Consider the following 57,039-nt stretch of genomic DNA (forward strand, 5'->3'; position numbering starts at 1 on the left):
CACAAGCCACCTGGGAGACACACCAAACATGTGGAAGAAGGTGCTCTGGTCAGATGAAACCAAAATTGAACTTTTTGGCAATAATGCAAAATGTTATGTTTGGCGTAAAAGCAACACAGCTCATCACCCTGAAAACACCATCCCCACTGTCAAACATGGGGGCGGCAGCATCATGGTTTGGGCCTGCTTTTCTTCAGCAGGGACAGGGAAGATGGTTAAAATTGATGGGAAATGGATGGAGCCAAATACAGGACCATTCTGGAAGAAAACCTGATGGAGTCTGCAAAAGACCTGAGACTGGGACGGAGATTTGTCTTCCAACAAGACAATGATCCAAAACATAAAGCAAAATCTACAATGGAATGGTTCAAAAATAAACATATCCAGGTGTTAGAATGGCCAAGTCAAAGTCCAGACCTGAATCCAATCGAGAATCTGTGGAAAGAACTGAAAACTGCTGTTCACAAATGCTCTCCATCCAACCTCACTGAGCTCGAGCTGTTTTGCAAGGAGGAATGGGAAAAAATGTCAGTCTCTCGATGTGCAAAACTGATAGAGACATACCCCAAGCGACTTACAGCTATAATCGCAGCAAAAGGTGACGCTACAAAGTATTAACTTAAGGGGGCTGAATAATTTTGCACGCCCATTTTTTCAGTTTTTGATTTGTTAAAAAAGTTTGAAATATCCAATAAATGTTGTTCCACTTCATGATTGTGTCCCACTTGTTGTTGATTCTTCACAAAAAAATACAGTTTTATATCTTTATGTTTGAAGCCTGAAATGTGGCAAAAGGTCGCAAAGTTCAAGGGGGCCGAATACTTTCGCAAGGCACTGTAAGTAGCCAATAGGCAGAGGGTATTATAATTTGGCCTATTCTCTGTAATAATGGTATGGGAATAATAATGCATTTTATTTTGTTAAGTGGTTTCTTGCATCACGAAACAAAACAACATTTTCAGTCACCTTGTTTAAAGGTGAAGTGGATAAACAGGTTAATGTTAAGCCCTGCATGTTTTTTCCCCCAAAAGTCTCATGGGATATAGGTCTACGTTGAACACCACACCATGGCTGCTACTGTAGGTTGAATGATAGAACAGTTATTTCCATGTTAAAGTGTTATAGGATGCATTTTCTCCATTGTTTTTGGTGGTAGGTCACTCTGGTAGGTCTACATTAGGATCAAATAACCACAGTAGCCTACTTGGCCACTGTTAAAACTCTAACCTAAAGTGGGTACAGCCTCAGTGTTCATAGTAAAGCCACGCTGGAAGTTGCACAGAGTTCAACATTCGATTTTGCGCTCAGCAGAACAGAAATTTGCACCTGGCTATTGATTAATGAAGAAAACAAGAATATTCTGCCATTTGGTTTGCTTAATATAAGGAGTTTGAAATGATTTATACTTTTACTATTACTTTGATACTTAAGTATATTTTAAGCCAAATACTTTTAGACTTTTACTTTCACTTTTACTTGAGTCATTTTCTATTAAGATATCTTGACAGTTGTGTACTTTTTTCCACCAATGATTCTGCCCACCGTGTGACTGTTCTCTTCTTGTTGTCTCGGCCTTATATATATCACAGTGGGTTATAGAGGAAAATACGCAATTATCATAACAGGTTGTAAAAAATATTATGGCTTTTTTTCCTGGCTAGGCTTAACCCAGAGATTTTACCCACACACTGCTACTGTGTGTGTGTGTGTGAGTTTCACATTGTAGCCTTGAACCGAGGCGGAGAGAAATACAGACAATAGCTGCTTTTTCCCAAACATGTGCCCGCAGGTTTATTTTTGTATTATTTTTCTCAACATTTAAGACTTTTGCCTCTGGGCTATCACTTGAAATATAATTTTTATATCCTGTTTACGGTTTCCCCCAGTAGACTGTCTAAATGTGTTTGGATGTTTGGAACTATTATTATTTGCCACCAGGTGGTGCTGTTGTTTGAGATATAACGAAATGTGATTTCCTCTTTCAGTATTACTGTACAATCAATCCATCATTGTATATGGTTCAGTTTCAAAGCATATATAATGATCACAAAATACCATGGCATGTATTCAATGCATCACTATCCTCCATAAAATGTATAACTGCTAAGTAAATCTCATGCTACAGTATGTAAATCCTGCGTCTTTCATACTGACTTATACATTATCTCCATTTGACGTAAGACAGCTGCCATGACTCTTTCACCCAGGGTGACTTGAATGTCTACCAGTCAGTGCTGCCTGTGTCCTATCCTCGTACAACACAGGGCCATAGCTTCTCAGCATGCTGCGGCTGCACCAGCCACTGTGGCAGAAGGGGCTTTGCCTTCACTCTAATTGGCTGGGTAATCTGGGATGCCAGAGCAAGAGCTAAGCCTGCTCTGGAGACTGGGGGATGGGACCCAGGGTGCAGGGATGGAATGGGCCGCTGGAGGGAGGCTGGAGGGTGATCCCTCCATGGCTCCTCCTTTACAAGGGCTGGATCCGACCGGGAGGGCATGATGGCAGGAGCCAAACCCCCCTATAGATTTCATTCCACCAGCCTTGGCAATGGCTAGGTTGCGCCATGCTCCAGACTCTGAACACAGAAGATTCCCTTAAGAAGTAAGCATGGGGAAGGAGATACAGGGTCACACTTTATATTAAGTTACACAGATACTGTGGGAACAGGGGCCTTTTATTTATTACAATTCAGTCATTGTTTCCAGCCCGTTATCTGCAGTTACCACGTATAGCTAAGTAATGACATAGTGGTTATCAAAGATGATCAGTTTTATTGAGATAGTAGTAGAGAGAAAAATGACACACGGTATAGGTACTAAGTAACTTGTGGGCCAAATAGTTGCATGGCCGTATGCAAAGTTATCAAAAAAGATAAACCTAAGTTAATAGTTGCAGGGCGGTATGCAAAGTTATCAAAAAAAGATAACCCTAAGTTGGTCAATTCTGGTAAGCATTATTATGAGTTCAATATACTCACTCAGAGTTGATAGTGTAGTTAACCTTTCACCATAAAAGATCTTTGTCCTGATACATAATGTATTGGTTTCGTCTTGCTATAAAAAGCACAACCACATTCAAGAACAACACCCCCAACTTGGAACTATACTCACTAAAAGTTTTTGACAAATAGTTCAATAAATTCCCCACAAAGCCTCCTCTATTCTCCACGCATTAGGCCCTTGCTCTGCTCTTCAGAACGTTGCGGTCCTAAAGTCTATGCTCTCTGAAATAGTTTGCAGTTGACGCATGTCACCTCTTGTAAAGGACTAGTCATGCCTGTAATTACAATCCATATTCAACAATGACAGGGGATGTTAAGGGATGTCTGTCTGAAGCAGACAACCAAAAGCAGAGCACCCTGCTCGTGATTAGGAAAGAGGAAAACGGTGTTTCATAAAGTTGAGGGTAATACAGTGCTGACTACGAAAGGGTATAGGTCTATTGTCCTCCTAATTTTAACAGTGTTATGTAGAAATCCTCCTCAGAAGTTTGCCAGTGTCCTTTCTCAACCGATAGTGAGACTGAGCTGAGAGAAAAGTCTGGCAGCAAGGTGACAAGGCTTCTGTTGTCCCAGACGGTAATCCCAACATGTTTCAAGCTGACCACCATTGTCCCTGTTTCCAAGAATTCCAAGGTAACCTGCCTAAATGCTTTGAAAGGCTGGTCATGACACACAGGGTAGCCTAGTGGTTAGACTGTTGGACTAGTAACCGAAAGGTTGCAAGTTCAAATCCCCGAGCTGACAAGGTACAAATCTGCCCCTGAACAGGCAGTTAACCCACTGTTCCTAGGCCATCATTGAAAATAAGAATTTGTTCTTAACTGATTTGCCTAGGTAAATAAAGGAAAAATAAACACCATCATCCCTGGACCCACTCTATTTCACATACAGATGATGCAATCTCTTTTGCACTTCACACTGCCTCTCCTCTTCTGTACTCCCTGTTCACCCACGACTGTGTGGCCACGCACGACTCCCAACACCATCATCAAGTTTGCTGACAACATGACGGTGGTAGGCCTGATCACCGACGGCGATGAGACAGCCTACTGGGAGGAGGTCAGAGACGTCCACATCACTAAGGACTTAACATGGTCCACACACACCTGCACAGTCATGAAGAGGGCACGACCGCACCTCTTCTCCCTCAGACGGCTGCAAAGATTTGGCATGGGCCCTCAGATCCTCAAAGAGCTCTACAGCTGCACCATCAAGAGCATCTTGACTGGCTGCATCACCACTTGGTATGGCAAATGCACCACCTTCTACTGCAAATCGATACAGAGGGTGGTTCGGACAGTCCAGAACATCACTGGGGATGAGCTCCCTGCCATCCAGGACCTCGATATCCGACAGTGTCAGAGGAAGGCCCGAAAAATGGCCAAATACTTCAGCCAGCAAGCCACAGACTGTTCGCTCTGCTGCTATCCGGCAAACGGTACAGGAGCATTGGCTCTCAGACCAACAGGCTCCAAGATGGTTTCTACCCCCAAGCCATAAGGCTGCTAAAAATTTAAATTGAAAGGTTACACAGACTATCTGCATGGACCCTATCTTGCATTGACTCTTATGCACACTAACAAGACTGAATCCAGTGCCCTCAGAAAGTATTCACACCCCTTGACTTCTTCCTCATTTTGTTGTGTTACAAAGTGTGATTTAAATGGATTTAATTGTCATGTATTTTGTCAACGATCTGCACAAAATACTCTGTTAATGTCAAAGTGGGTAAAACATTTATGAAAACGTAAACATGAATACATCTTGATTCGATAAGAATCCCCTTTGGCAGTGATTACTGCTGTGATTCTTTCTGGGTAACTCTCTAAGAGTTTTGCACATCTGGATTGTGTAATATTTGACCATTATTCTTTCCAAAATTATTCAAGTGCTGACAAATTGGTTGTTGATCATTGCTAGACAACCATTTTCAGGTCTTGCCATAGATGTTCAAGCAGATTTAAGTCAAAACTATAACTCGGCCACTCAGGAACATTCCCTGTCTTCTTGGTAAGCAACTCCAGTGTAGATTTGGCCTTGTGTTTTATGTTATTGTCCTGCTGAAATGTGAATTAATTTCCTAGTGTCTGGTGGAAAGCAGACTGAACCAGGTTTTCTTCTAGGATTTTGCCTGTGCTTAGCTCCAGTCACTAACTTTTTTATCCTGAAAAACTCTCCAGTCCTTAACAATTACAAGCATACCCATAACATGATGCAGCCACCACTATACTTGAAAATATGGAGAGTGGAACTCTTCCCTGAACAATCAATCATTTTGTATTCAGGACAAAAAGTGAATTGCTTTGCCACATTTTTTGCAGTATTTCTTTAGTGCCTTTTTGCAAAAAGGATGCATGTTTTGGAATATTGGTTTCTGTACAGGCTTCCTTCTTTTCACTTTGTCAATTAGGTTAGCATTGTGGAGTAACTACAATGTTTTTGAGCCATCCTCATTTTTCTCCTATCACAGCCATTAACAGTTTGAAAGTCAACATTGGCCTCATGGTGAAATCCCTGAGCGGTTTCCTTCCTCTCCGGCAACTGAGTTAGGAAGGACGCCTGTATCTTTGTAGTGACTGGGTGTATTGATATACCACCCAATGTGTAATTAATAACTTCACCGTGTTCAAAAGGATATTTATTTTCTGCTTGTTTTATTTTTTTACCCATCTACCAATAGGTGCTCTTCTATGTGAGGCATTGGTCTTTGTGGTTGAATCTGTGTTTGAAATTCACTGCTCGACTGAGGGACCTTACAGATAATTGTATGTGTGGGGTACAAAGATGAGGTAGTCATTCAAAAATCATGTTAATCAACCCCTGTATATAGCTTTATTCTTGTGTATTTTATTCCTCGGGTTACTATTTTTATACAAACAAGTTTTACTCGTTGGGAAGGACAAACATTTCACTGTAAAATCTACACCCGTTGTATTCTGCACACGTGACAAATCAAATTGGATTTGATTTGTGCGAGAAAGGCAATATACAAGCATATAGTCTGATACAAAGTATGAATGCATGGTTACTTGTAAGTTAGAAGCCATGTTTGCCATTCACAGTATGAGAATGTCAAACAATTGAAACAAAGTGCTCATTCAAGATTCAAATACTGTCATTTATGCTTGATATGATTGTATGATTCATACCGTAGGCCTACTGAAACTGGATCCCATTTCATATCTCTTTAGGAGTGAATTATACCAGCAGGGGGAGACTTTGCATAGAAATTAACTATAGAAATGGACAGACTGGAACATTTCTTAAAATGATCCTCTACTGGACTATCGAGGCCATCAGGAAAAACAGTTAGTAGCACAGTTATAATTTCAAGCTGTCACAGTCATTTCAGTAAAGTAATACTTTGTTAAAGGGGAACGATAAGGCCTGGCGACAGGACTTGCAGTGATTTAAAAGATGCAGATAATTATAATCCACAATTTAAGATGATACATTCTATTATAGTTGACTAATGGTAACTGTACTTTTCTGGAACATTAAACAATATTTTATCATTATGTAAGCTATTAAGTGATATTCTATGTATATCATGTCCCCGTGTATCTCAGTTGATAGAACGTGTTGCTTGCAATGCTACAGTTGTGGGTTCGATACCCATTTGGGACTTGTACTTAAAAGAATATGCGCTCACTACTGAAAGTCTCTCTGGATAAGCGCGCCTGCTAAATGACAGAAACGTCGATAAAGTACATCTAGATGCAACCAATAGGACATTTCATTTGATGGCAGTGCGTTGTAGTGATATACAGATAGGCAATGCTCTTGGCTTGAACGACGCACCCATATGGTCGGAGTAACTGTCAATCATTGCACTGTCTCTCCTGTGTTTTCTTCCCGACTCTCTCTCTCTGCATACTGTTGACTTTCTGTGAAGTGTGAAATGGCCGAATCGTAGCGAGTTTAACGGAACTGTACTATAAGTGAATAGAAGTCCGGATTCAACTGTGAAACAACCAAGTCAAATGTCCTACGCAACAATTTGACTCAATATATATATATTTTTTTTGGTAGGGAAAAAGTGCGTGGCGGAATAAGAAAACGCAACACGTATCCGGTGTTCCACTCTAGAGTGAGAGAAACGCAAAGGACCGGAGCGAGGGTGCAAGGGGAGAGGGGGATAGTCGCAAACAGAAGAGGGAAGGGAGAGAAGGAAGACGATTTGGTATTTTGGCTGTATCTACACATTTCACTGAAGGAATAATGAGGAACATTTGGATAATTTTGACCCTCGGCATGACGGCCTTTCTCTCGGGGGAAAGGGTAAGTTTTTAAAAAAGTGAACCATATCGATTTGCTTGCGGGGTAACGTTAGAATGGGGGGGAAACAACGTTGAATCTGGGACCACTCACACTTGTATGTTATACGGTAACGCACTTGAAGCAATTGTGACTGTAGCCCATTGTTGTCCTGAATGTGACACATTGTAGCCGGTCATATTACAATTTAGGAGCAATGTGAATTTAATTCCGGACAGAGCTATTTCTTGAACTGTAGTCAATGTTAAAAAAAAAATTTGACCGGTCAAGTTTGCCTATGTTTCAACGTTTAGAGTTTGCTTTGAAGAGATACATCTTCTTCTTTTTTTTTTTTTTTTTAAACATTTTGTCTAGTTTAATTTCTGTATTTGAACATCTTCCCGAAACGATCATTTCTACGTACGTGGCAGGTTGCTGGTCAAAAATAGAGGAAACCTTTCTGGATGGAAATGACAAGAATCATTTTTATTTTATTTTTTACAAATCACTGCTTATTATAAGCTAACGTTACCTGTTATCAGTTGGCATTTGGAGTTCATAAAACCCAGCCTGGTTCCATTTACGAAGCTTTTTGTCGTTTAGATGTAATGGCCAATTCATAGGTTATTATTGTGAAATGTAAATAAACGCTATTGCTGCATGCAGCCTTTCCAAAAATCATTTTGGCTGCGTAAACGTGCCTAGCCTACTCAAACACTAAACCAGGAAAGTATAACCTAGTTATATACATCTTTATGCTACGTTATGTTCCGTTATGTGCCCAGCTCAGTTGACCGTTTTGGTTATCAGAGTGAGACACAACAACAGGCAACCCAATAAGCTACTGTAATGCTCACAAAGACTTTAGTGAGAGCTAAATAAGTTGTTTATGGCAGTGTAACAATAGGTTGTTTACCTAGTGTATTGCCCAAAAGGCTCAGGCTTCGTGTCTCATTGGACCATGGCTCCGGCGTGGGGCCAAAGCCAGGCCACTGGTACTTTTCAGCTGGCATTTAGATAACAGTAGCTAACTGTGAACTTTAACACCTCACACAAGATGTACTGTTTTGATGACGCCGATGCTGTTGATGCTGCTCTTCACTAGTCCTCAAAACACAATTTCCCTATTGCAACATAAGGGTGTTATACACTGTTATAAACTGGGGGGTTCGAGCCCTGAATATAGATTGTCTTAAAGCCTTGGTACCACGGGTATGACAAAATATGTATTTTTACTCTTCTAATTACGTTGGTAACCAGATTACGATAGCAATAAGGCCCCTCAGGGGTTTGTGGTATATGACCAATATACCACGGCCAAGGGCTGTAATCCAGGCACTCGGCGTTGCGTCGTGTACAAAACAGCCCTTAGACTTAGTATGTTGGCCTTAGACCACACCCCCTTTGGCCTTATTGCTTAAGTGTAACACTGGTGTTACAGTGGAAAGTCAGCATTAGAGCCAAACATATTAGAGACATGTATGGAATTTGTTTTATTATAGATATCCAAACGTACTATTATGTGATCATGCTGTTTCTATATCCTCATGTTTGGTAATATAATTGGGGTCCACTGATTATCCCACAAATTGTCTAGAATGCTGGAATGGACTTGGAAAAATATAATTGAGCATTTGTGTCTTTCGTGTATTTGGTGCTATAACTGAACTCTTATTCAAAGTGTCCCACTGCTTTCTCTGTGGCTGTACAGGTCTCGTCACTGGGCTCCGTTCCTCTCGGAGTGGTTGTCCAATTAGCTGATTCAGCCACCAGTGTATTAACGAGTCATTGTTTTGCATGAAGTCACCCCCAGAGGGCATGTTTTTAACAGATGAGCCTCAGATCCAGAAGCCCTTGTGTCTGCTTGACTCATAGGGTCTCCCTCCATTGGATACTATTGGAGAGAAAGTCAAAGCTCACAAAAACACAAAAGTGGCCATTTTACTTTGTATTTTTGTTGTTTTGAAGAACATTGTCATCAGGCAGTTGTGAAGAGAACCCCTCAACCTGTCATTTTCTTTGACCCCTTGGTCCTTTGGGCTGTAGCCTACCAAGGTATGATCCATGGCTTTGTGGGCATGGCAACGACACACATACATTGCAACAGCACCATGTATGTTTGACTATCATAAACCCCCTCCTTCTCCCTCCCCCTATCAATCTATCGCTTCTCTCTATCTGTGTGTACCCTGCAGCAGTGAGAGGCGTATATCCGCCTCAATGAAACTCAACGCTTGACATTGATTCTCAATGTTGGCACCCCTGTTGACATGGCAATCAAGTGGTTTGGCTGATAACCACCAGGCAAATCTATGTGTTAATTATAAGGTTGACGTTTATTGTCATGAATCTTGCCCTGGAGGCAGAACTGAGCGAATTCCGCTAGATGTGCCAGCTGCAAAGTCAAAATTGTCTCTATTGTTTAAATTCTTGTGGGGAAATTAGCTTTTTGGTCTTAATTCAAGGTTAGGCATCAGGGTTAGCAGTGTGGTTAAGGTTAGGGTTATGTTTAAAAACAGATTTTATGACTTTGTGACTCTGCCAGCTACTCTACAGTGCTGCCTACAGGGCAAGATTCATAACAAAAAATGCCAACCTGCAGTTAATTACCACACTCCTTCAAGCACAGTTATTACTGTACCCTTCAGATAAGACATTTCAGCTGGGGTCTTCATCCCAAATTGTCTATTTACATTTTTAAAATTGTCCTTTAGCAGATGCTCTTATCCAGAGCAACTTAGTGAGTGCATACTTTTTCATACGGGTCCCATGCGGGAATTGAACCCACAACCCTGGCGTTGCAAGTGCCATGCTCTACCAACTGAGCAACATGGGACAAAATGGCAACCTATTCCGTGTATAGTGCACTACCTTTGACCAGAGCTCCATGGGCCCTCATCAAAAGTAGTGCACTACGTATAGGGAATAGTGTGTCAATTTGGACAGAGCCGTAGTCGATGGTGATTTATAATGCCCACTGGGATTTTTTTTCTCCCAGTCTTTATTTCCTGTAACCCGGATGCGAAGAAGGTTGGGCCCTAGCTATGTTTTGGGTTCCCGCTAGTTGCCAGATGTGGGAGCATGTCAATTTTTGTCAGGTATTGGTGGGAAGCGTGGGTGTTCACCTCCTTTCAAATGGATGATTTATGTGAGGGTAGCACTGTCTCAGTGTCTGATGCAGGACCTCAAAGGAATAACTAAAAAAATGGAATTGGCCAAGGAATCTCGGGACATTCAAGGTAAATAAGTGGGGAAAACACAAAAATTCCATTCCACTTTTGAGGTTATCTATACACTTTGTATATAACAAAATATGTGATTGTTTACAAACTGTATATCATAAGGATTTACACATCTATAAGCACACCATAAATGCATACATACTTACATTAAGTTGCAATAATGCTATGAAGCAATAAAGCAATGTTTATGATGTGCTTATAGATGTGCATTGTATGCTTTATGATCCCGTGCCCTTAAATAACACTGGAACGTAAAACAAGGAGGCCAGGGGAGATGTATCCATGGGTAGAACTACACAGCACCTAATTTGTTCTGTGTTCACTGATTTGAAGTAATGTTGTGCCCGAGTAGCACAGGTTGCTAGCTGACTGCTGGATCACCCCATACTACTGCCAAGCTCCACACCTGAGACTGTCTTTGGCTTCTCTATTAAAGAAGACAATAGCAACATCAATAAACAACCTGCATTTACTAGCAGGCCCAGAACCACCGATGCCAAGCCTTTTTCCATTTCCTATTCCTCTAGATACGGTATACAATTTTCAACCAACTTTATTGACATACCTGTAGATTCTTGCAACTTCTCTGAATGTTCTGACCTGAATAGCTATACACCCCGACTCTGCGCAGTTTTAGAACCCGACTCGCAGTTTCTTTTAAAGTGACTATAAGAGGGCTTTATCCCATCCTCCTTTTGTAAAAAAAAATTTTTTTAAAGGGCATCATCTATCATTTAAGAAATATTGAACACACAAGAATGAACATGTCGCCCCCCACAAATGATGTAGTGCCCCCGTTGGACCAATCAGTGTAATTTTGTAAATGCCAGATCTCTATGGCAAGACTCATCATTCACCCAAGTTTTGTCAAAATCAGGACAGCGGTGTCTGTGATATCGTGTGGGTTAGCTCGACTCATATCCCTGAGCATGTGAGCCAAATGTCATCACTCTGAGTCAAAAATATACATTTTGTGCCGTTATAGCGCCAGTTATAGTGTTTGCAACTGTGTTGTTACAATATGAATATCCTTGACTGATTTATGTGCCAGACCAACCCCACGTGAATGTTGATTGGTCAATAGTGGCCCGTGGTTTTAGGTACTAGTTGGAAAAATATTGCATTGAGAGACCTTTTGTCTGTAGATGCCACACTTCAAGTTTCGTGCAGATCGGTCATTCGTTGCCAGAAGAGTAGCGTTTTAAAAGTTTAGCCCAAAATTCCAAATGGAGGAAAATCCATCATGGCTGACCTTATGGGGCCCAAGACATTTGTTCCTTGTAAGGAGAGGGACCTATGTACCTAATTTCATGATTTTAGGTCAAACGGGGTGAGGGGTGTTACCGTTCAAAGTTAGGGAGATTGAAAATGCTATCTGCCAAGCGTTACGCAATCTCTAATGGACTCTGCAGGCTCGGGCTCCTTGGGCCTCTGAAGGAAAGCATCTGTCCCCATGCGCTCTTCTTTTGTCATCAGCCACGCACGCAGCCCTGCTTTGTCGACCCCACCCCCAAGGCGAAGACGCTGCTTGTCATTACCGCCGCGTCTTAAGCTACCCTGAGAACAGTTGCATTATTATTCCATATTGAGACAGCTGAAAAGAATGTTGTTGTTTTTTTAAGACGAGAGATGCAGCACCAACGCTCTGCTTTGCTGACACTCCAGAAGGGAGTGTTTGTGTACGCCTCACGGACATCTGCAGGACGTGTGTGCGTTTGATTGAAAGGAACAGCTTCCCCCCCACCCTCTCTTCTCTTGACTTTTTGGAAGGGATTTTTCATGAGGCTGAGGTTGTGTGTGTGTGTGTATTTGTTTTTTCTTTATAAAGACAAAGTACAGCCTTCTAGGCTTGGGGAAACACATTAGGGAGAGGCAGCACATGGACGGTGGTTTAACTTTGGCCCCTGCCACCGTGCATGTGTAGACAGTAAGGAGCCACAATTTGACAAACTAGTGACTCCCCACCTTTCTTAACGCGGATGTCAAGTTTTTGTTGAAAACAGTAACTGTTTATAAAGCAGCCCATCTTTCTCTCTGTCTCTCTCTCTCTCTCTCTCTCTCTCTCTCTCTCTCTCTCTCTCTCTCTCTCTCTCTCTCTCTCTCTCTCTCTCTCTCTCTCTCTCTCCCTCTCTCTCTCTCTCTCTCTCTCTCTCTCTCTCTCTCTCTCTCTCTCTCTCTCTCTCTCTCTCTCTCTCTCTCTCTCTCTCTCTCTCTCTCTCTCTCTCTCTCTCTCTCTCTCTCTCTCTCTCTCTCTCTCTCTCCTCTCTCTCTCTCTCTCTCTCTCTCTCTCTCTCTCTCTCTCTCTCTCTCTCTCTCTCTCTCTCTCTCTCTCAGCCCTTAATTAGCTTAGCAAATGAAAAGTTCCTTCAGAGGATTGTGGTGGAGGTTCTGTGGTTGTGACGAACAAAAGAAAAGCAGGGAAAAGACCCTGTGTTTAACCTGTCTGCTTCCTTCCTGTACTACCATGCCTGCAGCCTGGTTACACTTTAAATGAAGAGGAGAGTGTGAATTTGGTCTCCCTTTTGGCGAAGGGGGCTCCTTCTGTCTGGTGCTTTACTGCTAGGAATGCTTGAGGATGTCTGACTTGGGGGTGGGGGGGGGGGGGGGGGGGCAGACCTATGTGCCGAGCAGGATGGCGCTGGATTAGGCTAGTTAGGACAGTAATGAGAGTTAAGTGTTTGGCCTGAGCACATGATCCCACATCTGCCTAAGACTATCCCCAGTAAGTCTCAGTTGCCAAGAGAAATACCCATTGTATTGGGTCAAAAAAGCCACTTCTGCTTTGAATCATTCCAATGAAATGACAAATGAATGATCCAAAAATTCAATTGCATGCTCTTATTTCCCGTTGATATTTGGAACGCTATTTGGACGTATTGTCATGCAACGCATTCGATCGTTGTTTTGAGTGAGGTCAGATGAAACCTCAAAATTGTATGTGATTGTCACGTGTGCTCCCTCTCTGGCCTCTTGGTCACCAGGCTGCTCGTTATGGCGCACACCTGTCACCATCGTTACACGCATCTGCACACAATGACACTCACCTGGACTTCATCACCTCCTTGATTACCTGCCCTTTATATGTCCCTCCCTTTTGTTTCTTCCCCAGTCGTCATTGTTCCTGTTCCTGGGTCGTGTCTGTCCGTTGTTTGTGTTACGTGTTGGTTTCATTTATTGATTAAAACACTCACTCCCTGAACCTGCTTCCCGACTCTCAGCGTACATCGTTACAGAATGACGACTCAATAAAGGGAAGCATCAGGGAGTGGTTTTTTTGTGTTGGAGGTGATGTCGGGTCCAGGTGTTGGAGCCGGAGCTACCTGGGAGGTCTCAGCCGGTTTGTCGGATTCCCATGCCTCAGCTGGCTCGATAGGCTCCCATGCCTCAGCTGGCTCGATAGGCTCCCATGCCTCAGCTGGCTCGATAGGCTCCCATGCCTCAGCTGGCTCGATAGGCTCCCATGCCTCAGCTGGGTGAACAGGTTCCCGTGCCTCGACCGAGGCAACCGGGGAGGTTTCAGCCGGCTCATCAGGCTCTCACGCCTCAGCCGGGACGTCAGGTTTCTGCGCCTCAGCGGAGGCGACCAGTTCTCTCCAGATCCCCAGGTCCTGTAGCTGGAGCCGAACGCTCCGGGGACGGGGTACTGTCAGGTGTGCTCTCTCCGGAGCTCTAGGTCACCATGCTCCCGCGCCTCAGCTGGATCGACAGGTTCCCGCGCCTTAGCAGAGGTGACCAGTCCGCTCCTGATCCCCAGGATCGTCATCTTGGTCGGCGTCCTGCGGATGGAGAAACCTTTGGTTTCTTCCCCAGTTGTCATTGTTTCTGTTCCAGGGTCATGTTTGTGCTTTGTTTGTGTTACGTGTTGGTTTCATTTATTTATTAAAACACTCACTCCCTGAACATGCTTCACCGTCACTCTCAGCGTACGTCGTTAGAGTGATGGTGTACACATCGTATTTTATGTGGCACAGAGTTACTCTCTTGTCACTTAATTAAAAACAGAAACTTTGACCGACACTCTCCATCTCCTTGCTCGGACTTGGGCACAAGACCGCCACACTAAGTTACAGAAATCTTATTGGCGCAGAGTTTCATAGTTTGTGGTCAAGCTTGTTGTGTATATCTGTTGCCTGTGAAACCTCTCCTTCTCCCTATTGGCTCTGTTCTCCTGTATAGACAAGGATCCGAGTGGGAATGTGCTTCATCTGTGGGGTGTTATCTACAAATGGGGGATATATGAAGAAGTCGTGACTTCAATTGAATTTTTCCATCCCGCTCCCAAGATTGCGCTGGAAAACAACATGCCGCATTTCCCACATCTGTTCTCACTCATATTTCCGAGCATGTTTTATCGGTTCTAAAAAAGCACCTAATTGAAATCTGTACTGTGCTCCGCCAAGCAGAAAAATGCACTTTAATATCTGGTGTTTCCATTATAAACCCTGACTTGATTCAGTGCAACACTGTAATTTCATGTTGTTTTCATGAGAAATCCCACAGATTCCAGAGGGTTTTGAGGCACTTCCGTAAAGATTCGTTAGAGGCTTTCGAAATAGCACCTCCCATCCAAATGCTGAGGTCATGTGTAAACGTTTCTACTCATTGGCTTTGAATTTAATGGAGCAGTCATGAATATTCAGCAAAGAGTTGTGGTTGTCATAGGAACAGTTTGAGAAAAACAGGAAGTACTTTAGTTCTCTGTCTAGGTACACCGTACCGTAGGGAAATGTTTTTCAAACTAATAATTGCCCTCCAAGGCACAGCTATGTTTTACTCTCTTGCTCTCCGGAAAAATGCTGCCAATTCAGATTTGGTTCAGTTGTACAAAGACGTTTTAAACCGTTTTGTGTTTTGTAAAATAGCTACATTCTATTATCCTCAATCTTAGGTGTTTTTAGAAGCAAGTATACAGCTTCCTGCGTCTCCTGTCATGACTGAAAGGCCCTTTTCAGATGTGCTTTAGTTTGATTCTCCAGGCCAGTGGTGGCAGACACACTGTCCAAATAGTCCAGTAGATAAACCGGGAAATTGTTCACGCTGGTATAGAAGCATGAAAAACGGTACACTTGTATAATTTATAGAGCTGAACAAAACGTCATATATATATATATCTCTGACTCAGGTGTCCAGCCATGTCCAGTGTCCCGAAAACGCTCCCGTTACCGAGAGAGAGAACGAGGGCACTTTTATTAAATGGGGGGAGGAGCCGTTAAAGAACCGTGTGAGATGGAATCCATTTTGATTTGAAATGTAAATGCCACTGACACGCTAATGTCCTCACTCTAATTTTGAGGCAACGGCAAAGTTTTATTGGGTGGAACATTTCAAGGAAAGACTCTAAAAAAAAACAAGACTTTTGTGGATGGCGTTTCCTCAAATTCTGGCCCCCAGTGACCGCATTGAAAATCCACTTTCCCAATCTGTCACCTTTGATAGTGTGTATATCATATCTCCGTTTTCTCCCATCCCTGACTGGGCCAAAGATCATTTATTTTTAAATCTTGGCATTGTCATGCTATGCTTAAACCGGTTAGCCTGGAGGCGTGAGGCTTGATGACTTTGATGACAATAATTTGTTTAATCAAGTGATTCATTGGCTGGCTGGAATGATGGCTGACTTCCCAGACTCCAGACCCAGGATATCCTCTAGTGAAAATAGAGCCTCGTGGCTGTCTCCCAGAACGCATCCAACACCAAGGCTTAGTAAAATACCAGACATGACCTACCCTACCAGCCAGTGCCCGGGCCTCGACATTACGTACAGATTTACAGTCTTCCGAACCTCCTCGGAATGTTCTGGAGCTCATGGCATCTTTTGAAGCAGTCTGTTACCCTTTTGTCTTTTTGTGTGGCTTCCCATTACTATGTGTGAGTTATTGACCACATAAGGCATCTTGACAGGTTTTGTTGGGGTCTAGGCTACAAATACTTTAAAGACATCTGTACTTGTGTGGGGTATAGTAGCATCTCCCCTTTAGTGTGGTGTGTACCACCACAATCTCTGCTCTCCAGCTTTTCAGCGCTCTACACATCTTCTGTTCCTGCTTAGAGGACCGGCATTTCAAAGTTGTTCCACATACCAGCTACCGAGACCCATTCAAAGGCTCTAATGTTGTGTTTGAACTTTCTGCTAACCAATGAATACAGGCGCTCAGTGTGTCTCTGGGACCAATCGGAATGCTTCTTCTACCGTATCCTCAGCACCTTCTGCCTGTCCATATGGAGGCAGTAAGACAGAGGGTGGAGCACGGGGTGACCTTGTGTTGTTTCAGGAACTCAGGGAAAGCGAGACGGCGGACTTCCGAACCGCACATTCCTCAGGAATTACAGCAGAGGGATGTAATTGGGCTGCGTAGCGAGAGTGAGGTTTGGCAGATACATTAAAGCTGTTTTTAGCCGCACAGTCTTGTCAGCGATGACTATCAGTGGTTCCCGACGGAGGACGAAACGGTCCTTTTTGGATAGTTCTGGCTGTGTGTGCGTGCATGCGTGGGTATGTCTCTTGTCTCAAAAGTGTGTTTTATGTCTTGATAAAGTGGGCTTCTCCAAGGGGCCCTGACGGGGGAAAATGCTCTTTCTGCCACATAATCATTAAAGATTGAGAACGAAGCCAAGCCATGGTTACTCGCACAGGACCTATTTCTGTAGCCACAAACTCAATTATTTACACAGAATGGAATATGAATGAGACCTTTTGCCTCATCTTTCTCAAACATGAGCTCAGGGCTAAAGCGTTGCTTTGAACAGTCACATAAAAGCGCCATAGAATCCAAGCCAACCTGATTTTTTTTTGTAAAAGCCCTGATATTTATAGTCCGAGGGTAGCTTCTACGCCTATGGCCTTTGTCATTTGATAATAAACTGAGACCGGAAAAGGCTGGTCTATTGTGGCTGCTTTACAAAAGTTGTCTACATAATGTGTCGATGATATTGTCCAGAGCCTTGTGAGTCGCTTACCCCCTTGCTTTGTGAACTAACTGCGGCTACATTGTTTCCCAGTTGACTCCCAGCAGCTGGGTTGCACATGTAAAACACGGGGAGGAAATTATTTCCCTTTTGTTGTGGAGCAGTTTGTTTCAACAAACGTGGAGACCGAATCGGATGGAGCGGTAGTGCTCTGTCAAGCTTCACACACACATTCAAATGGCTTCCTCTCTGTGGTGTGGTGTTTGATCTCTTCCTGTGAATCGCTCCCTGAACGCTGGCTATAGCAGCTAATCTTCAGCATGTGCCACTATACCCCGGGTGACTTCCTAAACTGATAATCCACCCAGTAATTGTGTAACTGTGTGAAAGGGTAGTAGGTGTGTCCCCAGCACCGCAGAGTTACCAAAACATATTTAAAGCTGTTGCATTAGAGAGCAGCTTTGTTCTACGAGCATCTGGCCATCGGAGGTTTAGGTCAATGTTTTAATGTCTCTATGATGCACTGTTGAGTAGTCTGTGACTGTGTAAACCCATAAGGCCACTATCCCAGCTCCCAGGGCCTTGCTGGGATCATGCCTCATTAATCGGCTATTACATTAATATTGGCTTCCCACTCTTCATAAGTTGCCGCTTGACTTGAGCATGCCTTCAAGGTTGTTATTGTTTCCCATCTTACCTCATAGTGCGGTCAACATTTGTAGCTTGCGGTGAGGTCTGGTGCCTCAGTGTGAAACTTTAGACCTGTCTCTGGATCAGTGTTTGAACGTAGCGACGGGGCATGGCTACCCCGACCAGGTAATTACTAACCCCCCTGGTCCTGGATCACTGTTCTTGCAGGTTGTGCTGAGACCGAGTCGATGCTCCAGTTATTTTTTTGTGCCAGCGCCAGTTTGTGTCGTCTGCTGTTATTAGCCCTGTATACTGTGATCAGAGATCACCACCTGACGCCCTCGCTCTGAGTCATCCGTCCCTCCCGTAACACCATTAGTGTTTCCTCCTGCTTGCCTCCTCCCTCTGCCGGCACTGACTGTGTCCTCGCTCCCTTCATCAACCTCTCGCCATTTATTTTCCCCTTCCTCCTCATAGTCAGCATCATAGTCAGCATCATAGCCAACATCATAGTCAACATCATAGTCAACACAGCATCATAGTCAACATAATAGTCAGCATCATATTCAACATCATAGTCAGCATCATAGTCAACACAGCATCATATTCAACATCACAGTCAGCATCATATTCAACATCATAGTCAACCTCATAGTCAGCATCATAGTCAGCATCATTTTCAACATCATAGTCAACATCATAGTCAACATCATAGTCAGCATCATAGTCAACATCATAGTCAGTATCATAGTCAACCTCATAGTCAGCATCATAGTCAGCATCATAGTCAGCATCATAGTCGACATCATAGTCAACATCATAGTCAGCATCATAGTCAACATCATAGTCAGCCTCATAGTCAGCATCATAGTCAACATCATAGTCAACGCCATAGTCAGCATCATAGTCAACATCATAGTCAGCCTCATAGTCAGCATCATAGTCAACATCATAGTCAGCATCATAGTCAACATCATAGTCAGCGTCATAGTCAACATCATAGTCAGCATCATAGTCAACATCATAGTCAGCCTCATAGTCAGCATCATAGTCAACATCATAGTCAACGTCATAGTCAGCATCATAGTCAACATCATAGTCAACGTCATAGTCAGCATCATAGTCAACATCATAGTCAGCATCATAGTCAACATCATAGTCAGTATCATAGTCAACCTCATAGTCAGCATCATAGTCAGCATCATTGTCAACATCATAGTCAGCATCATAGTCGACATCATAGTCAACATCATAGTCAGCATCATAGTCAACATCATAGTCAGCCTCATAGTCAGCATCATAGTCAACATCATAGTCAGCATCATAGTCAACATCATAGTCAGCGTCATAGTCAACATCATAGTCAGCATCATAGTCAACATCATAGTCAGCCTCATAGTCAGCATCATAGTCAACATCATAGTCAGCCTCATAGTCAGCATCATAGTCAACATCATAGTCAACGTCATAGTCAACGTCATAGTCAGCATCATAGTCAACATCATAGTCAGCCTCATAGTCAACACAGCATCATAGTCAACATCATAGTCAACATCATGCTCTCAGAGGAACTCGCGTCATCACCCCTATGGCAACTCTATCTCCACCTCCTTTTCCCCCCTCCCTATTCCTCGCAGCCCACCCTCTTCGTACTGTCGCCCCCCCCCCCCCCCCACCAGAGTGCAGCGCCCTCCTGACTCCCCTGAACTCAAATCCTCTTAAGGGAAGGGTTGGATGGGAATTCAATTGCTGCGCTGTGAGGGTTGAAGTAGATCAGCCACTGAAGCAGTGAAATCGCCCCTCCCACCCGTCCACCCTCCCTCATACATATGGCTTTTATTTCTCCAGATAAAGGCCCATTTGCAGCAGTGTGGCAGTGAGAGATAGACTGAGCTTTGGCAGATCATCATTTTTTCGGCACAAATAGATAAGTGGGTGGGGAAAAGGCCATATGTGTAAATGAGCTTGAGTGTGGGTGAAAGAGCATGAACTTTTCCACACCCCACTTAAGTTTTCTTACGGTAAATGAAAGGAATAAGATTGGAAATGACGCTAAACTCTGAGTGCTAAATACATTCGGAAAGTAATCTTGTTACGTCAACACAAAACTTGCCTGTCCATGCCTAAAAAATTGGATGTTATCAATTAAAAAGACAAAAAAAAGTCGAAAAGACAAAAAAAACTCAAAGGTCACATGCAATCTCCATTGCGCCTTGACTACCAAGAGACAAGGAACCCCCCCCCCCCCCCCCCCCATTGAGCCACTCTTCTGCTTTATGTTGTGAGGAAGACAATATGACATTGTGGTCAGGTCACCTTTGACCCATCGCTCCTAGAAGCTCTTTCATGTCACGGCCCTTCCTGGCTGCATGGGGTTAATGAGCTGGCTCTGAAGAACTCATGAGTTTCCTGTTAAGAAAAGGTTTAAAAGCCTGGATGGAAGCCGGACAAAGGCGCATACAGCTACTTTTTTCACCACTCTGGCCGAGGCTTAGAATCTGGATTCAATTCAACTTTGAACCAGCAGGTAATTTATCCATCACGCCCCCCTCCCTGGATGCCATAGCTCTTTTAGAGGCCCGGGGAACCGAACACAAAGGCTTTGAGCGATGCTGATTGAAGCCATACCTTTATCCTGACACGCTGAAGGGAATCGCAGACTGTTTGAAGCGTGAATGAGAAGTGCCTTGCGACACGATGGCAACAGTGGCATGGATCAGAGGTAATTTAATAACTCTGTACAGTAAAGACCCATGAACAAAAATCGGAGTGCACACGCGAGGGAGCGTGTGTCCCTGTGCTTATGTACATGTGAGACCGCATGCCGCCTCATGTTTGTGCCTCTCCGCGTGTTTGGAGGTTTGTGTACCGTGGCAGTGCACTGTAAAGGTCCCCCCCCCCCGCGGCCCAGGTGTTAGCTCCTGTTTTACGTAACTTGTTTTCATGTGAACAGTTTGAATCGAGTCCTTGGAATATAAAGCTGAATACTGTTGAGAGGATTTGGTCCAGTCGCTGTTCGTGTCACAGTCAAAGTACACACCCCTCTTCTTATTCCAGCAATGCAGTAATCAGGAATGAATCTTTGTTGAAAAGTATCCATCCTCATCCATTCCCTCCCTCTGGCTCATATTAAGATATAAGGAAAAAGCGAAGACCTGTTTTCCCTCTCCGAGAAGAGGACTTGGCAAGTCCTCTCAGCATTCATCCTCCGATAGCTTTTCATCAGGCAGGAATGCCTTTCAGTCGTTGACAGCTCCCGGCGGAACGGTACGGCGCTCCGAATCTGGACCACACGCGGGCCAGCTGAGCCTGTGGCCCGTGTTCAGGGAGAGCCCAATCGCGCTCGAGTGTTGCATATCAAACCAAAGAGATGAGCGCTTTGAACAGAACCCAAGGCCTGTTTCCTGCAATATCAATCCTGTATACTCTGCCTAATGTGTACAGGCCCCCATGACGAAGAGCCAATTATACCTGCCTGGGAGCAAAAGTATTAATTTCCTTATTTTACCAGAAAAAGCAGTCCTCTCTTCCACCTGTAGGCTCAAAGCTAAGTAAGACAATATGAATGTGCTGCAGGAGAAGTCAGAAAGGTGTAATCTACGTCTTTGAGGCCAGAAGGCAAATTAAACATTCCCCCCCCCCAACCCGGGCCCCCAGGGATTTTACTACAGGAATGGAAATCCGATCTGTTTTACATTAAGATCAATGACTCATGGGAAGGTTACTCAGACTTGGGGAATTAGCTCTTGGGAAAGTGCACATTTTCTTCAGCGGGGAGCGTCTAGAGCCGACCGCGGGGCAGCCCTTCTCATTTTCCCCATGATTGAGATTGAAAGCGCCTCATCTTGCTTTAAATGTGCCTCTAGCCAAAAGTGCATCAGTAGAGGTTTGGTCCGGCTATTAATTAAAGGTGAAACTGATGACGCCTGTGGAAATGTGTGTGTGTGTTCAAATGTCTCCTCATATTCTTTCTCTTTTGTGCTCTCTCTCTCTCTCTCTCTCTCTCTCTCTCTCTCTCCCCTCATCAACCTCTCTTTAGGTGATATGAGCCGATGATTAACTGGCTGGAGGACTAATTCAGTCTATATAACCTTTAAAGATCACATTTGTTAACCGCTCTTCCACTCTCGTCCTCATGCTCATTTCACTGGAGACGTTTGAGGACCAACGGTCATTGCCTTGTCGCTGATAATGTGTTACTTTTCGGCGAGCTGGAATGTGAAAGGAAGGACCGTTCAAACCTTTACTGAAACGTTCCTTTGTGAGAAGGAATGTGTTGCTGAGTTAGTCAGGGATGTGTGATATGAACACTAGTGCGTCTCCAACGTCATTCAGACAAGTCAGAACCGGCCAATTGGTGAATTTGCGAACACGGCACGCTACTTTTCCACTTCAGACGATATCAATTAGAGGGTCAGTGGTTTGCTGAGGCTTGAAACTTTTCTAAGCCCCCCTTCAACCTTTCTCCCCACCCCTGTTGAACAAGCAACATTCTCCCCTCACGGAGCTGCCCCCTGAAGAGACGTACCATTCATGTTGACACGGGCACCATTTTGACTGGCCCAGTGGTATTTGTGAGGGTAGTGGACTTGATGTATGGTAGTCAAGCCAGAACGCCTTTCCTGGATGTAGGAATTCTAGATTAGTGATACCTTTTTTTGTTATAGCTAGAGGTCTTAGGGCTATTGAATATGAGACTTGTTTTATACAGGCCTAAGCACTTAAAACTACCCCGTGCTTGTTTCTGTTCAGCCATGCTTGTTACAGCCTCCTATTTCCACTGTGACTTGAGGGAAGGAACCTGTTGTGCTGCAGAAAATCTTTCAGTTTCCCTCCTCACAAAAATGACTCGCAGGTGAAGCCCATTTCCCAGCGTATTGGGTTTCCGAGCTGACAAAGAACCTTGGGTTTCCAGTACATATCAAAGCTGTTTAACGGGGCTGAGGAATTTCCCAATTCCCACCCGGGGGCAGGTAGTATACCGAACGGTGGATTTTGGGAATCCGTAGAGGGCTGTGTGCAGAAAGAACTCTTGTCACGGACTACGGGCTTAGATGCCACAGAGCTGAGGTATTCACTGAAAACTCGACATGTTGAAACCACATGAGCCACGTTGTTTCTTATTATTTTATGGGTGCTGTGTGTGTGTGTGTGGGGGGGTTCACTGAAGGGTTACATTAACTTTATATTAGGCTCATCAGGTGCCTCTGCGGATGAGTCAAGTAGACAGGCTTTAATTGGTATTCTGGTAAACTATTTCATGGTCTGAGATGAAGTAAATGAGCCATAATGTGTCGCAGCGTGTGAGCGCTCGCAGGCACACACCGAGACCGCAGCGAGATTGGGGCACATTGGCTTTTCTTATTTTGTCATGCCGAACGGTGTAAATAGGATTGCACAGGTAGGGGTGAAAGCGAAGTTTACTCTATTGTCCCGTGGCCAGGCTATCAGTGCGCATCTGTTTTTCGTTGGAAACCATGCAATTGACTCTCTTCCACTCAGGAAGCAGGGGAAGTCATAGCTGGAGTGTGTTGTGTCTTATTGGGCGTCTGTAGGAAAAACGTTGGATTTGTTTTGGCACTCGCTCAAAAGAAAAGTATTTTCTCCGTCTCTGTGTTATCGGCTTCTTTATGATTCTTGCCTCATGTGTTATTTATGCAGTCTGAGGTAGATGGATCCTCAGTGTATGTGAGGAGGGAATTAGTCAAACTCTCTGTTCTCCTTTGTGAGACTGGCATTTTTGCCAAAACTCCCGAGGCAGGACTTATTTCAGTCAAACTGTAACAAATGTTTGCTTATGCAGCTTGTGTTTGTTCACATATGGATGTAGTTTGAGGTGGTTTGAGGTGCTTGACTGGACTTGGACACATTGTTTGTTAGGATGACTAAATCAAAGCTCACGCTGAAACTTTTTAATGGCCCCGTGTCGGAACTCGAAGGCCTTTTTGAGGGTATCGAATGTCCTGGCCTTGTTGGCGAACTGAAACGGGTCAAATGGTTCTGAAAGTACTGAGCGTATTTACCCAGAAGTATGGGGTGAACTGATCCAGGTCCATAGAGCAGCAAGGTCTGCTGGTTTTCATTTCAGCGCAGTCTCAGACCGTTTACTCAATCTTTACGAGGACATAAAGATCTGCTAATGAAGCCGTAAATGTCTGCTCTCCGCCGTCCACAGCACCACAAAATAAAAAGGTAAACCCCTCATCTCAACGCAAGTGTGGCACTGCTTTGAAACAGGAAAGAGCACCTCAGCTGTGTTCATTTCAGTGTTTACCTTTCAGTTTATTACGAGTGATAACGGTGTGGATTCAAAAGGTATATACTGCATATACCGCCAGCACTCGTCTGTCTAGCTCCTCTTTCGTTTTCCAATTAGGATTTTAAAGTCTTTCTATTAGAGGTCGACCGATTATGATTTTTCAACGGCGATACCGATTAATCGGCCGATTTTCTGGGATTTTTTATTTGTAATAATGACAATTACAACAATACTGAATGAACACTTATTTTAACTTAATATAATACATCAATAAAATCTATTTAGCCTCAAATAAATAATGAAACATGTTCAATTTGGTTTAAATAATGCAAAAACAAAGTGTTGGAGAAGAAAGTAATATGTGCCAATATGCAATATGTGCCATGTATGTGCCATGTAAAAATGTGTGCCATGTAAAATATGTGCCATGTACAAAAGCTAACGTTTAAGTTCCTTGCTCAGAACATGAGAACATATGAAAGTTGGTGGTTCCTTTTAACATGAGACTTCAATATTCCAAGGTAAGAGGTTTTAGGTTGTAGTTAATATAGTATTTATAGGACTATTCCTCTCTATACCATTTGTATTTCGTTGGATGTTGGATGTTCTTATAGGCACTATAGTAATGCCAGTGGAACAGTATAGCTTCCATCCCTCTCCTCGCCCCGACCTGGGCTTGAACCAGGAACACATCGACAACAGCCACACTCGAAGCAGCGTTACCCATCGCTCCACAAAAGCCGCGGCCTTGCTGCGCAAGGGGAATAACTACTCCAAATCTAAAAGCGAGTGACGTTTGAAACAGTATTGGTGCACACCCAGCTAACTAGCTAGCCATTTCACATTGGTTACACCAGCCATTAGGCTGATAGGCTTGAAGTCAAACAGTGCTGTGCTTGCGAAGAACTGCTGGCAAAATGCCCGAAAGTGCTGTTTGAGTGAATGATTACGGGCCTGCTGCTGCTTAGTCAGACTGCTCTATCAAATCAGACTTAATTATAACATAATAACAAACAGAAATACGAGCCTTTGTTCATTAATATGGTCGAATCCGGAAACTATCATTTCAAAAACAAAACATTTATTATTTCAGTGAAATATGGACAACCTTCAATGTTATGTCATAATTACGTAAAATTCTTTAAAATTAGTTCGCAATGATCCAGGCAGCCAAAACTGTTGCATGTACCCTGACTCTGCATGCAATGAACGCAAGAGAAATGACACAATTTCACCTGGTTAATATTGCCTGCTAATATTGCCTGCTAAACTGGATTAGTAGTTATAACTAGTGATAACTAGTGATTATGTTATTCGCATAACAGGCAGGCTCCTCGTTGGAATGCAATGGTTAGAGCTTTGGATTAGTTAACTGTACGGTTGCAAGATTATATCCCCTGAGCTGACGAGGTGAAAATCTGTCGTTCTGCCCCTGAACAAGGCAGTTAATCCACCGTTCCTAGGCCGTCATTGAAAATAAGAATGTGTTCTTAACTGACTTGCCTAGTTAAATAAAGGCATAAAAAATAAATAAAAATATTTTTTAAAAATCGGAAATCGGCGGCCCAAAATATCGATTTCCGATTGTTATGAAAACTTGAAATCGGCCATTCCGATTAATCGGTTGACCTCTACTTTATATACTTTAAAAAAAGAATAAGATGTTCAATCATTAACCAGAAATCCCTATCATGAATGCATTATGTTGTGCTATTATGCGTGATGCAAAAAGGAACATGTGGCAAAGTGAGCTGCTAGCAACAGAGCCAGATGAACAGATTCTGTTTCCTGGATTAGGCTGCTTCTCATGGTAAATGTCAACCCCCACGCACACACGCACGCACACACACACACACACACACACACACACACACACGCGCGCTACAAAGCTGTCCCCTACACTCCTGGAATAGCTCTAGGTCACACAGTCTGGTTTTAGGGAGAGTTTGATTTGTGTCAACTTCCTGCTGTAACAGCCCCTGCCCTCCAGTGTCTCAAAGACGATCGATTAGTTCCTTATTATGATCCCCGGGAGGGCAATAAAAGTTGAAGGTTCTGAAGAGCGGCTGAGAGACGACCCCAACCCCCACCACTCTACTCTCCCCCCTTTCCCCCACCACCACAAGCATTTTGTTTATTTTCTGGGTCCCTGTTTGAACTCCACCTCCATTGGTGCAGCGTTGATATTTTTCAACTCAATTTGTCAACCCCCAAATGCATTCGACAAACAAATCCTCACCAGCAAACATACATTATGAAGCTAGCTTCCTGCTGGTTTGTTTAGTGTTAGCAGGTCCTAGCGTTATCCTGCAAAATGGCCACCGACCGATGCCAACCTAGCAGTCCGTTGTTGTTGTCGGTATCTCTTAATGCAATAGGTTACACACTAAATTCCACATAGGACCAATAGCAAGAGTCAACTCTTAACTTCTTGAAACACTTCACTATTGAAACACTGCATCTTGAACCCAGCCATTTTAGCCCACCCAAGCTAATTGCTCTCGCCCAGTCCCCCCCCCCAATCTTTTCCTCCCAGCCAGGTCGGCCACAGGGAAAAGCCGTAGCCGTCCATCCATTCAGGGCCGATAACAAACCCCAAAAACCTGTAAACGTGCCAGTGGGAGAGAGACGGGAAGGAGGCCAGAGTGGTGGCAGTATTGAGCCGTATGGATCTGCGGCTCGCTGAGTTTACAGATAAACTCACAGCTACCTGCACTTTATTATTTAGAGATTAAACACAGAGACACCCAGGCCTTTTCTCATTCAGAAAGTCATCGACGTTCAGCAAGCCCTACTTTTATTTGCCATGAGAGGAGAGAGGAGACCGATTTCTTTTGATAATACAGCGGTAGCCAATGGTCTTACAGAAGAGGACAATACTGACCGGTGACCATTGAAGGCTTAATATAGCCTGGACACTGTACTGTGAGGTACCATAGGTGGCATGAGTAGATATTCTTATGAAACATGAAAGGACGGCATTGCAAGTCAAGTGCTTTCTGATGTCATGGGCGTCGCTCGCCCTCATAGTTCATTTGAGGTACTCTTAAGGAAATATTTTAGAGCGGGAGCAGAGCACCAGACCGACGAAGAATGTCTGAGGCAGTGTCTGCCCCCTGTCCCCTGTCTCTTGTTTTCCACTCCTGTGAAGCCTTACTGTGTGTCCGTGTGTGTGCGCGTGTGTCCGTGTGTGTGTGAGCCCATGCGTGTGTGAGTGTATTCATGCGTGTCTGCATACCTTTGAGGAACACTCTTTTTCTCCCCCGTCTCTCCCCCGTCTCCCCTGTCTCGGGTGAGTTAGTATTGACCGTGTAAGAAGTGAATGCAGTGTGTCAACGCGGATTAGAGATGGGGCAAGATGGCTCATCCAAGCTACCCTACACTACCCCCACGACCCTTAGCCACCCATCCCCTACTCTAACTACCCCTCCCTCCCCCCCACACACACACATACATACAATAGCGCTAGCTCACAGCTAACTGCCCAAGCCATCGAGAGAGCCTCTTTGGCTTCCAGACACCGCCAGGCATAGGTTTGGTGGTTTGACAGGCTTTTAGCAAAGCAACCTGCTGGCAACAGATTGTCTACTGCAGCACATAATCTCTCTCTCTCTCTCTCTCTCTCTCTCTCTCTCTTTCTCTCCTCTTTCCTCTTTCTGCCTCTCCTCTCCTCTCTCCTCCCCCTCTCTTCTTCCTCCTCTTGTCTATTATGTTTCTTTCCCTAGACAAGGTCTCTATGGAGACCGACTGCATCACCACCAAGCCTCCTGCTGGCCACTAGTTGTTCATGAGGAGCAGACAGACAGTAGGAACTGCTGTAGTTCAGTTCTAATAGAAGCCACAGTGCTGCTAGACCCTTGTTATCGCAGTCTCTCTGTCAGTCAATCAGTCGGTCAGGCGCACGACTAGGTGCTGCTCGTTGCTTGTTAGGGTCTCGGCTAAGGCTCTGATTGGCTGTGTGAATTCTCTACGGGCTTTCTCCCCTTTATTCATACCAGTGGAGAGGGATTGTATGTTTTGTATCCGACCACTCTCACTGTGTTAGTTAGGGTCATAGCTGGAGGTGGAGAATGACTACGTCATTAACACTTTTGGGGGGGGGGGGGTGCATGTGCGTGTGCTTGAAGCATTAACCGATGTCTGTCCGTACTCTATAGAGACCTAGAATAAAAAATTATTTAAATAGCCTTTTTTTTTTTTTTTTTTTTTTTTTTACAAATTTCACATAAATGAATGCAAGGGAAAAGAGGGGAGGAAGGTTCCACTAGCCATGGACACCGAGGACAACTTCCTGGAGGAATGTCAATGGGAAATTGGACACTCGCGCTGCGGGCTTTGGTGTCTGGTCAGACTGTCCTGACCTCAACCTGACCTCAACGACCTGTGTAACCAGACTGGAGTGGAGCTCAGGTGGACACGGACTGATGTGCAAACTGAGCCAGTGACGGCCTCTGATGCAGTTGTGGTGAGATCTCGGTGTTGTCGTGGAGGCTTCTGTCACCCATGATGGAACATCTCATCCAAGGCGAGGCTGCAAGTCCTACCAACAAAATATAATCTACCACTCTGGAACCCTGCGAACCATGACCCATTTTGTATTCTACATGAGTCAAATGTAACGGAGTCCATTGTCCATGTTGTGAATGGCTGCTGGTCATTAAAGGATTGGTGCGTTGCTAGACATGACCACCTTGTTGACCTGATAGCCAGAGAGGTGAAGTAGTCTCACCACCAGCACACATACAGAAACATTCTTGTGTAAGGGGAAGCTGGTGTGACGATGATGATGATGATGATGTGTTCCTGTGTGTCAAATATTGTTGTTGTGGGGGGAGGCCAGGGGGAAGGGCTCATTCTGGAAGTGGGCTGCTCTTTTGACGGCTCCATGGAGCAGGCCTTTGCCAGAAAGCTTCTTAAATACCAGCCCCGCGTGGCACGCTTGGACAGTCTCGGGTGGAGGTTCAAGCTGGTGGGGCTGATATTTGGCAGTCTCGGCCGCGTACACAGGCGTGCGGCGCGTGGCCTCCAGACTGCGGGCCTGACAAAAACTAGGGCAAAGCATTTGGCTAGGTACTGCTCTGTTTCAGCTGTCGTGGAGAAGGATGTGCTTTCTGTACCCTTGAGTGTCATACATACAGGGACCTTTGAAATGTTTGGATCCTTTTTTTAATGCAAATTTGATTGGTGGATTCAAATAAAGTATTTCAAATGCGCGTGCGTGTGTGTGTGTATGCTTGAAGCCTTAACAGATGTCTGTCCGTACTCTGGAGCCCTCGTCTTTATAAAGAAAAAGCCTGCTTGGAAGAAAGCCTTTATGTCTTGAGTTGAAAGAATGCCAGTGCGCAGTAGTCAGATCATGTGTAGAGCAGGCTTTGTTTGTGAAGAGCACCACGAGGGGGAACAGCATTAGGCTGTAATAGCCTAATTGCCATTTAGTTCACGAGCTGAAAGAGAATCGGTGCCCTGTCTGGCCTCTCACTTTCTGTGGAAAGAAAGTAAACAAACACAGAAGACACTATCTGTAAGGAGAAGAGGGTTTCCATACACGAGAGAATGGCGTAGAAATATAATTACTAGTAGCCTAATGTTTCTATGGGGATGGCACTTCTTTGTTATGGTGTTCTAGGCTTGGAACTCCCAGCTTGTGAGAATAATTCAAAGGCAAATCTTCCTGGAAGGTTCAAAATGTCAATAGTGATAAGGGGGCAGGAGTTTACTGACAATTTCCGCTCTAGAATTAATATCTGATTTGATTCACTGTGTGCTTGCCCTTTGTACACTATAGCAGTGTCATTGTTTAGTGTTTCTTTCTTTATACGTGTGATGTATTGAATAATGTGTGTGTGTGTGTGTGTGTGTGTGTGTGTGTGTGTGTGTGTGTGTGTGTGTGTGTGTGTGTGTGTGTGTGTGTGTGTGGGTGCGCTCAGTTGTTCATCTATTGCAGGCATAGTAAAAAAGGCAACCATGCAAGACACACACACACAGACAGACAGACAGACAGACAGACAGACAGACAGACAGACAGACAGACAGACAGACAACACAAACCTACTACTTTTCTACCTTTATCACAGCTTCCTTCCAAAGAAAAGAGTAATCTCTTATGTCAGGCCCTCCGAAACTCTTTTTGTTCCCTGGCCTTTTCTGGAAAAGCACCGAGTGTAAAATCGAATCCCAGTTCATTTTGTTTCAGGTTTATCAGCACCTAGCACCACCACCACACAAGCACCTTAGCAACGCTGGGATGATTTATTGTTGGCCCTCTTTTGTGGCCCTTTTCTTAAGAAGCATCAGTATGGAGGGGACATCACACCCGGGCTCTGAGTGAGGTTGAATGGAGGTTGGTTGGAGGTTGCCATGGAGGTTGCCATGGGGCCTACCCAGCTATTCCACATGCACGCACACAGCAATGGCAATGTTTTGTCCAATGTGCAGTCATTACACAGAGTTTCTATGATGTTGTGTGTAAAGGAAATTGAGGATGGATGACATAACATTTTATTAACTAGCATGCTATAGTCTCGAGGGGGTTGATGCCTTTGCAAGTCACACAAACAGCATAGTTCAATTTCAGCTTCCCTATTGGCTACTCTGTTTAAGCTGTAAGACAAACACACACACTTCTATGGACTTTCACTCCCCGGCAACGATGGCGGGCGGGGCTAGACGTCTAATTTAATGCTCATCTGTTTAGAGATGGGTGTTATGTCTCTTGAGACAGTGATATAATCCAGCGCGGTTTGTGGAGACAAGTTTCCTCGGAGGTACACGGACTACGATGTTCAAGCATTTCACAATGGTCCTACCTGGCAGAACATTCTGTAGTTCCCGAAACTACCAACGCAACTCTTTTTGGGGCAACTAACGGCTTTGAGTCCAGTGATAAGAGCGTTGGCGTTCACTTCACAATGAAACTCAGTGCCTCCTACCAAAGGTGAGACCGTAGTATCCATGAATGTGTTCACCGCTAGAACTATTTTCCAAGACAAAGTGGTGGCTACAGGAAAGTTATGTCAGACTCACACACTGAAAAGTGGTCTCTTTACAGTCTAAATCCTCCAACACTTAGTCTTATGTTTCTGTCGTTCTCTCTTTCAGATAGCGGACGCGGCCAAGTCGTCCTCCGAAGTGGACGAACTTTTCATTGACGACACAGGGTCCGGAGGTTACTACCCCGAGGACGACGACGACTTTAACTCGGGGTCAGGGTCAGGTAAGAGTCTGGTCACCGTAGCCTTCAACTGGGTCAACACGCACAGGGAGGCAGGCTGGCGGACACAAACAGTCACTGCTGTATACTGTGTCTTTCACCCAGAACAGGCGTGTCTGTCGAAACTGAGGTTTCACTTAGGTATCGAAGCACCTTTTACGAAACGTTTTAACAACAGGCAGGCGGCCAAAGCAAAGCAGGCTGTAACAAAGTGCTATGACAACTGTAGCGAACACTTGTTTTTACCTCAAATCAAATCAAATGTATTTATATAGCCCTTCGTACATCAGCTGATATCTCAAAGTGCTGTACAGAAACCCAGCCTAAAACCCCAAACAGCAAGCAATGCAGGTGTAGAAGCACGTTAGCTCCACCTCACATTAGCTCCACCTCACATTAGCTCCACCTCACATTAGCTCCACCTCACGTTAGCTCCACCTCACATTAGCTCCACCTCACGTTAGCTCCACCTCACATTAGCTCCACCTCACGTTAGCTCCACCTCACGTTTGCTCCACCTCACATTAGCTCCACCTCACGTTAGCTCCACCTCACATTAGCTCCACCTCACGTTAGCTCCACCTCACGTTAGCTCCACCTCACATTAGCTCCACCTCATCCCATTCGGGAATATCAGGAGGTGGCTTTTGTCTGTTGCAATTGAATTAGGAATGCGAATGTAACGTACTTCTAAAAAACAAAGGTATTGTGAAAAAGCAGGATTTAGGACTTAAACACAGACTCAAACGACCTTTTGCCTTCAGCAGACATTAAAGTGAAAGTGATTGAGTTCCGGGGAAGTAGTACAAACAGTGCTATCTCTTCATCTTGCTCTGCAGGCATTGGCGAGGAGGTGTTCGAGGAGGCGGTGACCGTGAGCACGCTGTACATTGCTCCCAAAGCAGAACCCACCAAGGACTCCACCAAAGACTTCACTCCTAGAGTGGAGACAGCCACACCCAGAGAGGACCTGCCAATGCAAACGCCCAGGAAGCCAGTCCGAACAGAGGTGAGGGAACAGAACAACCAACCCATACACCAGACTATTTAGAGCGGCCCACTGAGCTAAAGATGGACCAGCCCATTGAGCATTTGCCCGAACTGCCCTATGACCAGTCCTTATCTGCTGCATATGGTAGATATTCCTTTGTACAGTCAACGGGTTGACAATTGACTGCTATTTTCTTTGAGGGCCTTTCAATTCACCACCCCCAGATAATAGTTGAACATGCATTGACCCCAATGCTGGAATTCTAGGATCAATAAGGATCAAGTAGTCATCTAGACCCCTGATGTTGATCTGTTCTGTGGTACGTTATGCTGGATTACTGAACCAACAGCCATAATCTCACATTTTGGAACACTATCAACTCCTGGACCCACCATGGTGTATACACTTCCCCTTAAGCCAAGTCAGGGACACAGGTTTGTTGCCAATAGTGGTCCCTTTCCTGTTCCCCTAGCCCCTTCAATCATTACGGATCTGAAGAGACTAGGGATGGATAGTAGCAATACGACCGTGGCTATTTGCATATCCAAACAACCCTAATTAACCAAATATGGTTCAAATATCACCCCTTTAAAGCCCGTGGGGAGTATACAACGCCGTACCATGAAATACAACGTCGCAAAAACAAAAAAAAGCAACCAAAAGGTTTTATTTGGCTCGTTCAGTTGTGGCTTGACCGTTAGAAGTAAAAACACAGCTATAAAGAGACGACCATTAGGACAATTAGTTGCTTTTAGCGATGGAAAATATACTCACCGATAAGCCCCTCATCCTCAACAGCGCCCTCCTGTAGGCGTATAGGCCGACATCGCTGTCGTGCCGAACGAACGAGTCGTGCGTACCACCTGGCCACCAATCTCAGCAGCGTCTTTTGCGCATCACTTAACTGATCACCTGCACATTAAGAGTGGAAGCCTTTTACAGGGTTGAACTCGTTTTGGGATGGTGCTTTTATGGCCACGTGGGTGCCCTCTATTGCTCCGGTCGTATTTTGGAACCCATTGATGGTAAAGAAATCCCTCTTGACTTCAACCTGTTGTGCGATGGTGTATGGAGATTGTACATTTTGTTTTGCTGAGAATTGCATCCAAAACATTGGCTCATCGAGGGCTGAAAGATGCCGATTGGCAAGCGCCCGCTGCCAAAAACACAAGAGTGGATAGCACGTCTCTAAAAACACAATCTCTGCAAAATGCAGCGTGTGCTGAATCTTCCAACAGAGCAAGATTAGCCTCTCATTCGATTCCCCATCATCTTAGACTTTTATAGTGTTTCAACAATAGTTTCACTTTCACACGTGCCTCTAATTGAACAAATGACTCTACTTTATATGGACTGTTATCGTACAAATGCACTGACGTGGTCAAATGTAAATACAATGACGTTTTCTTGAATGATTACTTATTATGACATTTTCAACATTCCACGCTTGACAAGCAGTTCACTTATTCCACCACTTGGCACTATGCGTACACATGGTCACGGTTGTGCGTAAACGTACGCACACTGTCGAGGAAACGTTGCTAAATCCCGCACTTTGCGCGGAAATGATCCTGCCGATTTACGCCCGACTTGTGCCTTACGCACGATTGACAAATGAGGCTCCAGGCCATTATGTTGGTACAGAACCCGTATGTATCCCTCAATCTGTAACTCTTTCATTCTCTCCTCCCAGCCCCCTGTACCCGTCACAGAGGACGAGCGTAAGAACCAGATCACCAGCACCACCGGCGTCCCCAGCTCCCCCCTGGAGCCCATCGAGGTGCGTTCGGAAAACCTCTTCCAGAGAACAGAGGTGCTGGCAGGTATGTACAGAAACCACACTGGGGTTTGGTGGTTTGGACAGTGGACACAGGATGCAGTCCTTGCACCTGCGTCTACACATCTACACTAGACTACTGTTTGTGATCGACTAGAGGTTGATTATGAGTTGTGATCTTTTAAATAGGAAATTAGGTTGAATTTCTTATATGACCAACCTGGTTTCCATCTAACCTTTTTATGCGCCTAAAGTACTTAAGCTTTATGCTATTTTCGAATATATATCGAGGGTCTTATTCGGGTGACATGGCAATCGATACAAAGCAAACATTGAATATCCCTTTGAGCATCGTGAAGTTATTAATTACACTTTGGATGGTGTATCAATACACCCAGTCACTACAAAGATACAGGCGTCCTTCCTAACTCAGTTGCCGGAGAGGAAGGAAACCGTCTCAGGGATTTCACCATGAGGCCAATGGTGACTTTAAAACAGTTGCAGAGTTTAAACTGTTGTGAACTGCTGTGAAAGCTTAAAACTGAGGATGGATCAACAACATTGTGGTTACTCTACAATACTAAAAGAAGGAAGACTGTACAGAATAAAAAATATTCCAAAACATGCATCCTGTTTGCAATAGGGCACTAAAGTAAAACTGCTAAAATTTTGCAAAGAAATCAACTTTGTCTGAATAAAAAGCGTTATGTTTGGGGAAAATCTAACACATCACTGAGTACCACTCCTCATATTTTCAAGCATGGTGGTGGCTGCTTCATGTTATGGGTATGCTTGTCATCAGCAAGGGAGTTTTTTAGGATAAAAAAAACGGAATAGAGCAAAGCAAAAAATCCTAGCCACATATGACAAGCCAGCTAGAGTCATAGTATGGATGAAGCCTGAGCTAGAATGTGAAGCTAACTGAAGCTGGCTTTATAAAAGTAGTATACTCAGTGCTTTCCAACAGACACTGGGAGACAAATTCACCTTTTAGGAATACAATTACCTAAAATACAAGGCCAAATATACACTGGAGTTGCTTTTCAAGACGACATTAAATGTTCCTGAATGGCCCAGTTAGTTTTGACTTAATTCGGCTTAAAATACTTGAAAATGGCCATTTGACAGAGCTTGAATCATTTGTGTGAATACTTATGTAAATGAGATATTTGCTCAAATAAATGTAAAAAACATGTTTTTACTTTGGCATAATGGGGTATTGTGTGTAGATGGCAAAGAAAAAAATGGATTTAATCCCTTTTGAATAGAGGCTGTAACATGACAAAATGTGGAGTAAGTCAAGGGGTTTGAATACGTTCTGAAGGCACTGTAGGTAGCCTATCCGCACTGTATCTGCGTGCTGTTGGCTAGAGGGCATTTGCCAAGTTCAGAGTGAGCACATTTGCTGTATAACACAATTGTTTTTGTGACAACGCCATCAGTAGAGTTCAAAATGCGATGGAAACTAATTTCACTTCCTTTTTAATTCAGTACATTGGAATTTAACCGCAAAAGTTGTTTTTATGTGCATTACGTCATCGCTCACAGTACATTTGATGGGGGGAACAAATGCGCATATTGTTTTTATGCAGATTTTTGAATACTCACACTAAAATCTGTCTCCAATTGGATGGAAACCTAGCTACTGTCAGGTAACTGGACTGCAAATTGAATTCTCCACTGAGTTGTTGAGTACGTCTTTGATTATGAAGTAGGTCAGGTGCCATGCTTGGATCGATGCCAAAATGTGTCTGCTTGATGTCAGGCACATTTAGTTGGTTGCATCTTCGCTAATCTACGCTCTGCAACGGGACTCTTGATGAAAACACCTAATCATCTATCATACAGTCGTTTTAACATTGATGTTGTACATTTCGTTTGTTTCCCGATCATTCCTTAATCGTGCTGTTAATAGGTCAGGGTAGTAATGGTGCAGAAAACACACATCTAAGGGCAAAGGGGGGATTTCTCCCCACGTCTGTCAAGTTCTCTAAGCTCTCTACAGCTCCTGAAAATAACCCGTTTAATATATAAACTAAATTACCCCTCAGTGGGACCTTCCAGAGTTCATGATGCGGTCTGCTCCAATTTAGTGTTAATTCCCCGGCTCTAGCGAAATGCGAACTAGGGAAATGATCTGACTGGAAATCACACTCACTGATGCAGTTTTCCCTTCAGTGTCAGAGATACACATGTCGTGTGCTACAAATGGATTGCTACTTTAGTTCTGCTTTGTTGTGACAGCCGTCTGTTAGTTCCTGGGAAGAAGTGAAATGGATGAGGATGAATTCGGACGTCAATATAGTTGTGCTGGAAATACACTGAAGTATGTGGACACCCCTTCAAATGAGTGGATTTGGCTCATTCAGACACATCCGTTGCTGACAGGTGTATGAAAATCAAGCACACCACCATGCAATCTCCATAGACAAACATTGGCAGTAGAATGGCCCGTTCTTAATTGCTCAGTGACATTCAACGTGGCACCGTCCGTCATGGGATGCCACCTTTCTAACAAGTCAGTTGGTCAAATGTCTGCCCTGCTATAGCAGTCCCTATCAACTGTAAGTGCTGTTGTTGTGAAGTGGAAACATCTAGGAGCAGCATCTGTCCTCGGTTGCAACACTCGATACAGAGTTCCAAACTGCCTCTGGAAGCAATGTCAGCACAAGAACTGTTCGTAGGGAGCTTCATGAAATGGGTTTCCATGGCCGAGTAGCTGCACACAAGTCTAAGATCAACATGCGCAATGCCAAGCATCAGCTGGAGTACTGTGAAGCTCACCGCCATTGGACTCTAGAGCAGTGGAAACGCATTCTCTGGAGTGATGAATCCCGCTTCACCATCTGGCAGTCCGACGGATGAATCTGGGTTTAGCGGATACCAGGAGAACGCTACATGCCCCAATGCATAACATTTGGTGGAGGAGGAATAATGGTCTGGGGCTGTTTTTCATGATACGGGCTAGGCCCCTTAGTTCCAGTGAAGGAAAATCTTAACGCTACAGCATGTAATTACATTATAGACAATTCTGTGCTTCCTTCTTTGTGGCAACAGTTTGGGAAAGGCCCTTTCCTGTTTCAGCATGACAATGCCCCCACAAAGCGAGATCCATATAGAAATAGTTTGTCGAGATCGGTGTGGAAGAACTTGACTGGCCTGCACAGATCCCTGACCTCAACCTCATCGAATACCTTTGGGATGAATTGGAAATGCGACTGCGAGCCAGGCCTAATCGCCCAACATCAGTGCCCGACCTCACTAATGCTCTTGTGGCTGAATGGAAGTAAGTCCTCGCAGCAATGTTTCAACATCTAGTGGAAATCATTCCCAGAAGTATGTGGAGGCTGTTATAGCTGCAAAGGTGGGACCATCTCCATATTAATAACCATGATTTTGGAATGAGATGTTCGACGAGCAGTTGTCCACATACTTTTAGTCATGTAGTGTGTATCCCACAAACATCCATCCAGTTAGTTGCCTTTGCGCATTTGGATTTTTATGTTTATTCCAAAGTTTGACATTTCTAAAAGTTACATCCAAACTTGAATATTTGTCTAACTAGTGTATTTCAAAATTGTTCAAATGATCTACCCTGTAGACATGTGAGGCCCTGACTTTTCAAAGTCTGTCTGCTAGGTATGCTACTTTTTTCATTTGTTTTCAATTACTGTCACGTTGGCCACATCCACTGAAACCCGGGCCTTGACAAGCCTGTAAATACTGTGGATTAACTCAATGTAAAACCCAGAGACCGGAAGGCCCAGCCCACTGTGCAAACAGACGTGGCTAGCTAACCTCCTCCTGTCCTCTATACCTCTAATTTTCCTCTTCCTGTCCCCCATGGCTCCCACAACTCTAATTGTCGTCATTTCATGTACATTTATCCGCTCCACACCGAGGCACTGCCCGGTTTCCAGGAGGGTAATTTGCTGGAAGAGTGGCAGGTTTCTTTTTACCCAAGGGGCCAGTCCAAGATGTTGAAATAAAACTGAAGCAGAGGGGAGATTGTTTCGTCATGAGGGACCTAAAACAGATTAAGGTCTATAAAGAAACCTCATACAAGTATTAATGAGAAAATCACGAAAGCCTATGTAAAGAATTAGCACACAAGAAAAAAAGGGCAAGATCTGGGAGTAATGTTGAGTAGCTTGACAGGTAGATTGTTTACGAAAGGCTACAGTGCATTCAAATTTCCCTCTCTAGATGCTGTAAGCTTCAGTGTCCTCTGAATAGCCTTTGACCTCTAACCTCTCATCTCTGTCCACAGCTGTCATTGCGGGCGGAGTTATTGGCTTCCTCTTTGCCATCTTCCTCATCCTCCTCTTGGTTTACCGCATGAGGAAGAAGGATGAGGGCAGCTACGACCTGGGAGAGAAGAAACCCTCTGGGGCAGCATATCAGAAGGCCCCAACCAAGGAGTTTTATGCCTAAAGCCCCGCCCCCTCGCGAGAAGATTGACAAATCACAGTGACAGTTTATGGCAGTCCATGACAACGACAAAAGCTGTTAAATTACAACAACAAAAAAAAAATACATAAAGGAAAGCTTTTGCATAGAGTATTGTAATTAAGACATTTTCTTTCTTCTTTTTTTAAATGAAAAGCCAAGCATTGCTTATTTTATGGCAAATCTCAGTGTATTTAAACATTTTGTGTATTATTTGAAAAGGCTGAAAAAAACTAAACAAAAAACACAATCTGTAAAGGTGAGAAAAACTGATTCCATCTGTCTTCTGTCAAAGGAGCTGTTTTTAGTCACTGACTACTATTTAACTGTAGCAGTATGTATTTGTAAAGAATATTTTTAAAAGTGGAAATAATTGAATATAATTATTCTGTATCAATCCTACTTCATATTTTTTTTTCTTTTTTGTCCTAGCATGTCTGACATTGATCTCTAAAATGTGTATTTCATTAATTTATCTTTTTTTTTTCTGATGTAAAAAAAAAAAAAAAAAATGCCTTTGTAGTTTTCATGAAGTACTTTCGTCTTCATATTAACGCTGATAACGGTCAATGTAAATGTTCTCCCTTCAGGTTACAATGTTTATTTTCTTGCTCTCACACCCATCTAGTGGAAAGTGAGCGTTTAATTTAATTTTTGTTTGTCTTGTTTTGTTATCTTTCAATGTTTCTCTTTGGTCAAAACCATTTCTTATACAGCGTACGTGTTTATAATCGGGAATTGGTCTTTAAAAGCGAAGATGTGGCAGGGGCTCAAGAAAAAGATCTAAGATCTACTTTACAGTGTGTCTTGTGGATGTTTCACATTCACTGCATTGCTCCTCTGCTGGTCTCGTTCAGCTCAGAGTGTTTAGTATATTTGGGGTTAAATTTGGCTCAGGGGCGTTGGCTCCCTTCCACCCCCAATATTTCCCCCTAGTTTACTTTGCCTATACCACCTCTGACTCTCACCCCCAGCACTCTCTCCATCTCCTCATGGTAATCAGATTGGACCAGAGCCAATGGACCTGTCGGCCCCTCCCCTTTGTCTCACTCCACTGTGTTGCCAGCGCGCCCAGTGTTTTTGTCTCCCCGTGTCGCTGGTTTAGTCAGGAGATCCTTTCTGGCGGCCTGTTATGTACTACTGGACACGCACCAGCTGCCAATTGAAATGAGTCAGCTCTGTGCGGATGGCGGCGATGTTCCCAGTGGTTCAGTACCAGTTGTTAAGAGTGAAATGGAACTTTGGATCCTTTTTCTAAAGCTTCAAGTGTTGTGGTCAGTCAATGCATCTCGATTTGAGCTAATGCCAATACAGGTGCTGGTCCGCAGAATTGCTCTGTTTACCGGGGAAGAGCTTTCCTGAGAGCGATTATCAGACAGTGTGAGGTTGGTTACCAAGCACAAAACATGTATCAACAAAGGTACAAAGGTACGGGATTGACCTGTTGTTGCCGTCACCCTTTCTCATTAAAACGGTCCCCTCTGCATGAACCTGCAACGAGGAGAAAGGTACAACAGATAGTGAAGTTGCCTTTTGAGATGTTGAGCTGTACGGTAATGTGAAATAGATGTTGTCATCTGAACTCCTACCACCAATCTGAGGCCATCCTCCTCCATGCAACCCTTCCTCCTCCTCCTTCCCCACTCTGCTATACCCTCAAGCTTCTGCCCTCTACATGCAACCCCCCCCCCCCCCCCCTCTCTCAGCTTATCATAGAAAGGAAGGTACTGAACTGCATAAACAAAACCCAAAGACGGTATTCTCACCATCACTATACATATTCCCATTATGGCCACATTTCTTTCTTTGTTTAAAAAAATATATATATTTTTATTTCTATTAGAGCTCTGACCATTGAGTCCAATTGCTTATTAGTATATGAAAAGATATATTATATATACAAATGTATATTCACCAATGTTTTAAACCTTCAAAGTGCCTACCATTTGGAAATGTACTCGCTCTCTTGGAGAGAATAGGGAGGTGCGTACATTACACCAGGGGGGTGATGATAATGACTGGCATTTTTTTTTTTTGTCTTACAAAAGCAGACAGTATTGTACCTATACGTTGAAACAACACTACTGAATAAACATTGTGGCCTAATATCGATCTCAGTGTCTTTTCTCTTCACTGTTTTTCCTCCCTCAGGCCACAATCAATGACCGAGGAATACTGTATACTGGTTCCCCAAGACGCCTTTTTACAGACGCTGACATCTAGGTAATGAATAACATCAACTATATACCATAAAAGCATACATTACTTACCCGTCAGCACATATATCGCCACCCAATAACCGATAAATAACCATTTGGCTTCGATTTGGGATTATCAGTGTGATGACTAATCTTTATGAGCGATGGGCGAAGCATTATCATTTTACTGAACTAATCTGAATGGGCTCTGGATTGAGATTAGTATAATGGTGATGTAAAGTGCTAACTGGGGGATTATCGTGCATTTGGTTTCCATATCTGTTACAGTAGTGAGATAGTGCTCCTGAGGCTTCCGGATCCGTCATAGATGACAGGTTAAAGATCATCTGAAATCTTGGCTTAGAGTGCCAGCGCACTACAACTAGCATGCGATCAAGGTTAGCTCATTCAGAATGGGGCTACTCACGCTCCAGTTGAATAATGGCTGCGAGGACCTCCATGCTTCAAAGTGTTGGGATTGAAGAAGCCATTTGTATTCTCTTTGAAGAAGTGGGAGGATGCGGGATGTGGGCGTGCTATAGGTGGTAGCGTGGGAGAGTACCGTATGTGAGTTTGTGTGTCTTTTCTTGCTTGATCAATGGGTCAAGGAAGACATGCTATCACTGGTTGAAGCGCGGGTCGTTTCGCTGTACGAACACGCTTCTCTATACAGGACAAGGTCATTATACCTCAGTATGTGATATTTGCCCCGGAAGCGATACATGTACAACACATCGCAAAGAGAGGCATCTCAATAGAATAAAGCAGAGATCCAATAGGATCTCCGACACATCCATCCCGTTTCCCCACTTCTGTTTGTGTGCGACCACAATGTATAACCCCCTGAATGGTTGACTCTGTTGATGTTTGTGTTGGGGTTAGTGTCCGCGTGCATATGTCAGAGCGTGGAACATAAATTCATGACCCTCTCAGTAGGAGAGAGAGTAGGGGAAGGGGTTTAGGTGGATGTCGAAAGAGGACAAAAGCCACTCCGTCTCTCTCTATCTCTCTCCCTCTCTCACTCTCACGCTCTGACACAGAACTAATTCAATAAAGAGGCCGGCCATCAACTGTTAGTGAGCGCCAAACCATGCAGAAACTTCTAGGAAATGGCGTCCAAAGTAAACACGCTGTCAAGCCTCATAAGGACTCATGGCTGGAGGCTAAGCCAGGGCCGGTGTGGACCCATAGCACCTCAGTGAACCAAACACAGCCAACTGACACACCACTGGGCCACTGCACTGTACTATATAGCCATCTGTAGGGCCACAAACGGGGTCAAACACCACAGGAACCTTACTGGACAACACCTATCATTGCCAAACATCTGTGCCAAGAAGAGGTGGTTAGAATGGTTGTATGGATGGATGGATGGTATTATTAGGCATCAGTGGAAAGAGCTTAGTTCTAAGCTGTTCTGTGCCAAATGGCAAGGTAGCTAAATGACTGCATTTCTGGACTGATTCTGTCACGTTCTGACCTTAGTTCTTTTTTTATGTCTTTGTGTTAGGTTGGTCAGAGCGTGATTTGGGGTGGGTAGTCTATGTTCTTTTTTCTATGTTATATCTCTATGTGTTTGGTTCAGAGAAGAACTGAAACAGTTCTGTCTGGTGCAGACACAAAAACAGAAAGCAAACACCCACAACCAAAATGGGGAAAACAGGCTACCTAAGTATGGTTCTCAATCAGAGGCAGGTGTCGTTCGTTGTCTCTGATTGAGAATCATACTTAGGTAGCCTGTTTTCCCCATTTTGGTTGTGGGTGGTTGCTTTCTGTTTTTGTGTCTGCACCAGACAGAACTGTTTCGGTTGTTCTCTGTGTTTTTGTTAATCAGTGTTCAGTTCCATTATTAAACGGATGAACGCGTACCACGCTGCACCTTGGTCCTCACCTTCTTCCACCGTTACAGATACTTCATCCGAATTGACCAGACAGATCTAAGACCAAAGTCAGCTGAACACGGTGTAATGAAGTGTGACTGCACCACAGCCGCCCTATAAAGCGCACCAAGAAAAATTGTAGGGGCCTTAGTTATGTACCAAATAGTTTTCTTCTGGCCTAAACTCCCAACAATACCGCCTCCGGTGCACCTTCAAACTCCCCACTTCTAGCTTCACGCCACAACAAGTACCCTAAAGGTCAGATAACACGTTTGTAATGCTCTCGGCGTAAACACTATTTACCCACCCTTTTTTGTTGTTGTTGCCGCTACATCACTCATACGGTCAGCATGTTTCTCTCCATTGCCCACTTTTCTTCATTCTCAGCATTGCGAGAAAGTCATTCAAAGAGCTGTTCATTTGCTGAAGACACTTTATTGGATTCAAGTTTTGACAGGCGAGGAAGTGAAAAGGAAAAGAAAAGCCGTCTCCCCCCCGCAAAATGGCCTGATACTGTAATTGGCCCCTGTGGGGAGGTGAACTACTGTTTCCTCCCTGTTGATTGTACCAACGAGGCACAAGAAATGTATGGATACGGCGAATGTTGTCTTCTAAGGTTGCGCAACAATTTCTATAACACATACAGTGCCAGTCAAACGTTTGGACACAACTACTCTTTCAAGTTTTTGATTTTTTTTAACCTATTTTCTACATTGTAGAATAATAGTGAAGACATCAAAACTATGATATAATACATATGGAATCATGTAGTAACCAACAAAGTGTTAAACAAATTCTTCAAAGTAGCCACCCTTTGTCTTGATGACAGCTTTGCACACTCTTGGCATTCTCTCAACCAGCTTCATGAGGTAGTCACCTGGAATTAATTTAAATTAACAGTTGAGCCTTCTTAAAAGTTTGTTTGTGGAATTTCTTTCCATCTTAATGCGTTTGAGCAGACCAATTATGTTGTGACAAGGTAGAGGTGGTATACAGAAGACAGCCCTATTTGGTAAAAGACCAAGTCCATATTATGGCAAGAACAGCTCAAATAAGCAAAGAGAAACGACAGTCCATCATTACTTTAAGACATGAAGGTCAGTCAATCCGGAAAATTTCAAGAACTTTGAATGTTTCTTTAAGTGCAGTCGCAAAAACCATCAAGCGCTATGATGAAACTGGCTCTCATGAAGACCGCAACAGGAATGGAAGACCCCGCGTTACCTCTGCTGCAGAGGATAAGTTAATAAGATAAATTAGATTGCAGCCCAAATAAATTCTTCAAGTAGTTCAAGTAACAGACACATCACAACATCAACTGTTCAGAGGAGACTGCGGGAATCAGGCCTTCATGGTTGAATTACTGCAAAGAAACAACTAGTAAAGGACACCAATAAGAAAAAGAGACTTGCTTGGGACAAGAAATAAGAGCAATGAACATTAGACCGGTGGAAATCTGTCCGTTGGTCTGATGAGTACAAATTAGAGATTTTTGGTTCCAACCGCTGTGTCTTTGTGAGATGCAGAGTAGGTGAACAGATGATCTCCGCATGTGTGGTTCCCACCATGAAGCATGGAGGAGGAGGTGTGATGGTGTGGGGGTGCTTTTCTGGTGATACTGTCAGTGATAACTGTCAGTGATTTATTTAGAATTCATGGCACACTTAACCAGCATGGCTATGACAGCATTCTGCAGCGATATGCAATTCCATCTGGTTTGCGCTTAGTGGGACTATCATTTGTTTTTCAACAATGACCCAAAACACACCTCCAGGCTGTGTAAGGGCTATTTGATCAAGACGGAGAGTGATGGTGCTGCATCAGATGACCTGGCATCCGCAGAGTGAAGTAAAAGCAGCCAACAAGTGCTCATTATATGTGGGAACTCCTTCAAGACTGTTGGAAAAGCATTCCTCATGAAGCTGGTTGAGAGAATGCCAAGAGTGTGCAAAACCGTCATGAAGGCAAAGGGTGGCTACTTTGAAGAATCTCAAATATAAAACTAATTTTGATTTGTTTAATCATTTTTTGGTTACTACATGATTCCATATGTGTTATTTCATAGTTTTGATGTCTTCACTACTATTCCACAACGTAGAAAATAGTACAAATAAAGACAAACCTTTGACTGGTAGTGTATATCATGCACTGTCTTTCTCCAGGCAAGACATTTATCATCATTTGAACAGTTAGCTACTTGAAACTACGTTTAGTGTCAGAATCCCGTGAAAAACACACTTTGTGATCTCTGAAACCCTTAACAGCTTTCGTTTTCAGATGAACCTACGGTAATGACACGATTTATGCTTACAGATTTAGCTTAATCAAGTTTTGAACATTTCCGATGCTCAGATGAGAATGGTGTTAATGTATCACATACCTGGCTGTAACTCGTTTAATCATTGACAAAGCCAACGCAGACTATAAAGTTTCATAGTTTCCTTTGCGTATTAACTTTTGAGTTAAACCTAGAGGGATGTTACATGGATCGTTGGACAGCAAAACCTACATTGGGGCCATTTTTTTCCTTTAAGGTGCAATATGCTGAAATCGCTCTTCCATTTCCTTGTTGATAAAATTCAAATAGTTATCCTAATTTCAGTTTATGTGACAAAATCTAAAGTGTAGAGAATAATTGTACCGTCTAAACAGCTGTAAAATATACAGTTGAAGTCAGAAGTTTAAAAACATTTAAGTTGGAGTCATTAAAACTTGTTTTTCAACCACTCCACTCATTTTTTGTTAACAAACTATAGTTTTGGCAAGTCGGTTAGGACATCTGCTTTGTGCATGACACAAGTAATTTTTCCAACAATTGTTTACAGACAGATTATTTCACTTATAATTCACTGTTTCACAATTCCAGTGGGTCAGAAGTGTACATACACTAAGTTGACTGTGCCTTTAAACAGCTTGAAAAATTCCAGATTTTTACTTGGATTAAATGTCAGGAATTGTGAAAAACTGAGTATTTAAACTCAGTTTTTCACAATTCCTGACATTTAATCCAAGTAAAAATTCCCTGTTTTAGGTCAGTTTGGCTAAGGTGTATGTAAACTTCTGACTTCAATTGTATTTTCAATAACCAAAAATATTGTATTTTCAGCTATTTGAAGCTGGTGTACAAAACCGGAAGTAAAAGACGCAAACAACATAGGAACAGGATGCGTAGAAATTGCGCATATAGAACATATCTAACACTTCTTAGACTTGCTTTCAATGAGAATGACAGATCTATTTCTATGTGCATTTGGTTGGGTCGCCCAAACAGTTACATAATGCAGCTTTAAACGGTGTCTCAGTTTGAGCAAAGCCGTAAATCTGGCAATCAAAGTTAGTTCAAATGTCAAACAAAATGGTAAAAAAAGGATTTAGTTTTGTAAAAATAGCAGAATTAGAATCTTACTCATTAAATGGCTGTGAGATGATAACGAATGATATCCCTTGCTCACACACACAACAAACTCAATTTTGAGAAATGACAAGCTCCTCAATTTGCTACTTAATCACTCCGGCGCTTGATTAAACACTGACTGATAATAAATGCCAATGTGCCACCTTGGTTCCCTCTGATAGGATTTAGAAATCATCACGGCAGCATTCTCCTCTTCCCTCCACCAAGGAACACGATAGTGTGCTTCATTTTAATACCACCAGCTCATTGGAGGCCTATTTAGAAAAATGAAAGTTTTGTTTTGATTAAGGCCTTTCTGATAGGACCGTTTATAATCATTATATTCTAATTAAGTTGGATGCTCAGGAGAGAGAATGAGTCATGGATTTGAGCTTTGAGCCCATGGAAATTCGGTGTATGAATCTGTGTTTTCCTAACGCTGGTCCTCGAGTACACCAAACAGTACACATTTTTTATTGTAACCCTGAACAAGCATACCTGATTCAACTTGTCAACTAATCATCAAGCCCTCAATGAGTTGAATGAGGTGTGTTTATCCAGGGCTACAAGGAAAAGAGGTAATGGTATAAGTCACACCTGGTCATTTTGTCATCAGGGTTTAGTAAAGTTACGGGCCTCTAGTTCTGGTATCTGAATCAATATTGGAACTATGCTGTACCGTGTTCTTCGACTCTGGTTCTCGGTAACCGCAGCATGCAGACTGGTCTCATAGACTAGACATAACATCAATCTGAGACACTCCAATTAGTATGATAGGTTACTTAGGCAAAAACGAAAGGAGGGTAGTTGGTCGGGTGGATGAGTAGGCGTAGAACGCAAATGTCTCGTAAGCCAAATTGTTGCGTGTTCGAATCTCATCACGGACAACTTTAGCATTTTAGCTAATTAACCCTTTGATGTAAACAATCACATATTTGTGATCATTGTTGACCGCAAACATGTGATTGGAACAATAGCAACAGAATGTGTGATGCAACAAACGCGTCTAAACAGCATTGTTGGGTGGAAATGGGGGAAGGTATTGTGGGGGGATTCATCAATAAATATGGGCCAAATAAAGGAGAAGTTTACAAGATAAACTAAAATAATACCCCTGGAAAGAGGGGTCTTATCTGCCAACCCTGAGGAACAACAGTTACAATCTAAGTCAGTCAAGTGAACCATCCCTTTTACGTCCCTTTTACCATCCCGTTTACGTGACAATCGGAATGCATTGTGTAATATCAACAAACATGGCGCCACACATACCTGGCATTTAGCTCATCATAATCAGTACAATCTTCCAAAAAGTATTTTACACACATCATATGTGTCCATTACAATCTATGCACGAAGCGGAATGCATGATTTGTCACCAGTACTTGAAAACATGTGAATAAAACAGTAAATACATTATGCTCCATGCATACATACAGTGTGTTATGCTACAGTAGAAATGACAACCCAATATACAGAAACTATAATGATAACATAATAAGGTACTTACTTTGATAGGAACACACACATGTCCAAAGTTATTATTAATAAGGAAAACAACAACGAAGGCAATGTGGGCGACAGCCTGAAAATGTGCCATGGGGACACAGTTTGTGCAGGTTCTGTTCTGACAGGAGATGCTCAAATGTCTACATACTTGATCTGGGGAAACACTGGAGAACTGCTTGGGCTCTTGTCGAAGAGAGATGTTTGTCCGGCTTCGTAAAGCCGCAAACATAAATTGTTTGCAACAGTGAAATGGGCTCCTTCTATGTGAAGCACACTTCAATTCAAACTGTTGTTAGAAAATAAAACTTGTTGGAAAATAATTTGAAATTGACAAGTTGCAACATAGCCTATATATAATTCGCAGGCAGTGTGCCTTGGTTTGAAGGCGGCTTGGGTTAACTGTCCTGTTGCGTAACAATCACATTTTGGAACCTCTCCTTCACGCTGGTGGTGACTGTAAGAGATATTTGGAACTCACAAGTGAAAGGTTAACACCTTTGCAACAACATAGCTACTACTTTTGAACTACTTTGCAAATACTTAGCATGTTAGCTAACCCTTCCCCTAACCTTAACTGTTTTTTCCTTTCAATTAAGACCTAGACAACCAGGTGAGGGGAGTTCCTTACTAATTAGTGACCTTAGTTCATCAATTAAGTACAAGGGTTGAGCGAAAACCCGACACCCGGCCCTCCGTCGAATGAGTGATTTAACCTAACTCCTAATCTTAATCCTGACCTTAAACCCTAACCCCTAGAGTGAGCTAACGTTAGCGTTAGCCACCTGGCTAATGACAGCCACAACAAATTGGAAGTCGTAACATATCATACGTTTTGCAAATTTGTAACATATTGTACGTTTTGTGCTGCGGATAGAGATGAAGGGGAAGGAGAATCAAAGCTGCATCAGATACACTTTATAGTGTCGACCCCCCTCACAGAGGCAATGCAATGAGCGGGATAAGTGTAACATGCTGATCCCATCTTTGCTTTGTTTCTCCCCATGTATAATTATCTATTCATCACAAACAGTTTTTGTGAGCTCCGGACCCCTGGAGATCTCATTACCTTAGTAACAAGACATTTCTCTCCTAAGACATCGGAAAATACATCTTCATTCTCACAAAGGACACGTTATCTACTGCCCAGAGACACTAACATTGGATTTTTTTTTAAACAAAGTTTTAAAACATGTTCAATATTCTTCTGCCTTAATCACGTAAAAGAGAAGGATACAACGTCTCTCCAAAAAGGTGATTCGAAGTGTCATTCGTTTTCTCTTCCATGAGACGAATGAAGCTGTCGTGACACTTTTTTTTACTGACTTCTGTCACCAAGCTGTTTCATCGCGTTCGACAATTCAGCCGTATCATCGAGTGGTGTCAAATATCCGTGTGCCGCTAAGTGACGAGCTACTCCTGCTTTCATTACCTCCCTACTGGCCGATGTCCACGTCCAAACGTCTAACCAAACTGGAGTCTGCTGTACTCTGATGAATTACCAATGGACTGAGTCACTGATCTTTCACCAACTCTCAGGAGTACACCTCCATCATGATGAGCAGCAAAATACCTGCTAACAAATCATGGAAAATGAAACTACGTTTTTCATGCCGATTATAATTTCAACTGATCTAACCCTCGGCGATACACATCTGAAGACTGCTGTCAGGAATAGTAGAACAGGCATTCAAGTTATAACGACTATAATGCTATATTCATGAGATATTCATCAGATAAAATGTTGAACTCGATGATGATAGGAAAGGTTTTTATACTAAGAGTAGTGTGGATTAAGGAGTTATTAATATTGTACTGTTTGTGGGCGATACTTTTACTGTCCTCTTGTATAGTGCATGGTCATAACATTATCCTGAAGCTAACCCTTATTCTCTCTGGCACCTACTACCATACCCCCTTCAAAGGCACATGCGCCTTTTGTCTCGCCAATTCACCCTCTGAATGGCACACATACACAATCCATGTCTCAATTGTCTCCAGGCTTAAAAATCATTCTTTCACCGGTTGTCCTCCCCTTCATCCACACTAATGTAGCTAGTGACATCAATAAGGGATCATAGCTTTCACCTGGATTCACCCGGTCGGCCTATGTCATGGAAAGAGCAGGAGTTCTTAACGTTTTTTTTACACTCGGACCAGACAAGCTACAGTAGGCTCCGACAATCCTTAGCCATTGGCAATGGTCCCATTTGAATTCTTCACTCAAGCACATGCACACATATTGTTCTCTCTGTAACCTCACCATAGAGAAGAACAAAATAGGATCAGAAAGGATTCCTGGGCATACATGAGCAACCACAAGAGAAAAAAGTCCCTAAGAAAATACATTATCCACTCCAAAGACCCCGTTTTGTTGCCTCGCTGATCTCTCTCTTATCTCCCTCTCTCTCTCCTCTCTCTCTCCTCTTTGTCCCTCCCTCCTTCACTCCCTCTTTACCTGCTGTCACTACAGCTGAGGAGAGGAGAGAAAGAGGGAGAGAGAAGAAAAGAGGGAGAGAAAAGTGGAGAGAAGGAGCGGGGGTTTCTGGTCTCCAGGCAATGTTTTAATGAAGGCTGTTTGAAGTATGCCATGATTGTGCAGCGCCCGTGTCCTCTTCAAAAAGGCCCTACGTCTCCCCGAAATGCTTTCTCTCCTCTTCCCACCCTGCTCCATCTCACTCCGTCTCACTCTCTCTCTCTCTCCACCCTTCTTTCCCTCTCTCTATCTCCATCTCTCCATGATCAGGTTATGGATAATGTGCACACTTAACTAGGCATGCAGGACCCATCTCATTACCTACAGGGGGGTCAGAAAAGAGAGATGGAACCCCTATAGGATTCTGGGAAAGTGCTGCCGATTGGCTGTTGCCCCAGGTGATAGCGCTGCGGCACTCTGTTATCTTAACAAAGTGGGTCCATGGGCTATTTTACAGAAAAACCTCCTCTCTCCTTCACTCCCCTCCTGCTCTCTCCATCACTCCCCTCCTCCTCTCTCCATCACTCCCCTCCTCCTCCTCCTCTCTTCATCACTCCCCTCCATTACTCCCGCCCTCCTCTTCCATCACTCCCATCCTCCTCTCTCCATCACTCCCCTCCTCCTCTCTCCATCACTCCCCTCCTCCTCCTCCTCCTCCTCCTCCTCCTCCTCCTCCTCTCTTCATCACTCCCCTCCTCCTCCTCTCTCCATCACTCCCCTCGTCCTCCTCTCTCCATCACTCCCCTTCTCCTCTCTCCATCACTCCCATCCTCCTCTCTCCATCACTCCCATCCTCCTTTCTCCATCACTCCCCTCCTCCTCCTCTCTTCATCACTCCCCTCATCCTCCTCTCTCCATCACTCCCCTCCTCCTCTCTCCATCACTCCCCTCCTCCTCCTCCTCTCCTCATCACTCCCCTCCTCCTCCATCACTCCCCTCGTCCTCCTCTCTCCATCACTCCCCTTCTCCTCCATCTCTCCCCTCCTCCCCCTCCTCTCTCCATCACTCATCCTCCTCCTCTTCTCTCCATCACTCCTCCTCCTCCTCTCTCCATCACTCCTCCTCCTCCTCCTCTCTCCATCACTCCTCCTCCTCTCTCCATCATTCCTCCTCCTCTCTCCATCACTCCTCCTCCTCTCTCCATCGCTCCTCCTCTTCTCTCCATCACTCCTCCTCCTCTCTCCATCACTCCTCCTCCTCTCTCCATCACTCCCCTCCCCCTCCTTTCTCCACCACTCCCCTCTTCCTCCTGCTTCTGCTCCTCTCTCCATCACTCCCCTCTTCCTCCTCCTCTCTCCATCACTCCCCTCTTCCTCCTCCTCTCTCCATCACTCCTCCTCCTCCTCCTCTCTCCATCACTCCTCCTCTCTCCATCACTCCCCTCCTCCTCCTTTCTCCACCACTCCCCTCTTCCTCCTCCTTCTGCTCCTCTCTCCATCACTCCCCTCTTCCTCCTCCTTTCTCCATCACTCCCCTCTTCCTCCTCCTCTTTCTCCTCCTCTCTCCATCACTCCCCTCTTCCTCCTCCTCTTTCTCCTCCTCTCTCCATCACTCCCCTCTTCCTTTGGTGTCAAGAAGCAGTGCGGCTTGGCTGTGTTGTGTGGCTCTCAACCTTCGCCTCTCCCGAGTCCGTACGGGAGTTGCAGCGATGAGACAAGACTGTAACTACTACCAATTGGATACCATGAAATTAGGGAGAGAAAAAAAGGGGGAGAAAAATATTAATTTTTAATACCATAGATTCAATATTTATTAGAACTGAGGGAAACATTTGTAAACAATGACAGTCTATACAGTATATGTAACTACGTAATGCATATCTATGGAATTATACAATAAATTCAATGAATAATGTATTCTGTGAGGTTTTTTTCTCCATCGAGGCTCCACGTATCGTCATGTGATGTTGTGTTAAACTGGCTGGGGCTGGCATGCGTACATTTAACACTTGGTTGCGTTGTTTGGAAGGGAGACTGTGCAGGGTTCGAGCCAAGACTGGTCTGTGTGATTCTAGGCCCCTCTCATCCCGGCCCTGGTGTTGGTTGGGCACCCACTGAGAGATTAATGACTTGAAAGAAAACACTAGTGCAGCAGCATGGTTTAGTCTCACCTCTTTACATCGCTCTCTCTCTCTCTCCCCTTTCCCTATTCCTCCCCTCCCCTCTCCACTGCTGCGTAGACACAATGAAGTCAGCACCGTGACTCTGTGTACGAGGTGTTTTTCCACGGGTGGTCGAACAGAAGGTTTCAGGCACTCGCTTGGAACACCTCACACTTCCCAGCTATCCAGGAACACTGAACAAACAATCTGACTCAACGTCCAGTCAGAGAGGGGAGAACGTGAGAATGTTTCACAGGAGAACTATATAAGAAAGGGATATCTCGGCATTCATACTGTATTGTATGATGATGGTGATAATTGTGATGAACATAAAGTATGCATTCATAACCACATTGCAACATGGCACTCGTATACCGTATGCAAATATATAGAATTATAACAATCACATTCCACATGCAATTTCACACGAAGTATAACTCGAAGCATCTTGACATTCAATTTAACAAGGACCTAGATAGGTCTATTATTCCCATATTGCCTCTGTCCAACTGCTACAACTAGCACTTCTTCATTGAATCAAAAACCCTATTCTGTAACTCTAGTCTTTTCCCAAGTAGTTGTACTCACATGGCTAGTGCTAGAATATAAAGCTGTTCTGTGGGAGCAGTATAATTTGCTGCACCAAATAGCTCAGTCAATAGCTAGGTTATGAGATGGCTGGGCGAGTCAATAATGACTGAGATCAACACTTATTCCATATAGGCAGTGTGGAGAGAAGAAAAGGGTTCTCCAAAGTGTTTTCAGACGGAGTATAGCAGAACGTCCCGTAATGACTCATTCCCCCTTTCTATTGCTCCTTTCCTTGAGCGGCTTGCCAAAGCAATTTCAGAGGTTTTTAAGTCCTGTGGAGCTGCCATATGCCTTGCGAACAAGCCCGATAGTTACCCCGTAAATGATTTATTGCGTCATATTTTTAGGGTCCGACCGTTTTAAATGATGTATTCATCAAATGAGCAGTTCGGCAGGTATGCAAGTTGGCATAAAATTTGTAATTTTTTTATTTAAATTTGAACTATGATTGGTAATATACATTTAACAGTATACATTTAACAGGCTTGCTTTGGTGCATTCCAAAAGACTGAAGGGCTTTTTTTGTTGACTGTCTTTTGAAAGGTAAATGAATGAAAAATAAAACTCTTGATGGTCTATTAAACTCTGGTCTGTTGAGATAAAGTAATTATGTAGAAAAACAGTCAAATAAAGTAAGAATACCGTGTTGATAAAACTTGTGGGTACACAACACTACCGTTCAAAAGTGTGGGGTCATTTAGAAATGTCCATGTTTTTGAAAGAAAAGCACACTTTTTTGTCCATTAAAATAACATCAAATTGATCAGAAATACAGTGCAGACATTGTTATTGTTGTAAATGACTGTTGCAGCGGGAAACGGCTGAATGGAATATCTACATAGGCGTACAGAGGCCCATTATCAGCAACTGAAAAATGAAGGCTATTCCATGTGAGAAATTGCAAGAAACCGAAGATCTCGTACAACACTGAGTACTACTCCCTTCACAGAACAGCGCAAACTGGCTCTAACCAGAATAGAAAGAGGAGTGGGAGGCCCTAGTGCACAACTGAGCAAGAAGACAAGTACATTAGAGTGTCTAGTTTGAGAAACAAGACACCTCACAAGTTCTCAACTGGCAGCTTAATTTAATAGTACCCCCAAAACATCTCAACGTCAACAGTGAAGAGGCGACTCTGGGATGCTGGCCTTCTAGGCAGAGTTGCAAAGAAAAAGCCATATCTCAGACTGGCCAATAAAAAGAAAACATTAAGATGGGTAAATGAACACAGACACTGGACAGAGGAACTCTGCCTAGAAGGTCAGCATCACAGATTTTCCGCTTCACTGTTGACGTTGAGACTGTTGTTTTGCAGGTACTATTTAATGAAGATGCCAGTTGAGGACTTGTGAGGCGTCTGTTTCTCTGGTTAAGTGTGCCTTGAATTCTAAATAAATCACAGACAGTGTCACCAGCAAAGCACCCCCACACCATCACACCTCCTCCTCCATGCTTTACGGTGGGAAATACACACGCGGAGATCATACGTTCACCCGCGGCTGTTGGAACCAAAAATCTCAAATTTGGACTCCAGACCAAAGGACAAATTTCCACCGGTCTAATGTCCATTGCTCGTGTTTCTTTGCCCAAGCAAGTCTCTTCTTCTCATTGGTGTCCATTAGTAGTGGTTTCTTTGCAACAATTCGACCATGAAGGCCTGATTCACGCAGTCTCCTCTGAACAGTTAATTATGAGATGTGTCTGTTACTTGAACTCCCGTGAAGCATTTATTTGGGCTGCAATTTCTGAGGCTGGTAACTCTAATGACGTTATCCTCTGCACATGAAGAAACTTTCAAAGTTCTTGAAATGTTCCGTGTTGACTAACCTTCATGTCTTAAACGTAATGATGGGCTGTCATTTCTCTTTGCTTATTTGAGATGTTCTTGCCATAATATGGACTTGGTCTTTTACCAAATAGGGCTACCTTCTGTATTCCCCCTACCTTGTCACAACACAACTAATTGTCTCAAAAGCATTAAGAAGGAAAGAAGTTACACAAATGAACTTTTAAGAAGGCACACCTGTTCATTGAAATGCATTCCAGGTGACTATCTCAAGAAGCTGGTTGAGATAATTCCAAGAGTGTGCAAAGCTGTCATCAAGGCAAAGGGTGGCTATTTGAAGAATCTCAAATATGAATATGTATTGATTGTTGAACACTTTTACTACATGATTCCATATGTGTTATTTCACAGTTTTCATGTCTTCAATATTATCCTACAGTCAGGTGTTAGTTGTGCAGAGGTGTGAACAGAGTCAGGCGCAGGACACAGAACTGAGTAAAATAACGAACTGTACTCGGGAAAATAATCAGGAAAGTAAATCCACGCAGGGAATAACAAACCCTTACACAAAACAACTAACACAAACCAGGAACAATCACGCACAACACATAATGGGAACCAGAGGGTTAAATAGGGAAATAACCATAACTAAATGGGAAACAGGTGTGTAGACATAACAAATGGAAAACAGAAACATGGATCGGTGGCAGCTAGAAAGCCCTTGACGACGAGCGCCGAACGCCGCCCGAACAAGGAGAGGCACCAATTTCGGCGGAAGTCGTGACACCTACAATGTAGAATATAGTAGTACAAATCAAGAAAAACCCTTGAATTAGTAGGTTTTCGAAAACCTTTGACCGGTAGTGTACATATAAATATAAATATATGGATGAGCGATGCCCAAGCGTCATAGGCAAGATGCAATAGAAGGTATAAAATACAATATATACATATGAGAGGAGTAATGCACGATATGTAAACATTATTAAAGTGGCATCATTGAAGTGACTCGTGATCCATTTATTAAAGTGGCCAATGATTTCAAGTCTGTTTAACAGTCTGGTGGCCTTGAGATAAAGCTTTTTTTCAGTCTCTCGTTCCCAGCTTCGATGTACCTGTACTGACCTCGCCTTCTGGATGGTAGCAGGGTGAACAGGCAGTGTCTCGGGTGGCTGTTGTCCTTGATGATCTTTTCGGCCTTCCTGTGACATCGGGTGCTGTAGGTGTCCTGGAGGGCAGGTAGTTTGCCCCTGGTGATGTGTTGTGCAGACTGCACCACCCTCTGGAGAGCCTTGCGGTTGTGGGCGGTGCAGTTGCCATACCAGGCGGTGATACAGCCCAACAGGATGCTCTCAATTGGCCAACTTCGTGAGCGTTTTAGGTGACAAGGAACATTTCTTCAGCCTCCTGAGGTTGAAGAGGCGCTGTTGTGCCTTCTTCACCACACTGTCTGTGTGGGTGGACCATTTCAGTTTGTCCGTGATGTTTACGCCGAGGAACTTAAAACTTTCCACCTTCTCCACTGCTGTCCCGTTGATGTCGATAGGGTGTTTCCTGAAGTCCACAATCTCCTCCTTTGTTTTGTTGACATTGAGTGAGAGGTTGTTTTCCTGACACCACACTCAGAGTACCCTCAGCTCCTCCCTGTGGGCTGTCTCGTCGTTGTTGGTAATCAAGCTCACTACTGTTGTGTCGTCTGCAAACTTGATGATTGAGTTGGAGGCGTGCATGGCCACGCAGTCATGGGTGAACATGGAGTACAGGAGTGGGCTGAGCATGTACCCTTGTGGGGCCCCAGTGTTGAGGATCAGCAAAGTGGAGATGTTGTTTCTTAATTTCAACACTTGGGGGCGGCCCGTCAGGAAGTCCAGGACCCAATTGCACAGGGCTGGGTTGAGACCCAGGGCCTCAAGCTTAATGATGAGCTCGGAGGGTACTATGGTGTTGAATGCTGAGCTGTAGTCAAAGAACAGCATTCTTACATAGGTATTCCTCTTGTCCAGATGGGATAGGGCAGTGTGCAGTGTGATGGCGGTTGCATCGTCTGTGGACCTATTGGGGCGGTATGCAAATTTAAGTGGTTTTGGGGTGGCAGGTAAGGTGATGGTGATTGATTCTTGACTATTCTCTCAAAGCACTTCATGATAACAGAAGTGAGTGCTACGGGGCGATAGTCCTTTAGTTCAGTTACCTATGCCTTCTTGGGTACAGGAACAATGGTGGCCATCTTAAAGCATGTGGGGACAGCAGACTGGGTTACGGAGAGATTGAATATATCCGTAAACACACCAGCCAGCTGGTCTGCGCATGCTCTGAGGACGTGACTAGGAATGCTGTCTGGGCCGGCAGCCTTGCGAGGGTTAACACGTTTTAATGTCTTACTCACGT

At 43.8% G+C, this 57,039-nt stretch overlaps 1 protein-coding gene across 1 annotated transcript; it reads left to right on the plus strand.

Annotated features, from left to right (window-relative positions):
* Positions 1–6,889: 6,889 nt before the first annotated feature.
* On the plus strand, positions 6,890–40,828 carry LOC115131709 (syndecan-2-A-like). Its single transcript, XM_029663648.2, has 5 exons — positions 6,890–7,282; positions 31,394–31,508; positions 32,345–32,514; positions 34,190–34,319; positions 38,544–40,828. The coding sequence occupies exons 1-5, from the start codon at positions 7,223–7,225 to the stop codon at positions 38,705–38,707; spliced, it is 639 nt and encodes a 212-aa protein (XP_029519508.1). The 5' UTR covers positions 6,890–7,222; the 3' UTR covers positions 38,708–40,828.
* Positions 40,829–57,039: the final 16,211 nt, after the last annotated feature.

The sequence above is a fragment of the Oncorhynchus nerka genome, linkage group LG7 (genome assembly GCF_034236695.1).
Source record: "Oncorhynchus nerka isolate Pitt River linkage group LG7, Oner_Uvic_2.0, whole genome shotgun sequence".
In the NCBI taxonomy this organism is placed as follows: domain Eukaryota; kingdom Metazoa; phylum Chordata; class Actinopteri; order Salmoniformes; family Salmonidae; genus Oncorhynchus; species Oncorhynchus nerka.

Coding starts and splice junctions, on each gene's coding strand:
- LOC115131709 (XM_029663648.2), top strand. CDS start 7,223: ATGAGGAACATTTGGATAATTTTGACCCTCGGCATGACGGCCTTTCTC. Junction 32,515..34,189: donor GGAAGCCAGTCCGAACAGAG/GTGAGGGAACAG, acceptor CTCTCCTCCCAG/CCCCCTGTACCCGTCACAGA. Junction 34,320..38,543: donor GAGAACAGAGGTGCTGGCAG/GTATGTACAGAA, acceptor CTCTGTCCACAG/CTGTCATTGCGGGCGGAGTT.